The 71,808-nt window shown below is 43.2% G+C and overlaps 2 protein-coding genes and 1 long non-coding RNA gene across 5 annotated transcripts; 2 read left to right on the top strand and 1 right to left on the bottom strand.

Annotated features, from left to right (window-relative positions):
• Window positions 1–7,855: 7,855 nt before the first annotated feature.
• Window positions 7,856–21,753, bottom strand: LOC117967641 (uncharacterized). Of its 3 annotated transcripts, XR_009319970.1 has the most exons (5): window positions 21,496–21,753; window positions 20,622–20,745; window positions 13,898–13,983; window positions 11,166–11,446; window positions 7,856–10,034 (listed from the first exon to the last, which is right to left on the bottom strand). It is a non-coding gene; the product is annotated as an uncharacterized LOC117967641 (long non-coding RNA). The 3 variants fall into 3 exon arrangements; XR_009319971.1 differs by lacking the exon at window positions 13,898–13,983; XR_004662104.2 differs by lacking the exons at window positions 11,166–11,446; window positions 13,898–13,983 and having other exon boundaries at window positions 21,496–21,745.
• Window positions 21,754–36,776: 15,023 nt separating this feature from the next.
• LOC117404710 (zona pellucida sperm-binding protein 3-like) lies at window positions 36,777–45,003 on the top strand. Its single transcript, XM_059015365.1, has 10 exons — window positions 36,777–36,847; window positions 41,325–41,481; window positions 41,839–41,945; window positions 42,303–42,394; window positions 42,621–42,801; window positions 43,041–43,149; window positions 43,386–43,477; window positions 43,877–43,962; window positions 44,312–44,425; window positions 44,741–45,003. Exons 1-10 carry the CDS (start codon window positions 36,777–36,779, stop codon window positions 44,899–44,901), a joined length of 1,170 nt encoding a protein of 389 aa, XP_058871348.1. The 3' UTR covers window positions 44,902–45,003.
• A 14,568-nt stretch (window positions 45,004–59,571) lies between these two features.
• On the top strand, window positions 59,572–64,272 carry LOC131721975 (zona pellucida sperm-binding protein 3-like). Its single transcript, XM_059015421.1, has 10 exons — window positions 59,572–59,715; window positions 60,579–60,754; window positions 61,110–61,216; window positions 61,575–61,666; window positions 61,892–62,072; window positions 62,306–62,414; window positions 62,659–62,750; window positions 63,155–63,240; window positions 63,587–63,700; window positions 64,010–64,272. Exons 1-10 carry the CDS (start codon window positions 59,649–59,651, stop codon window positions 64,168–64,170), a joined length of 1,185 nt encoding a protein of 394 aa, XP_058871404.1. The 5' UTR covers window positions 59,572–59,648; the 3' UTR covers window positions 64,171–64,272.
• Window positions 64,273–71,808: the final 7,536 nt, after the last annotated feature.

A 71,808-nucleotide genomic window follows, 5' to 3' on the forward strand; every position in this document is an offset into this window, starting at 1 on the left:
ACTCTGCTGGATTCCTCCCTCTCCTTCACTCCTTCGACTTCTGTCTCTCTCCGTCCCCTCCTACCCACAAAGCTGGCCGTCAACTGGACCTCACCTTCTCCAGGGCCTGCTGCCCCTCCAACCTCTCTGTCACCCCCCTGGACCTCTCTGATCACTATTTCATCTCTTTTTCTCTGTCTCTCCCCCCTCTCCCTGCTCCTCCTACCCCCACTGTCACCTCTCGCCGTAACCTCCGCTCTCTCTCCCCCTCTGTCCTTGCCTCCACTGCTCTCTCTCACCTCCCTCCTATCGACTCCTTTTCGCAACTCTCCGTAGACTCTGCTACCTCCACCCTCTTCTCCTCACTCACCTCCTCCCTCGACTCCCTCTGTCCCCTCACCTCCCGACCCGCTCGCCCCTCCCCTCCCCATCCCTGGCTCTCCTCTGTGCTCCGCTCGGCAAGAATCACACTGCGATCTGCTGAAAAGAAATGGAAGAGAACCAAACTCCCTGCTGCCCTAGACCTTTACCGCACTCTTCTCTCCTCCTTCTCCTCTACTCTCTCCTCTGCTAAATGTGCTTATTTCCAATCTGTAATCCAAGCCTCCACTAACAACCCACGTAAACTATTCTCTACCTTCTCCTCCCTCCTAAACCCTCCCCCCCCTCCTCCTCCCTCCTCTATCTCCCCTGACGACTTTGCCTCCTTCTTCTCTTCTAAAATCTCAGATATCCGCAAACTCTTTAACACCTCTCCCTCCCCCGCACCCCCTCCTGCTCCAACCCCTACACCCACTACATCCCCTACTAACTCGCCCTCCCTCTCCACCTTCTTGCCCCTCTCAGACTCTGACCTCTCCTCCCTGCTCCAGGGTCACAAACCCACCACGTGTGCCTTGGACCCCCTCCCCACTCACCTCTTTCAAGCTGCTGCTCCTGCTCTACTCCCCTTCATCTCCTCCCTCCTCAACACCTCTCTACTTTCTGGCATCTTCCCCTCTGCCTTCAAAAAAGCCTCTATCACTCCCCTCCTCAAAAAACCTACCCTCGACCCCACCTCCCTCCAGAGCTACCGTCCTGTCTCCCTCCTACCCTTCCTCTCCAAAACCCTCGAGCGGACTGTACACCGCCAGCTCTCTGCTTTCCTGTCCAACCACTCTCTGCTTGACCCTCTCCAATCTGGCTTCCGCTCTGCTCACTCCACTGAAACCGCCCTTCTCTCTGTCACCAACTCACTTAAGTGTGCCCGAGCTGCCTCTCTCTCCTCTGTCCTAATTCTCCTCGACCTCTCTGCTGCCTTTGACACTGTTGATCACTCTATTCTACTATCATCTCTTGCTGACCTGGGGATCTCTGGCACTGCTCTGGCCTGGTTCTCCTCCTACCTCTCCAACCGCACTTACCAGGTAACCTGGCGTGGAGCAACCTCCACACCTCACCCTCTCTTGACTGGAGTCCCCCAAGGGTCAGTCTTGGGTCCTCTCCTGTTCTCTCTCTACACCCGCTCCCTGGGCCCCCTCATCGCATCCTATGGTTTCTCATACCATTTCTATGCTGATGATGCTCAGATTTTCCTCTCCTTCCCCACCTCTGACTCCACCATCTCCTCCCGTATCTCTACCTGTCTGTCTGCTATTTCCTCCTGGATGCACTCGCATCACCTCAAACTCAACCTCTCTAAATCTGACCTCCTTTTCTTTCCCTCCTCCTCCCCCTCCTCTGATCTCTCTATCTCTGTTCCTCTGGAATCTACCACACTCTCTCCCTCTTCCTCAGCTAAAAACCTTGGAGTCACCCTGGACCCCTGCCTCTCTTATTCCCAGCACATCTCCACTCTGGCACGCACTTGCAGATTCTTCCTGAGCAACATCCGAAGAATCCGACCCTTCCTCACCAACTATGCTACCCAGCTCGTGGTCCAGGCCCTGGTACTCTCCCGCCTAGACTACTGCAACTCCCTCCTGGCTGGCCTCCCTGCGTCCGCCACCCGTCCGCTCCAGCTCATCCAGAACTCTGCTGCTCGCCTGGTGTTCTCTCTACCTCGCTTCGCCCACGCTACTCCACTACTCCGCTCGCTCCACTGGCTCCCGATCACCGCTCGCATCCAGTTCAAGACTCTTGAACTAGCCTACAGATGCCTTGATCAGACTGCACCCAGCTACCTCCAGACCCTCATCTCTCCCTACACCCCCACTCGACCTCTCCGCTCCGCCTGCACTAGAAGACTGGCTCTACCTCCGCTACGCTCCCCTGCCTCCCGAGCCCGCTCCTTCTCCACCCTTGCTCCGCAGTGGTGGAACGACCTTCCTACAGATGTCAGGACTGCCCAGTCCCTGACCACATTCCGGCGCCTCCTTAAGACTCACCTCTTCAAACAGCACCTGTAGAACTCCTCTGTTGTATCCTGGGACACTATCACCCTTCATTTAAATATGCTTTATTTTGCTCTTATCTGCCCCCTATTTTACTGCATTTAATCCTGTACCTCAGAATATTGTAATCTCCCAAGTGTTTAATCTGTAGTATTTTGTACTTAATCATATCCTGATGTAACTATCACTACTTAATCATATCCTGATGTAACTTTCACTATTATCTGCTGTATTATTGAATTGTGGTTTGTCACACTTGAGAATTATTGTATTTCTTGTTCTTATTGTATGACTTATATTGTAACACTTGAATGTATTTGTATTTGCTTGCGATTGTAAGTCGCCCTGGATAAGGGCGTCTGCTAAGAAATAAATAATAATAATAATAATTATTTTTACATACAATTACCCATTTATACAGTTGGGTTTTTACTGGAGCAATCTAGGTAAAGTACCTTGCTCAAGGGACATTAATTTAACAGCCAAGTATTCATAGGATGTAACCGCCGAAACAGAGAGTGGTATGAGTTTAAAAGTCATACGGTAAATAACAGCTAGTCCTCCGCCTCGTTTAAAAGATAAACAAGGCTGATTTATAAAAGAATAACCCTGTGGCGTGGACTGATTCAAGGCCAAGAAATCATTTGGCTTGTGCCACGTTTCTGTTAGACATAAAAAGTCAATGATCTGATCCCAAATCAATTCATTCAATAAAACTGATTTATTAGTTGCAGAGCGAACATTAAGCAAGGTATATTTTAATGTCTCGAGGGACAGTGGTGCAGTAATAATAGTATTTGAACATGAGTTTACATATATAAGATGTGCAGAGTTTGAACAGCCTTGCCTGGAATCCAGTGTTCTCCGACGGGATCAGGAAATGCCGATGTTGGTATTCAACCGGCGGTAAACTCCACGGCCCGTGCTTCTGTGCACATACTTGGATCTGGGACTACGTAAAATCCCACAATCACAGCATCCAGAAAGAACAGCTTTGCTGGGCTGGAGACCGGGTCAAACCAATTGCAGAAATAGCAGGAATGCCACAGAGTACCTGATAGACATTTTATTTTTATTCCTCACTCTGATTTAAAGAGAAAATCACAGGTTCCTCTGTAAAAAGTTAATGGCATAGATCTCAGCACGTCCAAATGAACCAAACCTAGTGGAGAAGCATATAAACTCCCAGAAAAAGTAAGTAGCACAGCAAACCGGAATCCCAAAATTCTAATATAAACTAAAAACTGTTTAAAAACTAATTTAAAAACAGCAGAAACTGGCAACAGAACAGCGGCAATCAACACACGCCAGCGTCCGCTCTGTCGTCAGTAATCACTCCACCATTTACTGAGCCTGTCTGTCAGATTGTTGTCGTTCAACACTGCAGAGATCAGAAAGCTCGATCACACAAATAAAAGTCCCATTAAATACTATTCCAAATGGTTTTTTATGGTATTCCTGGATAGCTATTCATCTCTTCTTTAAATAGTTTTAGCCACCTCAGGAATGCTACTATTCACACTATACAAAGAAAAATTACATGAAAATCAGCTTTAAAAAAGTAACTTCAAGTAAAGTTAATTATATAAAATGTTGTATATTGCTGAACTGATACATCTGACAGGTAAAAGGTATGGTGTTGTTTTTACACAGCAGTATTGTGCAGACTGGTATGTAACTGCAGTAGGATGGGTGACATGGTGTGACAGGATGGTGAGTGGTGATGTCAGGCCAGCAGTGCAGGAAACAAAAACACAGACAGTACTGCAGGCAAAAAGACACTGCGTGCCGTTTATTTAAATACAAAAATAAAATACAGAGTTCAAACAGAAAACACTTGCTCACAGAGCAAAATAAAAGGTTTAAACAAAAACAAAATCATGAACACAAAATAAACAAAACCCAGGTCAGGCTGGGCGATCGCCTTCACTGAACCTATAGTTTTGGTTGAAATAAATTTCTCTCCTCTCGCTCTCCCGTACTCTCCTCTGTACACCCACCCCGAGTGCAGAGAGCTGCAGGCTTTTATATCGTGGCCGAGGGGTTTAATTCGCTAGTAATTATTCTATTACCCTTCGGCCACAATCTGCACAAGTTTATTAATTATTCCTGGCAGAGAACGAGCACCAATCTCGTCTCTGCCAGAACACTTTTTAAAATAAACAATACAATAACAAAACACACGACGCTTCACCGACAAATATATGCATAAATAAATCATAACAATAATACAACAATAATCAGAATAAGAAACCACAAATACAACAAAACAAATACAAAATAATAAACTGCACAGGGGCGGAGGGGGAGACCTCGTCCTCCTCGCCCTGTTACACATGGGTATTCCATTAAGCAATTAAACAGACCACTCATGGTTAGAACTTCCAGCCCAGCTTGAATTAAACATGTTGTAAATGGAGTAAAATGACTATGTAATATACATACTCACTGGGGCTTTACAATTTGGAAAAGGTTATGTTCGTATGAACATGATGTGCACAATTGTTTGCAGAGGGAATGCAAACAACAGGTTCAAATGGTATGTGCAAACCATTCACAAATAACAGGTTCCAATGGTATGTGCAAACCATTCACAAATAACAGGTTCCAATGGTATGTGCAAACTTTTCACAAAAAACAGGTTCCAATGGTATGTGCAAACCTTTCACAAATAACAGGTTCCAATGGTATGTGCAAACCATTCACAAATAAGAGGTTCCAATGGTATATGCAAACCTTTCACAAATAACAGGTTCCAATGGTATGTGCAAACCATTCACAAATAACAGGTTCCAATGGTATATGCAAACCATTCACAAATAACAGATTCCAATGGTATGTGCAAACCATTCACAAATAACAGGTTCCAATGGTATGTGTAAACCATTCACAAAGACAATCTTGTAAATTTTAATGTGCAACCTGGCTTGATGAGGAAGTTTACCTGCTCTTGTAAGCCTGTTTCAAAAATACTGTTCATGCTTCAATTCATGTAAACTTTTTAAACAAGACATCTGATAAGGATTACCTAGATTGAAAATCATTATTTTACTGATGCAGAAACCTTAAGACCAAATGCACTTGAAGACCTCCATTAGGTTCCTGGTCTTCTAAACTGTAAAATTAAAATTGAGGTCTCCCTCCCTGTTTTAAATGATACCAGCATAATAAAACTAGTAAAGGAAACAAATACACTTGATTGAAAGTATGTTTTAAAATGATTTCAAACACATTAAGAGTAGAAAACCAGTTTGTTATTTTAAATATTTTATCTTTGGATCACAGTTAATAAAAGTGGCCAGTAGATGGCAGAAATTATCCTTTAATTTTTATTTTTATTCCAATGCATATTCTTGGACATTAATAACACCGTTATTAGATTTCTGAGGTGTAATTATTTTTCTACAAATTAAAAGCACCAACCCAAGTGCAGTTTTTTATTTACTATATCACAGTGCATACCATACATTGCAAACACAAAAGGAATATTTAACAAAATACATATTTTTTCTAAATATTTGCCAGTGATTTTCTGTGAACATAACGTTTTAAAATAATGATTGGTTTTGTTTGTTGTTTTTCCCATTTCCGCATGCATGACATCCCTGTACAGTGCAAACCTGTTTGAGGATCCATTGCTCCTGATCCAATCTAAATAAATCTGCATGCTGTTTGGATTAATAGACTTCTCTTCTCCTAGACAGGCAGCACAAATAGTGGAGCCGAGCAGTAAAGCAATAAAGAAAAAGCACTTCACAACAGTTCAGTGTAAAATCAATGCAAAGTTTATTAGTGGCTTCTGAACAGTGAAATGTGTAAAGGTGTTCTCTTTTAAAAGCATGATCTACACTTCACACTGTCTTATAGAATGCAATTGATACACAATATATAAAGCTTTAAACATTCTACTTTAATGGCAGTGCTGATTTATATGTACAGCGCTGGCAGAAAGTTTGGCATTACCTAGAATTTTTTCGGTATAATTAATAATAATAACTATATGAACATAATTCAGAACTTTTATTTACCATTGTGTAATCAAAGAAACTACACAATGATATTGCAAAAGTCTACCGGATACCAGAATAGTAGCACAGTACTTCATGTTAGATGTTGAAGTCAATTATTATTATTATTTTTTAATTTGTCAGTTTTTCATTCAGGATATGGAAAACTACAAAGCGGTGTGTCATTTAATATGTTGAAGTAACATTATTCAGCAGGTTTCTTTCGACTTTATGAAGCAAATTTAGTTCATCCTACTGTGAAGATAGCTTTAGTCATAGATGTAGTCTATTTCTAATATGCAGCTGAGCTTTTTAATATGTAAAGTGAAAATGTTTAAATTGCAACACAATGCAAAGAGATTCTACGTCTTAATATATTCATAGAAACAAAACAAGAGTTCTGTGTATAAGGTTTCTCATCTTGTTATTGTAACTAAAACAAAATCCCTGAGTCTGGTTTGTTCTCAGCTGCGTCCCCAGTGGGTTCAAAGCCAAGAGGTAATGGAAACATAATAATGTGTCCTTTATATACAGAGATACTGGAAACGTACAGGAACTCAAATACAATTTCAATGAAACCCTTTCTAAATAGCAAAGCTTGATTTAGGATGTACTGTATTGCCACTGTGATGAGAGCATTCTGATACAAAATACAAGCAACCAAAAGGAATAAACAGCCAATGGTGATTCCATAAAAGCACCAGCTCTGTTACTGTAAAACGTTTGGTTGTTAGTAGCTTATTGATCCCAGAATCTCATCAAGCAGCTTCTTGAAGGATCCCAGGGTGTCAGCTTCAACAACATTACTGGGGAGTTGGTTCCAGACCCTCACATAGCCTCCTATTTCCTATTCTGAATGCCCCTTTATCTAATCTCCATTTGTGACCCCTGGTCCTTGTTTCTTTTTTCAAGTCAAAAAAGCTCCCTGGGTCAACATTGTCAATACTTTTTAGAATTTTGAATGCTTGAATGAGATCACCACGTAGTCTTCTTTGTTCAAGACTGAATAGAGTCAATTATTTTAGACTGTCTGCATACGACATGCCTTTTAACCCTTTGCGGTCCATTTATTCAGCGCGTCTCAGGCGTGTCAGGTCCAATTTATTTTCTCATGCAGTTTATTTTAGACGTGCTGTTAAAAAGTATTTTTTTCACAGTAAAACAGGTTTAAAAGTCTCTGCAGATCAACAGGACACTCAGTACTGCATCTCCAGCCCCGCCCCACCCCTTGTTCGCTGTATTTTTCACATACCTCTTCATAGTCGTGCATACCGATAAATCATCTCCTGATCACTCGTTTTATCACCAAACTCCTCAATAATGCCATCCAAGTCATTATTTTATTACTATTACTCAAAAAGCTCTGCAAATGTCCGTGATATTCTTTGAGCGCTGGATGCAGAAGCAGCTATCTTGTTTGTTTATGTCCGTGTTATCTCTGTGGTTATGTGTATTGCTGAGATCACCCCCTCCCCCCCCTTTTTTTTCCCCCCCGGCTTCTCTCGGCTCCTATCGGTCTCACTCCGCCATTGAATGGTTTTCTCTGCTTTTTTGGAGAAAAAACGAATAGAGACCGTTTTTTTTACGTCTTTTTGATGTCCGACTTCGGACCGGAAAGGGAAAATTGTAATGTTGGACCTGATCCGACATAGGACCGCAAAGGGTTAAACCCGGGATAATTCTGGTTGCTCTTCTTTGCACTCTTTCTAGAGCAGCAATATCCTTTTTGTAATGAGGTGACCAGAACTGAACACAATATTCTAGATGAGGTCTTACTAATGCATTGTACAGTTTTAACATTACTTCCCTTCATTTAAATTCAACACTTTTCAGGATATGGAAAACTACAAAGCGGTGTGTAATTTAATATGTTAAACATTATTCAGGTTTCATTCGACATTTATAAAGCACATTTTGTTCATTCTACAGTGAGGATAGCTTTGGTCATAGCTGTAGTCTATTTCTAATAGAAAGCTGAGCTTTTTAATATGTTAAATGAAAATGTTTAAATTGCAACACAATGCAAAGATATTCTACGTCTTAATATATTCATAGAAACAAAACCAGAGTTCTGTGTATAATGTTTCTCATCTTGTTATTGTAACTAAAACAAAATCCCCGAGTCTGGTCTGTTCTCAGCTGCGTCCCCAGTTCTGGTCACCTCATTACAAAAAGGATATTGCTGCTCTAGAAAGAGTGCAAAGAAGTGCGAACAGAATTATCCCAGGTTTAAAAGGCATGTCGTATGCAGACAGGCTAAAATAATAGAATCTGTTCAGTCTTGAACAAAGAAGACTACGCGGTGATCTGATTCAAGCATTCAAAATCCTAAAAGGTATTGACAATGTCGACCCAGGGAACTTTTTCGACCTGAAAAAAGAAGAAACCAGGACTAGGGGTCACAAATGGAGATTAGATAAAGGGGCATTCAGAACAGAAAATAGGAGGCACTTTTTTACAAAGAGAATTGTGAGGGTCTGGAACCAACTTCCCAATAATGTTGTTGAAGCCGGCACCCTGGGATCCTTTAAGAAGCTGCTTAATGAGGCAACTGCATTCTGCAGATTGTTTTTATCAATTATTCACAAACTGTATAAACTATGAATGTAGTAATAATGGTAATGGTGAAGCATGTATGTTATGCATATATTTTTCACAGTAAACAGCTCTACCATTGTGGGGCTGTCCTCATAATTGCATATACAGCAATCTACCCATTAAATCCCACTGCACTGAAGAAGGGCTCCAGTATACAACAAGGTTGGAGTTTCTCAGTATTTAAACACTCAGCAAAGTATACAGGCTGGCTCTCACTCATGGGGACACAGTGAGTGAGTGAGTGAGCGAGCGAGCGAGCGAGCGAGGAGAGAGACATGTGTATTGTTACACCATTCCATGAAATTCTTGAATCACTGCCCCAGTCAGCTCTCCACACACTAAAATAAGTAGGATGGAGAGGTGAGGGACTAGGAGGGAGAGAGGCTGGCTCCAGTGTGAATTTGCTGGTGTATATTTAGCCTTCCAAACCAACTGAAGCTCTTTCCACATTCAAGACAGTGATACGGCTTCTCTCTAGTGTGAATTCGCTGGTGTATTTTTAGATTTCCTAACCGACTGAAGTGCTCCCCACATTCAAGACAGTGATACGGCTTCTCTCCAGTGTGAATTCGCTGGTGTCTTTTTAGACTTCCTGACTCAATGAAGCTTCTACCACATTCAGTACAGTGATACGGCTTCTCTCCAGTATGAATTCGCTGGTGTCTTTTTAGGTTTCCTGACTCAATGAAGCTCTTCCCACAATCAATACAGCTATAGGGCTTCTCTCCAGTGTGAATTCGCTGATGTTTTTTTAGGTGTCTTGACTTACTAAAGCCCTTCCCACATTCAGCACATTGACGTGACATCTTTGGCTGGGATATATTGTCTGTATCCTTAAGCAAGTCAATAGTCTCTTTACTGTGGACAGGCTCCAGTTCAGTCTCTTCCTCTTTAATGTGGACAGGGTCCAATTCAGTATTTTCCTCTTTAAGGTGGACAGGCACCAGTTCAGACTCTTCTTTAATGTGGCCAGGATCCAGTTCAGGCATCTCCTGTTTAATGCAGATAGGTACCAATTCCAGAACCCCCTCCTGCTTAATATAAAAAGACTCCATTTTTGTTCCAAGATAAGACAGTCCTGAAAACAGAAAATAAAATTAAGTATTATGATCTGTTCCCTATTGGTGCATTTACACTTACAAGTCAGACCTGAACTGGCTTAACCCTTTGCAGTCCATTTATTAACTGCGCGTCAGGCACGCCAGGTCTAATTAATTTTCACACGCGCAGTTAATTTTATACGCGCTGTTTAAAAGTATTTTTTTTCACAGTCAAACGGGTTTAAATGGCCCTGCATATCAACAAAGCACTCACTAGGCATCTCCAGCCCCGCCCCACCCTTTCGTTTGCTATAGCGTTCAGCTATGTAAGAAATAAATAATAATAATAATAATAATAGTCGTACATACCGATCGATCATCTCCGGATCACTCGTTTTATCACCAAACTCCTCAATAATGCGATCCAAGTCATTATTTTATTACTATAACATCTGAAAAAAGCTCTGCAAATGTCCATGATAGTCTCTGTGCGCTGACGCACTCAGCCAGCTTGTTTACTATGAACGCCCCATTATCTGATACCTGATACCATGTATGACTATTCATGAGATACGCCTTTTTTTTCCCCCCCGACTTGTCTCGGCTCCTGTCGCTCCCACTCGGCAATAGAATGGTTTTCTCGGCTTTTTCCGGAGAAAAAACGACTAAACACCCGTTTATTGCGTTGCTATAATGATGTCGGACCCAGTCCGACAAAGGACCTGTGAGGAATAATTGCAATGTCGGACCCAGTCCGACAATGGACTGCAAAGGGTTAAGTTTGATCAGATTCAAAGATTCTTATCATTTGAGCCCCATGTTTACACTTGAGCACAGTCCTAGGCTGGCTTTGGCCCTGTATGTGCACACATAGCCCCTGAACTGCATTGCGTGCCCGATGACATCATATCAACCACCCCTTGTGTGAAGACATTTCCCCTCCCAAAACACAGAGGTGGAAGTGTTTAAATCAACAGCAAGCCTGTCATTTGTGTCACTTGTGTGTTTCTACTCCAAGGTGGTCATTCAGTGCCAATTAAGATTGCATTTTGTCAGCATTGAAAACATGCATATGGGACATTTAAAGAAACAGGTGTTATTGTATACATTTACACATCAAACTCGTCTTATACGGAAATGTAAACAATAACTCCCACTTATTTTCTTACCCATGAAAAGTAATCCATGCATACAGAGAAAGAAGTCAGGTGGCAGAGGATTCAGCTTCAGAGCCCCACAGGTGTGGAATGATCTGCCTCGATTTGGAAGGGAGGCACCATCTCTTGCTGATTTTAACCCTTCTGCTCTGGTGAGCATTCTACCTGTTTGAGGTCTGACTGACATAACGTTACTTTCGGCTTGTGTATCAGGATCATTTTACACCAAATTGTGATGGGCGCGTAATGTGAAGAAGTTCACCATCAGAGATCTGTCAACTCATCAACATCTTCTGTAAAAAATAAATAAAGTTCTCTTTTGGGTCAATAAGCATTCTTGGTTATGTAAAGCAATTTAGTCTGCTCTCTGTTAATGCTGCACTTTAAACCCATGGTATACATGGTAATCGCAAACCGAAACCTAAGATACTGAAATGCTGCACCTCATAATAAAAGGTATTTGTATTGGTCTGGGGCTTTAGTGAAATGCATTTTTTGGAGAGTCATCTGTGATGTTTATCCTATGAATATTTTGTTAATTTATTTTTGGGTTTATAAACATTTTGGATGATTTAGTAAGGTTTCCGGTAAGCTTGTACTTCTGATCGCCGAATACCCTCAGAAAAAAAACTAACTTGTCTAGCTTTCTTTTTATAACAAAACTTAACTTTGCAACCATACACAAGGTGTAACAGGGCGAGCAGCCCTGTACAGGGTTTATTATTTTTAGAACGGGGTTTCCCCCCTCCACTCCTGTGCAGATTATTGTTTTGTGTTTGTTTTATGATTTAGTTGTGTAAATATGCTGGCGAAACGCTGCAGGTTTTGTTATTGTTTTTGTATTTATTATTGTATTTATAGATGACGGCGTAGCCGTGTGGTTTTGTTAATTTTAAGATTGGTGCTCGGTCACCTGCATAAATGCCTGCAGCTCTCTACCCTTGGGGTGGGTGTATTAGGATCGAGAGTGGAGAGAGAAAACAAGCTTTAAAATATACAGGAACAGTGACAGCGACTGCCCAGCCTGACCTGTATTGGTATTTTGTGTTTGTGATTTGTTTTATTTAAAATATTTATTTTTCGCTCAGTGAGCAAGTTTCCTTTTGTTTAAACCTTTGATTTATTTTTGTATTTGAATAAACGGTGCGCCGCGTCTTTATTATTTAAAACTGCAGTACTTGCATGGTGTCAGTATTTTTCCCGTCCCTGCTTCTGTCTGACATCACCGCCCAGCCAGCCTGCCACACAAGGACTCATTTAATTAACTAAAGAAATATTATAGATGATTTAGATAAAGTGCTTTTTATTCTATTGTTCAAAATTTTTTATTGCCAAAGAAACTCACGTTATGGATGTGACAGAAATGGACAAGCACTGCTGGGTCACTTTACATGTTCTCAAAAGTCTGTGATCTGGCTGCTCCCCAAAATCATATTAATGAACATCTATTATTATATGAATATAATATTTTAATAGTACAAACCAAAGTTCAGCATTATAGATGTGACGGTGTCTGAACTGTAATAAAATTAATCTTGTTTAAAAATAAAACTTTAAAATGGACTTTTTTTTTTTTTTTAATATCACGAAATACGCATACAATTATGATTACACTTGATTTAATTTGTATTACGTACACACTACATTTTGCATATGGGACACAAACAAGATAAGGTTTAAGTGAAAAGTCTGGTAATTCGGTCAGCAAGACTGACAAGATTTAATAAACGTTGTATTTAATTTTTTTTATATTAATAAATTAAGAATATAATAAATACACCTCTAATGAGGTTCTCTTAATGCTGAATGTAGATGGATCTACTGTGTAACAATGCAGTATTCTGTGAAAGCTTTCTGAACTGCTGATAAATTACCACATGACCTGCCAGCAGTGACCGAGTGAGAGACAGAGAAACTAGAACGGAAAGGTTATTTTTTATTTATTTATTTATTTATTTATTTTAACACTGCGGCCAATCAGATTACAAACACCCCCTTCCCTTTCGTTGTCAGTGAACATCAATGCAAACAAAAACAAAAACATGCTACAAGTAGTTAAAAACAGAGACAACACTAAATTGTTATAATAGCGCGATGCAAAATGGAAAGTGAAATGCAAGTGCTTTGAATGAAGTGACTGAACTAACATGATGTCACTCAGTTTAAAGGCACGTGTATTTGGGGGATCTCACAGTAAATCAAATAATTATATAACATTTCAAAGTAACCCTTGCATGTAGTATACATGTGCTTTCAGCACATTGCCACTAACACAGTCATTTTAATTAGTAGCACTGCACGGTGCTGGACATTTTACTAAGGAGAAGCGTTAACATGAACAGAAAAATGTAAGACATTGTAAGACAAATGTAACACTTTAACCACCATTAAAATAAGTGACATGATTGTTTGATCTGTTTATGATCTGTTTATATATGCTATGGTGCCCTTTAGTGATTCCAATTAATATTTAGTTTGTGCATTATAAGACATGGGATTACTTTGCAATCTCATCAAGCTTACTACCAGTCACGTCCATAATAATAATCTGGGCACTTACTATTAAGAAAGGGTCAACATTTTTGTTCCAGAACATACATTTTAAAAAGTTAGCGTTGCAGAGAAAGTTTGAAAAAAAATATAATGTAGTATACAAACTTTTATACAAACATTACCAAGAAAATGTTATGGATGTGTGTGACAGAGAGCGAATGAATACAAGAGTCAAGAATCTCCCTCCCGACCTGTGAGGGCATGGTACAACAGGAACAGTGTGCCCCAAACTGGATGGTTTGACAGTTCATTCCAGGGTCAGTCGGAAGTCGGCCATCTAAAAAGGGGGCAAAGCCACAATACTAGAAGTCAGCGCCTTACTGCGGTAGGCGATGTGTCAGTCATGGATTGGAGGATACGTGATTGCACTCGCTACTGAAAGGGGCATGACTGAAGGTACATAAGGCAGAGGTTTTCAGAGCTTATGTTGTTTCAGACCGTAGCACAGCGAGTCTATCACCCAGCCTTCTTTCATTTGAAAGTTGTGGAGATAATCACGGCAACAGTTCCTACAAAGTGCAGCAGCGACGGGTTTTAATATCAAATACATTTTGTTCACAAATAAAAACCTCCCAAAAAACTAGATTTATATACATATGCATTTTATAAATAAGGGGGGGGGGGGGGGGTGAGTCTTTGTTTTTAGTTTCATTTACAGGTTTTGCTGTGTGCAGAATGTAGAAAACAGACAAACGAAGGTGCAACATTTTATTAAAGAAATATTTTATGAAAAAAATTAAGCGGGACAAATATCACAATTACTGTTCATAATTGCATTAACATTAATAAAGACTAGTCACTTACTAAAATGTTTCACCCTTGTTTTCTCGTTCTTTATTCTGCTTTTATTAAATGTGAAGTTAAGGACTTGGGAGGATTTAAAAGCCCATTAGTTGCTTCACAGCAACACTGTCAATTAAACTGATTTTATTACTATTATTATTGTAGTATTGTCAATCCAGTATACCTTCTATTGCACAAACAAACAAATTGAAATGCATTTCAGTGATCGGAGATTAAGCACTAAGGGTGTTACTACTAGTAAAACCAGACCGTGATAAAAATAAAAGGTATACTGTAATAACAATACTACGAATAATAGTAAAATCAGTTTAAATGATGGGGTTTGGCTGTCAAACAATTAAATGGGCTTTAAACCCTCCACATCCTTACTTTCTCATTTAAATGTGGAATGAAGAACGAGAATAAGCGACTATGTTAATACAAGTACAAATAGCGAAGTGTATCCATCTTAAATATATAACTTTATTGTGGTCCGAATGGCATGCCTGGGATTGGTGAAGACGGATGGAGGGCGTGGTTTAATGTGAAGTGATAAATAGGAGCGCGTGCCTCAACACAGTTGTGCGACCGAGTGAGAGACAGAGGTTGGCTCAGTGAGAGCAAAAGGTAGACTGGAATTCAGCACAGAGAGATTTTATTATTTTGTTTTGCTTTGATGTGGTCCTTAATGGTTTATTTGTCCTGTGCTAATAAGCTGCTGAATTAGAGCAGGCAGCTACTGCCTGTGTAGCACCTGCTTCATTTTACATTCAACGTTACAATATGTTATTTTAGAAAAATCATATTTTTCTAAATATTGTACTGTTTATTTGAAAGGGGGAGCAACAAAAAATGTTTGGGAACCACCAATATCAGGGGATGTGGCCGAGGTTGTGAAAGACCTGTAAAGGACGGTAAAAGCCGAAAGTAACCATGAGTTTTTGTCGTGTTGTATCTGTCTGTCTATTAATTGTCACTCATCATTTATAGAAGACTAAATCTGGGAGCTGTCACTATTCAGTCAGCATCAACCCCGGACTGCACTACACTACTGTTTCACTGTTACTGTGTAAATCACCACTTACACAAGGAGCACTCACTGTTACTGTGTAAATCACCACTTACACAAGGAGCACTCACTGTTACTGTGTAAATCGCCACTTACAAGGAGCACTCACTGTTGGGATTCATGACCGTGTCTGTGAATAGTGTGTGTTATTATTTCAGGACTGAACCCCGTGGTATTGACTGGCTTTACACATCGCTGTGTATAGTCAGTCTTGGCATTTAAAGCAACAAATAAAGTTTTCACCATTGGAACTGTTGCTGGACTGTTATTCAGCACTGCATCACCTCTACACCTGTGCACTACAAACCACCTTGCCAGTGTGATTTGGTTTTATTTAAACACCATTATTTTGAATTACTGTAAAATATTTCCTTTATCCCCAAGAAAACATAATATTAGGAACTTCATATTATATACCCATAGAGTCAAAACGTGATCAGTGTTCGCGCTAGGCCGCGCCATTGCGCCATTGCCCCTCTGAAATAAAAAGTCCCGCAGAAATTCTCTTAACGCGCCAGTATGTCCCCCTTCCCAGGCGAGACGCAATATCAATACGCAGCAAATTAATGCATTTTGTATTAACATGACATGTCTGTCGACAGGCTAATCTGTTTTACTTGTTTGTTTACACTTGCGTTTTCATAATTAAACTCCCGTGCTTTTATTCCCCAGTCCAATAGAATGCGCTCGCACCCTCCCTGGTTACAGGCAGTTTCACAGTAAAGCCTGGACGACATCAGGCTTGTTAACAACATGGCCCGGTGCAAATATAACCTTGTATCCCTGTTACACCCGACCATTACTTCTGGAAGAATAAGTAATCAGCTTCAGAAGTGACTGTTGAAATGTAGGCTATTATATTTGTGCTTAAAAATACTGTGAAATTCATCCGCTGTTAACTTATCTATTTGCAAGTGAATGGGAGAAATTTGAACTTCTGCGTACTGCAATACAGTTTATAGACTAAGTGCAGTAGATTTGTGAAACGAAAACTGCATCGATTAAAAAAAAAGAAAAGACTACGGTAACGTTATAAAATATGTGAAATGTGTCTTTACTATGACAAAAAATGCAAAAATAATTCAGTATGTGTTAAGCACCAACTGTCTCTTGGCCATTTCGCCAGTAGGCCTATAATGGCATGGTAAAAAAAAAAAAAATATATATATATATATATCAGTGTATGTGATTTTATACAGCACTGTATATAATACATCTTGCATTGAGATAACACCACTGGAATCGGAATAAAGGAAATTATGTAATACAGTTCACGTGCAGTCACGGTTTTGGTAAGTAGCATTTTCAAAACCATGTCATTATGTGCAGTATTGAAATAAGTTAAAAATATAGCAAATCCACAAAACCAATGAAACATATATTGTATATTTGACATTTTATTTTTAGTGTTCTGTGTAACACGAGCCATCGTTTAACCTTGAAAAAAATTCAATACAGTACCTGAAGCAGATACGCGTTTATCATAGCAACACCAACGTGTGTTGTAAAAATAAAGCAAAGATTGCTTTAAAAACTGTACAAAATATTTACTTGGGGGCTAAGAATGAAATGTCAAAAAAAATGCCATTTTTCATATGGCAATTGTCAAAATAAAGGGGCAGCTGGAAGGTAAGAATTTACCAGTAAGGACAATGGCATTTAAATACGACTATTAAACTGCATCTGTTGGTAATGTGGTTTCTTCTAATGCAGCGGTTTTTAAACTGGGGTATTTTACTTAGTATTTTACTTAGTACCACTTCCCAATCTATTGCAAACTTTTATCATGTAATCAACATTTAAAATCGCTAACACCAGACTCATGTGCTGTGACAGAGCGTTCAGTGCACACATGGCTAATTTACATATTAAATATGTACGTTATAAATAGACCCTGTTGTTTAAATATCATATAAACAGTTGGACGGTTACTGCAGTCTGTCTTTGGGATAAAAAAAATATATATATGATATATACATATACACATATGTACATATATACACACACATATATATATATTTTAAAAAACTAAAAGCCTAGTCTTTAACTCATTTTATTTCCTGTGTGTGTTCATGCCTGCAAGTCGATATATATTTTTTTTCAATGACCCGATTAAAGTTTATTGTAACTTAAGTACTATTGGCTCATTTCAAATCAGAGACCGAAGTATTGCCATGCAGTCTAATTTGACAAGCCGTTACGTCTTGTGTGAGAGTTTTTAGTTTTCAATCCATTGAAGAAATTGGATTGTTGGCTCAATACTAGTACACTACTAGCAAAGGGCAATCAAGAAAAAATACCATCAGAGATTAAAAATGCCAAAAATGTCTTGCGACTGAAGCTCTCTCCAATTTCCCTGTCATCATCAGTGATTTGTGTGGTAACAAGCAGGGACATCCATTACACTGATACTAGGTAAGCGTTTTATTATTTTTTAATTAGCATCATTACTGTACGTTTTAGTCACCAAGAATTAAAAAATGCCAAAATGTTTTCATAATGAGGTCAGCAGTAGAGAGCCCTGGATAGTGAACTTTTCTTTGCCGCCTTTTCTGTAATTTTATTATCAATAAAAATACATGATTGCCATTTGCTATCATGGAATAGTCCTATGTCATTTCTGAGTGACTGAGTTTAGCACAGAGGCTTCGTTGATTTTAATTAATTAGCAGTTACAATAAAATTATGTTGATGTTTCCAACAACTAGAAACCTGTTTGAGGGACTATTTTTTTTATCCAAAAGTAAATATAATTTATATTTTTTCCATTATAATACTGTAACTTTTATAATTTTATCCATCGCACACTCCAAGGCTTGTGCGTTTTGTTGTATCATGTTATTGTACAAATCTTTTTTTCTGTTTTAATTTTATTATGACTATCTCAGTAGGGGTATGCGGTGGACTACTGTTTTGGAAAGGGGTATGCAGCTTAAAAAGATTGAAAACCCGTGTTCTAATGTGATCTGGTACAATAAATGTCCTCTACTCAGTGATACACCAGCATCACTGCGACACATTTATCAATATTTTCCCCAAAAGTGACAGCGAGTATTGTAGAGACACCTTGGTTGTATCTACAGCTTTACAATTTTATTTTTTGTTTTTCAGAAACAAAAGGTCAATAAACTGCTGGCATATTTAAAAACAAACAAAAATAAGAAATGCTGGTTGGTTCTGAATTATCAAACATATTGACCCCCTCACCGAAGAAAATGTCCCCCTAAAATTTAGAGTGGGGACCTGTGGCAATGTGCCCCGCCCCTGTGTGCATGTGTGTGTTATATGTTGTATGTTGCGTGTGGTGTGTTAAATGTTGGTGTATTGTAGTTGGTACACGGGATATAAATGGGTGTGTGCAGCACGAGTATTTAAATTGTATAATTATATTTAGGCACGGGATTGCACGTAATGAATTCACGTGCTGGGATTCAAGTGAATAAATTAGTAATTGAAACCCAGCACAACAGTATATATAGATGCACGTTTGACTCACTCGGGGTTGGGTGTTCGTGAGTGGAGCCAGCCTGTCACAGGACCACACTGACCCTCAGTCTGTAAGTCCTGGAGCAAACACTGTGTGACACATCTACAAATGTGTGACTGAAACATTTATCTACCATTGATATCTAAAGTGTATGGAAGCTGGACTACTGAAAAATTTGCTTTTTTAACAGTAACTTTAATAATTAATTAGTAATTGAAACCCAGCACAACAGTATATATAGATGCACGTTTGACTCACTCGGGGTTGGGTGTTCGTGAGTGGAGAACGGGTGAGAGAGGAGAAAGAAAGAAAGAAAGAAAGAAAGAAAGATAGAAAGATCGCTCGATCGAAACGTTTGTCTTTGCTTTACTCACCGTGTTGGTTTGTCTCCGTGCACCGTTTGTTAAGTGTTAGTTCGTTTTGTTTATATATTTATTTTGGCGCAAGTGCCGTGTCCTGTTTTGTGTTCTGTTTGTTTAAACCTTTTATTTCGTTTAATAAACGCTGAGTGCCACCATTGCACTCAGCATTACTCATCACCACCGTCTGTCTGTGTGTTTCTCTCTCTGGTCTGAGTTCCTCCCTGCAGCCAGCCTGTCACAGGACCACATTGACCCTCAGTCTGTAAGTCCTGGAGCAAACACTGTGTGACACATCTACAAATGTGTGACTGAAACATTTATCTACCATTGATACCTAAAGTGTATGGAAGCTGGACTACTGAATTTTGCTTTTTTAACAGTAACTTTAATTGTCTGTAAAGTAAAGAAAAGGTATAATCAGAACAATAATAATACAGCCTGCATTGATATACACCCTTCAGTACAAACACAGGAAGATATGTTTGTGATAAATGCAGGTTTTTTTTTTTTTTTCATGGCCATGGTCACTTTTTACTTATTAAAAACAAGGTTAACTGTTTAATGTTACCAGTATTGATTTGAGGCACCTCTGTGTGCAGAGCAATAACTTGCATAGTATTGATTTGAGACACCTCTGTGTGCAGAGCAATAACTTGCATAGTATTGATTTGAGACACCTCTGTGTGCAGAGCAATAACTTGCATAGTATTGATTTGAGACACCTCTGTGTGCAGAGCAATAACTTGCATAGTATTGATTTGAGACACCTCTGTGTGCAGAGCAATAACTTGCATAGTATTGATTTGAGACACCTCTGTGTGCAGAGCAATAACTTGCATAGTATTGATTTGAAGCACCTCTGTGTGCAGAGCAATAACTTGCTGATTTAAGAAACAGTCACAAATGAGTCATGGAAAAGAGATCAATTGAAAAAATCATTTAAAAGCAAGCAAACAGCCCTTTTTAATCTGTGACAATAACAGAGATTAATTGTACTGTAACCCGCATTCTTGTGCTAAACTCTTAGCCTTTCACATATGTTTCTTTCTGTAATATTAAGCAAAAATCTAATAACAATAGACAAGCATTGCACACAATTGCAGTCCTGTCAAGTAACACATTAACTGTCCTGACACACTCAGTTACAATATGACAATATAAGCCAAGTATGAAACTGATTTAAAAGTGGAATGAATAAAGAGAGAGACACTTACTTCAGCTATTGTCAGTGGGATGTGTAGCACGGCTCTAGTGCTCTAGTCACTCGCTCTGACCGTCTCCTCAGTGAATGTGTCCTTTCTTCTCTTCAGGTGAGAGCTGTTAGCAGCCACTCCACATCTGAAAATGTGTTACAATGTTAGTTTAGTTCATGGAGAACAGGGATTTCTATAATTCACATATTATTAGCTTCGGTTCCCTTACGCAGATGTATACAGTACTATGAGATTACAAGAATACAGTTTAAGTTACTGTGAAAGAAGCCGTTCAAGGGGAGGGGACAATTTCATCCCCCAGGTGACCAAGGAAGTGCAACACTATCTGAAAGCAAGGCTTGTAAAGTGATATTAACTTTAACCTCGTGTAGTAGCAGATATCCTGTATCATATATAAATATGTTGTAATTCGCCCTGGATAAGGGCGTCTGCTAAGAAATAAATAATAATAATAATAATAATAATAATAATAATAATAAACAACACTCTGCAGTCAGTGAAATAATAGTTATTTGATACTGAAAATATATTTTATCTTGTTTTTAAAAATTCCCCAATCTCTGCTCCTGAATTCCGATTCCCAGGCTCTAATTTCCACGTTGTCTCAGGAATAGAAAACCACATGCAGGAGAAAAAATAGCCAGACCGCCAAAGACAACATTTACCCACTAAATAAATGCTTTCAAAACAAGCTCAGTTTGTCAGAACTGGGCCCATGGCACGCAGACTGCAACTGGGGGATGTGAATAAAAACAAACGCGTTGGCACAGCCACGCCGCTTCAGAAATACAACCCGGCCCTTTTAAACTAATAAAATATAACAGCTTTCCACAGTTTTAAAACATATTTCACAACTCAATGAAGACTCGCTTACCTCCTCTCTGCTCTCCCTCAGTGTCTGAACGGGTCTGTCTTCCACAGAACGAGGAATATACCAATCACAAAATACAAACTGATCAGTGCGGTCTGACAATTCATCTAATATGGACCGCAAATAGAATTTTGATATCGGAGACCTTTTAATTAAAATTAAAAAATACTTTCAATAGTAACATCGTAAACGAGCTGTTTGTAGCTGTAGTTTTTCCCATAAATACAATTTGAATTCAGGTAAACCCCTCCGAAATGCCGGAGTTGGTATAGCCCTGTGACTGGCGGCAGCAGCGCCGATGCAGCGGGTTTTTCGCAGATATGTAATCTGTGTTTTGTACTGTTATTGTTATTTCCCGTCCCCTTCTTTGTACCGAGATGTTCAAACACTAACGGTACCCTGATATTTTTTTAAAGTATATTAGGTTAATTGAAGTTGAGCGACGTGTAACAAACAGATCCAAAATGGCGTAGGCATGGGCGCAGTTTCATAGCTTTCTCTTCGCTAGTCTTGGAGGTGTGAACTTGTTTTTGGTAAATACAGCACAGGGTAGCAGAAAGGTCATTCTTTACGAGTAAACTTCCAGGCAGTAACCTCTGCTATTTCTACCCCATGCTTTTATTTCGTTTCTCTTAAACTGTATTATTGTCTCCTATTCTTTATCCAGGACAGTATTCCTCCCTGCTGTCCAGCGGCACAGATTTAGAATCTTCCTCAGACTGCGCTGCGAACTAAACCAGGCAACAGAGCCGCGTCCACAGCAGCAGAAGAGTCACCAGCAATGAGACACGCCAAGGAGTGCGCTGCTCTGTGAGACTCGAGGGGCAGCATTATCAAAGCATTTCCTACATTCAATTAACTTCTATTGATTTTAAAAAGGACAACACATCACGTTAATGATACACAATAAAAAAACTAAACACACTGAGAGTGCTGAAGATGACTTGAAATACAGTGTATTACTCGGATGTTTGGTTCTAGTTTTGTAAAATGAACAGGTGGTTTACCTCATTCAAAAAATAGGAGTTCACTAGTTGCCTACAAGGGCTTGAGAGGAGGCGAAATTGGGAGTGAGATATTGAGAGTGAGACAAGTTGAGAGGGATTTCTCTGGTTGCTTACAAGGCTTCAGAGGGTGCGAGATTTGAGAGTTTAAGAGTAAGACCAGTTTGAGAGGGATGGTGAGATTGAGGAATGGAGTTTGGGAATGGTGCTTAGTAACACTGAGGTTAGATACTGATAGCAGGATGAGAAGGGTAGCATACAGAGGAAGAGTTTTCCCTTCTCGTCGGGTCAGGCAGCATCCTCTGGCTGCTGGGCGATGTAGCGAGGGAGACACGAGAAGAGCAAAGGATTAGATATAAACACTTTCCACCGGGTCAGGCAGCATCCTCCGACTGCTGGGTGACGTGAAAGTGAGAGAAAAGGTGCAAAGTTTAGACACATAACATACAACAAATTTGACTCTCACTCTCGACGGGTCAGGCAGCATCCTCTGGCTGCTGGGCATTTAGTGGAGCAAGAGACAGGAAGGGGACGAACAGGACAAAAGGACAGATCCTTCGCAACTCAGTGCAGCATCCTCAGGCATCTAAGCTGGCATCTGGGTGGCGTGGAGAGCTTTGGAAAAGTGTCTCGGGTCCGTTTAGGAGAGACGAAAACAGATAACCCCGCCCCCCCCTCGGTCGGGGCCTGCTCGGCCTACTGCATGAGGGGGCTGAAATGGTCCTGGACCGGAAATGGAAGAGAGGAGATGGGACAGCAAGGTTGAGGCCTAGAAGGCTTAGCACATAAGCAATAGAAGAATAGGATGTGGCCGGGGATCACCTCAGGCCCGTGAGGAACAGCCGGGCGGCAGTGGTTGTGACGAGAGGCCGACCCAGACTGCCGGGGAGTGAGACTCACCCCCCCCCCCCCAAAAGAGGACCCCCGGTTCCCCGCAAGAACCGCACCATGGGATAGAAAAGAGATCGCAGAGCCGCACACTTAGACAAAAGCTAGAAGAAAAGACAAGAGATGTTAGTAAACAACCTATGCATATAAGCCGAGAGGACCCCCCCCCCCCCATACTGGGAAGAAACCTCTGGTGGGCCTGGCGGAGAGGGCCCCCCCCCCCCACCGGGCAAGCTAACGAGTGCTTGGTGAGCTGTGGCAATGTCTGCAGAAGATGATCTAATATAAAGTTCAATAGCTGAAGAGGTCCAGCACCCCATAGAGTTAATCAAGTGTTGATTGATTCCTGCCCTGGCCGCGGAGGTAGCTGCTCCGATCTGGAATTAATGGGGAGAGAAATAGTTCGAAGAAACACCAATCCATGACAAGATGGTGGATAGACGGGATGAGAACCAGTGTCTCGTAACTATACATCTGGAGCTGTCGATTAAGAGGGGATCCGACTGAAGACATGGAATCCTGCAGGCAAGGTATCTGGACAGAGCAGAACTAGGACACAGAAGAGAGTTAATTTTAGAAAATTGAACAAACTGACCTTGGCTTAATTGGTCCATTTTTGAAGATCTGATGTATAGGATAAAGTGGTTTCCGGGGATTTGAGAGAGATCGGAGCGCTTGAGGCCTAGAGCTGGGAAGCTGGAAGTTGATGGAGTTGAGAATTCTGAACAGCGGAGAAATCCAAAGAAGGCAGTCAGGCACAGGGTTTCCATGACGATGTCGTTGAATGGGTTGAAGCATCCTTGCTGGAGAGCGGTGATGAGACGAAGGAGAAGGTCTGTAGAGATTTGTTGTCTTGATGGAGAGGAGGGGGGCAGGCTTTTCTGTATGTAAAAAGAATGTGATATCTTGTAACAATTGTAAGTCGCCCTGGATAACGGCGTCTGCTAAGAAATAAATTATTATTATTATTATTATTATGCCTCTGAGCGTTAGGCAGATCTCTGGAACGGACGATAGAGGAGGAGAGGAGATAGATTGAAGGCGATATTGATACCGAATGCCCGCTAGGTAGCGTCTAATAGAGGAGGGGGCTAGACTTTGAGACAGCCTTTTATGAGTGATGAAGGCGAGGAGGTGCTGTAGGTTGTAAGAGGTATGAGAGATCCGATTTTGCTCACAAAAGTGAATAAATGAAGACCAGGCAGTCGAGTAGGAGGAACGGGTAGATGGGGCGAGAGCGTACTCCATGACTCCACGTGCTGATTGAAGGAGGCTGGAAAGAGAGTTTTTCAGTTGAATATTGTTTTGCTGAAGGGTGGTATGAGTCGAGGGGTTGGGGTCTGCTCCTGGGACCAGGTTGCGGAACTTCTGGATCTGCAGGCGAGAGAGATCATCGGCAGCGTTATTAAGAGACCCTGGGAAATGGCGCGCTTGAATGATGACATTATTGGATACTGATGTCCAAACTAGACGAAGGAGGAGCTGCATAATGATAGGAGAAGATGAATGGCCTTTGTTAATAATGTGAACTGTTGCGGAATTGTCGCTGAGGAAAAGAACGGATTTCCTTGGCCAGTCGTGGCTCCAGAGCAGGGCGGCTATCACAATGGGGTACAGTTCCAGCAAAGAGGAGGATTTTAGTTGCGGAGGAAGAGAACCGATTTCATTGGGCCAAGTGCTACAGAACCACTGGGACCCAAATATACTGCCAAAGGCTAGATGGGAGGCATTGGTGAATAGGTGTAAATCGGGGGCGGAGATGAGGTCATCATAGAAGAGGGAAAGGCCGTTCCAGTTGTTTAAGAGTAAAGTTCACATCTCGATATCCTTACTAGCTTCATCTGGGATGAAGTTTGAGGCGTCCAGGGAGTTAGAGGTAGTAGACAAGGCAAGAAGACGAGAGATGAAGGTGCGCCGTTGAGAGATGATGAGAATGGCGAAATTGAAATGGCCGAGGAGCGAAAGAAGGTTGCGCTTTGATATTGATTTTGAGACTTGGAATAAGGAGATCAGTTGGCGGATGTGATCGAGCTTTGAGGGAGGAAGGCGTGCTTCGAACTTGATGGTATCGAGAGTAATGCCTTAGAAATCGAGGCAGGTGGTGGGGCCAATAGTCTTTTCTGAAGAGAGAGGGACCCCGAGGGTGGTGAAGAGAGATCTGAGGCAGTTGATGCTCTGGGCAGGAGGATGAGACGGAGGAGATACGAGCAGGAAGTCATCAAGGAGACAGAGTAGAAATGGAACTTGATATGAGTTTAGCAATATCCAGCAGAGGGCCTCAGATAGAGAATCAAAGATTTATGGACTGCTACGTCAGCTGAAAGTTAACTGGGTTGCGAAAAAATAGGAACCTTGCCAGTAAATGCCGAACAGCTGTGTGGCAATGTGTCCCGTCACTGTGTGCATTTCGATGTTGTATGTTGCTTGTGGTGTGTTAATGTTGGTGTATAGATATGGCTGCACAGGATATAAATGGGTGTGTGCAGCACGAGTTATTTAAAATGTATAACTGTATTTAGGCACAGGATTGCAAATCACTTCACGTGCATTTAAGGTATATAATATGTGAGCACGAGGTTGCACATAATTAATTCACATGCTGGGAATCAAGTGAATAATTAATTAGTAATTGAATCCTGGCACAACAGTATATATAGGTGCACGTTTCACTCACTCGGGGTTGTGTGTTCGGTGAGTGGAGAACGAGTGTGGAGAGGAGGTAAAATAGACGAGAATAAAAAGAATAATAATAATAATAATACCTGTTTAGACTCACCGTGTTTGTTTGTCTGTCCGTCCACTGTTTGTTTAGTGTTAATCACAAAGCTGTCTTGCTTCTCTTGGGTTGTTTCATCGAGCCTCAGCCTGCCCCTGCTGTAGTGACTGGTACTGCATGAGGCATTGCTGTAAAGCAGCAGGTCCTGTTTCAAACCAGGCTCCCCTTTCTCCTGAGTAGCTGAAGAGGGACTGAGACACACTGCAGTGCTGGGACCCCTGAGGATCCTTCCTGAAGAGCTGTCTGCTGGAAGCCAGGAATTCTACCAGAGGAGCCCTGCTCTATCACTGGAGGGTAAGTTGAGCCTGCAGTCTATAATCCTGTGTACACGTGGCTTGCATGTATAAACATGGCCCTGACTTCATCTTTAAAGTACACTTTCTGCTGAAGGATTGAAGAGGTGTGTTACTAGTTCTGCCAAAACCTTCAAATGTTTCTATTATTGGAACACAGGGACTTTGCCCACCCCTACCAACAGGGTCCCAAGTGTGCCTCCCTGCAGGTCCTGAAGCAACAGACTCCTATTGAAGCTGCTCCTGGGCACTGTAGAGACCACGCCTGCACTGGGAACCTTTCCTGTTCCTAATCCCTTCTGCTCTCCTCTCCCAGAACCAAAGCAGGCTCTGGCCTGGTTGCCTGTCCTGGCTGCTCCCTTGCTCCTGATGGTTGTCCTGGGAGCCCTGTCTCTGGGCTACTACATGTGCGTGTGGCATCATCCCAGACTCTGCTCCAAGTCCAGCAGTGAGCTTCTCATTCCTGCACCCCACTGATGAAATGCACACAGCAGTCGGCACGGTGTCCATCAGCTCGCCAGCACAGCAATACTGATTTCATCTTTTGTATGCTGATAAATAAAATGTCTGCATGAAAAATCTCCTCTGGTCTGTCTGATTTCTGCCATGGAGTAACTTTCTTAGAAATGTGTGTGGATGTTTTAAGGGAATTTAACCTCTTTCTGCTGGATAAATGATCATACTGCAGAACTGAGTAACAGGATTGGTACATGGCTTGTGTAGCAACCCTTTCAAAAACAAGTAGAGTACAGTGCCTTGCATAAGTAGTCACCCCCTTGGAGTTTTCCACATTTTGTAGTGTTACAACCTGGAATTAAAAATTGACTTACTTGGGATTTTTACCATTTGATTTACTTAATACTTTGTAGATGCAATTTTTTTATTATTTTTATTTTTTTTATGGTGACACAAGTGAATTAAACAAAGGCATTTGTTGTTTACATAAGTATTCACCCCCTGAGTCAGTACTTGGTAGAAGCACCTTTGGCAGCAATTACAGCTGTGAGTCTTTTTGGCTCTACCAGCTTTGCACATCTGGATCCTGCAATTTTTGCCCATTCTTCTTGCCAAAATTGCTCAAGCTCTGTCAAGATGGTTAGGGACCACTGGTGAACAGCAATTTTCAAGTCTTGCCACAGATTCACAATTGGATTTTGGTCTGGGCTTTCACCATTCCAAGACATTCAGGTTCTTGTTTTTAAACCACTCCAGTGTAGCTTTGGCTGTGTGTTTAGGGTCATTGTCCTGATGGAAGGTGAACCTCCATCCCAGGTCTCTTGCAGACTGAAACAGGTTTTCCTCTAGAATTTCCCTGTATTTGCCTCCATCCGTCTTTCCCTCAATACTGACCAGTTTCCCAGTCCCTGCCGATGAAAAGCATCCCCATAACATGATGCTGCCACCACCATGCTTCACCGTGGGGATGGTGTTCTCCGGGTGATGAGCAGTGTTGGCTTTGCACCACACATGGTGTTTTGCGCTAATGCTAAAAAGTTCAATTTTGGTTTCATCAGAACAGAGATCCTTTCCACATGTTTGCTGTGTCTCCCACATGCCTTTTGGCAAGATCCAAACGGGATTTGATATGGTTTTTTTTCAGCAATGGCTTTCTTATTGCCACACTTCCATAAAGCCCAGCTTTGTGGAGCGTCCGGATTATAGTTGTCCCATGGATGGTTTCTCCCATCTCAGCTGTGGATCTCTCCAGCTCCTTCAGAGTTTTCCATTAGCCTCTTGGTTGCTTCTCTGACTAATGCCCTCCTTACCTGGTCACTGAGTTTTTTGGTGGACGCCCTACTCTAGGCAGAGTCGTGGTTGTGGTATATTCTTTCCATTTTTTAATAATGGAGTTAGCGGTGCTCCGGGGGATGTTCAAAGTTTGGGATATTTTTTTATAACCCAACCCTGATTGGTGATTCTCCAGAACTTTATCCCGGACTTGTTTTGATAGCTCTTTGGTCTTCATGATGCTGTTTGTTTAGATATGCTCTCTAACAAACTCTGGGGCCTTCCAGAAACAGGTGCATTTAATCTGAGATCATGTGACACTTGAATTGCACACAGGTGGACTCCATTCAACTAATTATGTGACTTCTGAAGGCAATTGGTTGCACCAGAGCTTATTTAGGGGTGTCACAGCAAAGGGGGTGAATACTTATGCAATCAAGACTTTTCAGTTTTTTATTTGTAAATAATTTTGATATTACGGACTATTTTGTGTAGATCAGTGACAAAAAATCCTAATTAAATCCATTTTAATTCCAGGTTGTAACACTACAAAATGTGGAAAAGTCCAAGGGGGGTGAATACTATGCAAGGCACTGTAGTTCTATATTTCTCACAATTAAACTAAAGTAGTTTTGGAAGATCATTAAACCTAGGTTTATAAAACTGTGGTTTCTTGACAAGTCTTGGCTCCAGGTTTTTATTTTATTTTATTTTATTTTTAGCAGACGCCCTTATCCAGGGCGACTTACAATCGTAAGCAAATACATTTCAAGTGTTACAATACAAGTAATACAATAAGAGCAAGAAATACAATAACTATTGTTCAAGCAAAGTACAAGTGTGACATACCAAAATTCAATAATACAGCAGATAATAGTGATAGTTACATCAGGATATGATTAAATAGTGATAGTTACATCAGGATGTATTTTTGGATAATATTTAGTTTCTGGTTGCCAGAATGTAAAGGTCCTTCTAACTACATGTTTGTTTCCTGCCCAGAAGATTTTGAACCTAAAACTTGATTTAAATCACCATGCTTAACTTGTGTTTGTGTGAAACTATAGTTTCAGAAAATAAACTTTAGTTTCCTACAGATTAGGAAATTCCGTTTAGCATAACCAAGTCTAATCTTCAATTTCTATTTAATTACAGCTTGAGTTTGGAGTTATAATTTCATGTCTACAAATTATATATTTTCCCCATAATAAAGCATGGCTCTATTTATTTTGTAGCCTGAACTATTTTAACATAACTACTTTTGCAAACAGACAACAAATGGGGGGGGATTGTGTGAAATTTTCCCATCTTGAAAAGCATTCAATTGGATTTAGCTGTCCAGCACAGTAGAGCAGTCACACTGGCCAGCAATATCAGTGTTGATGCATTGGGCAAGTGTTGGGTGACAACGTTTGTAAGGAAATGTGATAGTCCATAGTAATACATTGTTATGTATGGTACATTCAATGGAGAGATATTGAGCACAGAGTTTAGGTGGGGTATTTTGGAATGCAGTCTGACTAGATTGAGAGTAGATATGACCATTTATGGGCATTTGTGGAAAGGGTCTCTGTTCTGCTCTGTTTTGGTTGATAGCATGGGGGGATGGGAGAATCTCAAAGAATCTACACATGCAAAGGAATGTGGGAGAGGCTTAAAGACTGGCCACATACACAGGTTTAAGTGGGCAGGGTCTCAAATGATGCCATTATAGGGGAGTGTTCTATGTTATTAAAAAGTGATTGCAGCCATTATCTGGGGCACAGATTCCATCCGCTGTGACCCAGAGTATTTGTCTCTGCTTTCTTCAAATAGTTCTATTCTTGTATTACACCAATAAACATATTTTTGGCTTCACTGATATTGTTTTTCAGGTTTCATCAATTTTTCCCTACATGTTGGTAATGTGTTAGCAGCCCCTGTTCACATGATCTGCTGAAACAATGGATTGCGCAGGTAAGAACTGGGATTGTATTCCATGGATTATTGCATCACCATCATTCCATATGATGTCATAGCCTGTTTGTTCAAACTGCAAATATACGGTAAGTTTCAGCCTCTTAAGTTTGTAGCTTCCAGTCATTTTCCATAGTGTTGGTTCAAATCGGACCGGAGTGGACATGGATTCTTTAAACAACTCCAGTCTTCTGTCTACACCTCTGCTGGGTTCAAACAGCTGGAGTGTCAGCAGAGTGTTTGCTGTAGAGGAGCTGGGATTCAAACCCCATTTCAGCACTATTACCTCAGGAAGCACCTTGATTCTCTTTCTTCAGTGCTAGCAGCAGGGCTCATTTGTGCCGGATTCAACCGCATCACAGATCCCATACCTTTCTGTCTGACAGGCGAGAATTATACAGTTTGCAAATGATGAGCTGTATCAATTAATATTTTTTACAAGAAAAAAAAAACTCTATATACATAACAAAAAATAAATAAAACTTTTTCTGTTTCATGACAAGAATATTTTAGGATGTGACTTTACTCACATTTTTACAACCCAGATGGTGAAACCCTTAAAAAACAAGCGCAGTGGACACAGATTTTTTTTTAACAATCTTCAGTAGGTTGAGCTTTATCAAATGTAATCAATATTAGAACATTATCTTGTTTAAATAATCCTAGGGAAATGGCACAACTGGGCTTACAGGGGATTTGATACACATTGAAAAAAAAGACTCCACTTCCATAATAATAATAATAATAATAAACATTTATATAGGGCAATTCATGTACAATACAATTCAAAGCGCTTTACATACAGAAAAAAATACAATAATACAAATGTATTGTATTAAACAGATGTACACTATAAAGACTCTGTTTCAATGCAGTACATACACAACGAGACCAGTTACTATACCTTCCACCAAGAGGCACCCAGTAAAACACCAGTACAACACCGCTCCAGAAAGAAGCCATGACACAATTGGGAGTGAGATATTGAGAGTGAGACAAGTTGAGAGGATTTCTTAGGTTGCTTACGAGGCTTGAGAGGGGGCAAGATTTTGAGAGTTTAAGAGTGAGACCAGTTTGAGAGGGATGGCAAGATTGAGGGATGGAGTTTGGGAATGGTGCTTAGTAACATTGAGGTTAGATATTGATAGCAGGACGAGATAGGGTAGACGAAGAGTTTTCCCTTCTCGTCGGGTCAGGCAGCATCCTCTGGCTGCTGGGTGACGTAGCGAGGGAGACACAAAAAGAGCAAAGGATTAGATATAAACACTTTCCGCCGGGTCAGGCAGCATCCTCCGACTGCTGGGTGACGTAAAAGTGAGAGAGAAATAGCAAAGTTTAGACACATAACATACAACAAATCTGACTCTCACTCCCGACGGGTCAGGCAGCATCCTCTGGCTGCTGGGCGTTTAGTGGAGCAAGAGACAGGAAGGGGACGAACAGGACAAAAGGACAGATCCATCACAACTCAGTGCAGCATGCTCAGGCAGCTAAGCTGGCATCTGGGTGGCGTGGAGAGCTTTGGAAAAGTGGGACAGCAAGGTTGAGGCCTGGAAGGATTAGCGCATAAGCAGCAGAAGAATAGGATGTGGCCGTGGGTCCCCTCAGGCCGGCGAGGAAAAGCCGGTTCGTCAGTGGTTGAGACGAGAGGCCGACCTGGACAGCCGGGGGAGTGAGACTCACTTTCCCCACAAAAGAGGACCCCCGGTTCCCCGCAAGAACTGCACCGTGGGATAGAAAAGAGATCGCAGAGCCGCACACTTAGACAAAAGCTAGAAGAAAAGACAATAGATGTTAGTAAACAACCTATGCATATTAGCCGACAGGGGTCCCCCCCCCCCCCATACTGGGAAGAAACCTCTGGTGGGCCTGGCGGAGAGGGCGCCCCCCCCACCCCCGGGCAAGCTAAAGAGTGCTAAGTGAGCTGTGGCGATGTCTGCAGAGGATGATCTAATATAAAGTTCAATAGCTGAAGAGGTCCAGAGCCCCATAGAGTTAATCAAGTGTTGATTGATTCCTGCCCTGGCCGCGGAGGTAGCTGCTCCGATCTGGAATTAATGGGGAGAGAAATAGTTCGAAGAAACACCGATCCATGACAAGAGGGTGGATAGACGGGATGAGAACCAGTGTCTCGTAACTATACATCTGGAGCTGTCGATGAAGAGGGGATCCGACTGAAGACATGGAATCCTGCAGGCAAGGTATCTGGACAGAGCAGAACTAGGACACAGAAGAGAGTTAATTTTAGAAAATTGAACAAACTGACCTTGGCTTAATTGGTCCATTTTTGAAGATCTGATGTATAGGATAAAGTGGTTTCCGGGGATTTGAGAGAGATCGGAGCGCTTGAGGCCTAGAGCTGGGAAGCTGGAAGTTGATGGAGTTGAGAATTCTGAACAGCGGAGAAATCCAAAGAAGGCAGTCAGGCACAGGGTTTCCATGACGATGTCGTTGAATGGGTTGAAGCATCCTTGCTGGAGAGCGGTGATGAGACGAAGGAGAAGGTCTGTAGAGATTTGTTGTCTTGATGGAGAGGAGGGGGGCAGGCTTTTCTGTATGTAAAAAGAATGTGATATCTTGTAACAATTGTAAGTCGCCCTGGATAACGGCGTCTGCTAAGAAATAAATTATTATTATTATTATTATTATTATTATTATTATTATTATTATTATTATTATTATTAATTATGCCTCTGAGCGTTAGGCAGATCTCTGGAACGGACGAGAGAGGAGGAGAGGAGATAGATTGAAGGCGATATTGATACCGAATGCCCGCTAGGTAGCGTCTAATAGAGGACTTTGAGACAGCCTTTTATGAGTGATGAAGGCGAGGAGGTGCTGTAGGTTGTAAGAGGTATGAGAGATCCGATTTTGCTCACAAAAGTGAATAAATGAAGACCAGGCAGTCGAGTAGGAGGAACGGGTAGATGGGGCGAGAGCGTACTCCATGAATCCACGTGCTGATTGAAGGAGGCTGGAAAGAGAGTTTTTCAGTTGAATATTGTTTTGCTGAAGGGTGGTATGAGTCGAGGGGTTGGGGTCTGCTCCTGGGACCAGGTTGCGGAACTTCTGGATCTGCAGGCGAGAGAGATCATCGGCAGCGTTATTAAGAGACCCTGGGAAATGGCGCGCTTGAATGATGACATTATTGGATACTGATGTCCAAACTAGACGAAGGAGGAGCTGCATAATGATAGGAGAAGATGAATGGCCTTTGTTAATAATGTGAACTGTAGCGGAATTGTCGCTGAGGCAAAGAACGGATTTCCTTGGCCAGTCGTGGCTCCAGAGCAGGGCGGCTATCACAATGGGATACAGTTCCAGCAAAGAGGAGGATTTTAGTTGCGGAGGAAGAGAACCGATTTCATTGGGCCAAGTGCTACAGAACCACTGGGACCCAAATATACTGCCAAAGGCTAGATGGGAGGCATTGGTGAATAGGTGTAAATCGGGGGCGGAGATGAGGTCATCATAGAAGAGGGAAAGTCCGTTCCTGTTGTTTAAGAGTAAAGTTCACATCTCGATATCCTTACTAGCTTCATCTGGGATGAAGTTTGAGGTGTCCAGGGAGTTAGAGGTAGTAGACAAGGCAAGAAGACGAGAGATGAAGGTGCGCCGTTGAGAGATGATGAGAATGGCGAAATTGAAATGGCCGAGGAGCGAAAGAAGGTTGCGCTTTGATATTGATTTTGAGACTTGGAATAAGGAGATCAGTTGGCGGATGCGATCGAGCTTTGAGGGAGGAAGGCGTGCTTCGAACTTGATGGTATCGAGAGTAATGCCTAAGAAATCGAGGCAGGTGGTGGGGCCAATGGTCTTTTCTGAAGAGAGAGGGACCCTGAGGGTGGTGAAGAGAGATCTGAGGCAGTTGATGCTCTGGGCAGGAGGATGAGACGGAGGAGATACGAGCAGGAAGTCGTCGAGAGATGGAGAAGAAATGGAACTTGATATGAGTTTAGCAATATCCAGCAGAGGGCCTCAGATAGAGAATCAAAGATTTATGTACTGCTACGGCAGCCGAAAGTTAAAAGGGTTCCGAAAAAATAGGAACCTTGCCAGTTAATGCCAAACAGGTGATGGAGTGATGGGTGGATTGGGATGACTTTGAATGCATCGGTAATGTTGGCTTTTGAGAGCCAAGCTCCTTGGCCTGCCGATTTGATAAATTCAATGGCATCGCAGAGTGTAACGTAATGAAGCGAGAATTGGTCCACTGGGATGAGTTTGTTGATGCTGCTAGTGGGGATGCCTCGAGGAGCTGAAAGATCAATTATAGGAAGTTTTTTCCCTGAAATCTTTTGAGTAGCGATGCCAATCGGGTTAATCCTGAAGACTGGAAAAGGAGGAGCTGCGAAGGGGCTAGACATGAAACCTTTCTCCAGCTCCGCCTTAATTAGAAATGAAACGGCTTGAGGGTCCAAAATAGCAGAACGAAGATTGCTGCAGGTGAAAGAAGAAGTGAGACATGATAATCCAGTATAAAAACTGTGTTCGAGACCGTTGAGGAGATAGTTGACAAATAACGGTCGGGATGAAGACTGAGGGCATGTGCCAGCGCTGGAATGTTGACAGGAGATGACACGGATAGGGTTGAATGTCATTTTTTTTCGGTTGAGAGGGCAGATAGACTTGGCGTGAGCATCTCCACAGAAGGAGCAGGTATGCAGAAAACGCCAATTGATGTTATTACAAAAGGATTCGTTGAAGTTATTACATATTTGTCGGTTACCAGAAAATTGAATGGACCATCCAAGCTTGTCTGTAGAGGTGGATGGATCAGGAGGGGCTGAAGCATGAATAGGTCGGAGAGAGGAGGAAGGAGCGTGATTAGCTGTTGAAGGAAACGGCCGAGAAAAGCGTGCAGTGTTGGAGGAGCTAACTGCAGCCGCTTTTGGGCATAGATTGGTGGAGTGGCTTGTGGAAGTGCATACAACGCAAGCATACGCTCTAAGGCCCCCAAATATCCTGTGGAACAGGTCGATGTCCGGTTTTGCCCAGTTACCGACTTTGTTGGTGGTTCCCAGTACTACTGCTGCTTTTGCGGAAAAGCTTTTATGGTAATCGTAGAACATGGTACCCCCATAGCGGACAGACAGTTCAATGATATAGGCCATGTAGTGGTCTAATTCTTCCCTTCTATGTGGGAAAAACATTGCATAAAACATCCCGGTAAGCAGAAAAGGCGAGTGCAAACTCCCCCATAGTATGATTCTTGAGGAGACGTGATCGAAAGACTTAAGAGTTACAGACACGTCGCCACAGCTAACCGTTCTATGGTCAATAAGTTCAGAAGTAGCGATAAGAACAAGAACGAGCTGGAGAAATGGTGATACGTCTGGAATCGATGGTATAAAGTGGGTCTGCTGGAGTGGCTGAGGTTAGAGTAAACGTAGGGTTTGGGTCGATTACTTCAATGACAATAGATGTAGAAGCCGTTGTAATAAGAGGAAGGGTCTTGTCAGGACGAGTTTCAAGAGCAGTGAGGCGTGTATTGAGGGATTCGATTGAATCCGAGACAGGCTGTAAGAGGGCTTTTAAGTCATGAAGAAGGGAGGTTTTGAAAGCGTTGAGGTCGGCTGAAGTTGCTGGCTGAGACTGTATGGGTTGAGAGCACGGGGCGTTGCCTGGAGAGACAGTATGAGCCTGCCTTGGCCGACAAGGAGGGCCGAGGGTGGAGGCAGGAGATCCGGGTGAGATGCTGGGATGGGTGTGGCGTTTAGCAGAGGGAGACCTGGAGCTGATGTCCTGGCGGGGCTGCCTACTGGTGGAGCGATGAGAGGAAGCAGGCGAATCAAATGCTGATACGTGAAGCTGCCTGGTCGGGAGGAGTGGGCTTGTAGCCTGATTGAAAGGTAGATCAATGGCGAGCAGCTGAGGAGGAATAGGCACTTCAGTAGCTGAATGTTGTCGAGGGAGTGAGACACATTTCTTTTTTGAAGCAGGAAAAACAGGAGTTGGAGATTGTGTTGTAGTATATTTTAAATAATTCTTCTCTATCCGCTCCAGTGGGTAGTGGAATCCCATTTTCAAAAAGGGTTTTAAGAAGCTTCAGCTGCATCCAGCTGCTGTAGGACAGCGTCTTAGGGGGTAGAGGAGTTGAAAGCTTAGGTCTTACTAATGAAAAGCTTGGTTCTGGCGACGGTGGGGGTTGCTGCCTGTGCTGAGAAGAGCGAGCCAAGCGCTGGGGCTGACCCGGTGAAAGCTCGTCACTGTCACCCGAGAAGAAGCCGAAAGCAGTTTCCATCTTGCTGGATCCTTCTGGCAGTGTGCCAGTTATTAAGCTCGAAACAAACAACAAAAGATTTTTTTTTTTACATACAAACTATAACGAAAAAACGAAAAGAAAATAAAGATCCCTTTTTTACATACAAACTATAACGAAAAAACGAGAAGAAAATAAAGATCCGTTTGTTTTTTGCTTTGGAACGGTAAGAGGGTTACCAGGTAAGCACGCAGTCTGGGAGTCTCCAAAAAAAAACGCAGACAAGGAGGTGGAAATAGTGCTGGGTTAAAGTAGAAAACAGAGAGAGATAGACAGGATGGGCAGCAAACAACATACGTGGAGCAGCGCTGGCCATGCCCTAATAATTGACGAGGCAAGTGCTGCATTGTGTGGTTGGCTGGAAATGCTAAATAAGGATGAACCGGGATCAGCTTCCACCCGGAAGAGATCGGCGGACGCTTCCCGGGCAGGACGCCACGGAGGGAAGGTAAGACTAAAGAAAAGGATGTAGGATAAGAAAAAAGCAGCGCAAAGTGGGAGAGAGTCCTCTATAGCATCCCCCGAATTACACATAAAGGCTAACATTAAAAATCAATAAAAGGGATTCCACCACATTTCTTTAACACTCGTTGTGTATCAGCTGCCACACAAAGCCAAGCACAGTGTGGTATACTGTAGTAATGATGCTCCAGTCAGTCTGCCTGGACTGCACCTGAACCTGATCTTAAAAACACAAAGCCTCTAGAAGGTCACTGGTAAAAGTTAGAAAAAATTGCGCTATATAATACAACTAAGCTAAATCTGGGAGCACCAACTCTATAGAGGTTAATAACAATTGCAACAGCTCCTTGAGAATGTATGAGAGGTCAAAGTGAGTAACAGGAAGTCATTTTATTCAGGTTTCCCCACATGCTGGTCATACTAAAGCTTCCACTGGAACAATAACAAAGCCAGCTTACAGCTGCACCACTCACTGCTGCCAAGAGGGGGCAGCAAAGTGAAGGGTTCAAGACCTACAAGCAGAGAAGACAGCTCCACAGTTCTCACTTGGTGTAGGTGCACACAATAGCCTGAGTGTATGGAGTCTGGTAGAAGCCACTCTGGGTGGCTGGCACGTCAGTACATTCATGTAACTGGTGATGTTAGAAGTAACCTAGGCACAGCAGTGGATAAATGCAAAAACCCATTTGTTCTCCCCATTAAAGCCAACGTTGTGTTTCCTATGGAGTGGGAGCTGCAAGCCAGAGAAGTACAAACAGGTATGCAAAAGTGGACTCTCCCAGGAGCATTATGGGTACAGCTGCAGTGGTCCATATATTTGTAGAATTATCCTTCGTATAAAGAAATGCAGTTTCTGGGTGACCATTTGCAATATCCTGACAGTGCGCCCTTTACAATGAGAGGCTTGCTTTAGATGCCACTTACCATGCGCATAAACCTGCAGTCAAGCAGCCCGGATTGGAACTGCACAGTGTTATAGCTGCAGCTCGGATTGGAACTGCACAGTGTTATAGCTGCAGCCCTGATTGGAACTGCACAGTGTTATAGCTGCAGCCTGGAATGGAACTGCACAGTGTTATAGCTGCAGCCCGGATTGGAACTGCACAGTGTTATAGCTGCAGCCCGGATTGGAACTGCACAGTGTTATAGCTGCAGCTTGCATTGGAACTGCACAGTGTTATAGCTGCAGCCCGGATTGGAACTGCACAGTGTTGTAGCTGCAGCCCGGATTGGAACTGCACAGTGTTATAGCTGCAGCCCGGATTGGAACTGCACAGTGTTATAGCTGAAGCCTGGATTGGAACTGCACAGTGTTATAGCTGCAGCTTGGATTGGAACTGCACAGTGTTATAGCTGCAGCCCGGATTGGAACTGCACAGTGTTATAGCTGCAGCTCGGATTGGAACTGCACAGTGTTATAGCTGCACCTCGGATTGGAACTGCACAGTGTTATAGCTGCAGCCCGGATTGGAACTGCACAGTTTCATAGCTGCAGCTCGGATTGGAACTGCACAGTGTTATAGCTGCAGCTCGCATTGGAACTGCACAGTGTTATAGCTGCTGGTGGACGGAGAGCAGCTTCCCAATAGAAAGCCTTTGGGGTCCAGGGGAAGAGCCTGCCCAATGTTCAGCAACACTCTCACACTGACAGAGTCCACACCACAGACTACAGTCCCAGCTACAGGGGAGAGAGTGAAACATTTCACACCCCTTCACAAGGAACACAATTCAGTCAGTGTGAGGCTGGCTCTAGTGGAAATTAACAGGACTATTCATATATAGAGAGATATTAATGTCAGACCTCATATTAACATTGATATACCCTCCTTCTGCACATGGATTCAGGATATTCAGATATCATCTTATACTGCGCTGGTACCTGTGCAGCACATCACATGGTGCAACTGCAGCTAGATGATTGGAGAGAGTCTGAACTGCAGCACAGGCAGATATTGAAAGATCATTGGAGAGAGTCTGAACTGCAGCACAGGCAACAGTTGCAAACGAGGTAGCAGCAACAACTTCAGCTATTGCACTATTTAAATACTTACACATCCCAAATGAAAGAAAGAAATCAAATTGAATGATTTAAACCCACCAATGTTGAGATCAAATAAACCCCATAGTTTTTATTACAGGTTTTGAGGCTAGAAATGAATGGTATTTAGGGGGTTTTACAGACACAGGTAAAGACCCCCCCCCCCCCATTTAAACTGTAGTTCTCACTTTCATTTCAAAGCAGAAGCGACTCCTTTATTAATGTAAATACAGTCACGCAGAATGATTGTAATAAAGTGCCCAGCATTAAATACTTTGTTTCATTATACAGTAGCTTTAAGATTAGAGGCTTGTTAACAGGTCGCAATCTCGTTTGTACGTTCTGCTTGTAAGGCTTGGCCAATTTAGTTGTTCAACAGAGAAGAAAAAACAAATTAAGTCCGTTTTACTATAAACACGTTGTGATTGAGATGCAATGAAGTTTTAATAAATGCAGGAGTCAACATTGCCAAGAAGTGATGAAGACATTGATCAGCATCTGTATATCTAGAACACAGACAGCGTCCAACTAACCACACAACTGAATCCACAGAGGGACTACAGCACAGAACCAGCAACACACTGCGAGTCACCATTATAAATCATACTATACAAATACGATATGCAATACAGGAACATAGACGGAGCACTCTAATGTATTAAACAGATGTACACTATAAAGACTGTGTTTCAATGCAGTACATATGCAACCCATTAATATACCTTCCTCTGGTACCGCAAGAGGCACCCAGCAAAACGCCAGTACAACACCGTTCCAGAAAGAAGCCATGACGTAAACAGGATGATACGCGCTGAGCCCCGTCCAGAGGCTTTTATTAGCAATTCAAACTACTGAACTGACCAGGCGAGGTGACCGCTAACACCAGCGAGAGCGCCGCACTGCCTCACTCCCAGCGAGTGCGCTGCACTGCCGCACTCCACACGCGCATTCCTGAGAAACGAACGCGCTCTATGTTTACAATGTATTCCGAAAAATAAGTCAAGTTTTCAACTGTGTGCGTGTCCATCACAGTAAAGCTCTCAATACTGTCGTTGTATATTTATAAATACTAAAAGAAACGAAGTCAATTCAATGACAGACATGTCCTATATTGAGAACTGCTAGTTCGTTTCAGTATTTCTAAATGTGTACGTGATCGTATAACAGTTCTGGCAACAAATATCTGGATCCGCTGAACATGTAATGTAGTGACAGCCACAGGTACTCGTAGGAGCATTTACATTCATCATTGTTTATTAATGCGATTAATGTAACAATACATTATGAATAATTCAAGATTTTTAAAAAAACCTGCGCATTTAAAAACACAACAATTGATGCACATTATTGAGCGCGCTGAGCTCTACAGTACACGTGAAATTTAGAAGCGTCAACGCGCAGGACAGTCACAGGTGTTAGTGGTCATTTCTTGTTAATGAATTAGTGTGAATATCTCTATAAAAGCTCTTGGGCGGCGGTGGAATTGTATCGTCCTGTTTTCATGATGGAGTTATTTCTGAGCAGTGTTTTGTTGGCCCTTTGCTGTATTCCCTTTGCAGCACCACAGGACGGTATAGTATCAATAACTTATTGTGGGGTTAGGGGGGACCCGGTCTCTGTGTACTAGATAACAAATGAATTGGCCAGCATGTGTTTAAGTGATCATAATGGCTTCTGCGTTTATGTAATTGTTTTTTTAGATGTGGTATTTTTGCTGCATAGTTTCTTTTCCACTCCCAGTACAATGTTGCCGGTCAGTTCATTGCGCAGTGTATAAACTGCTGGTGACGGTGGAGTTTGCTATTTATATAAAAACACTCTAAACCACGAGGCGATTAGTCACGAGTTGTATTAAACTGCACAAGTAGACCTACTATGAGTAAGTATGTATCCATACACAAGATCTAATGCATCGCTTATTTACAAGTAGCTCTAAAGTTTGTACACCTTGTATCTAGTTTTGTTCTAAAAGGACAGGTTGGGTTTCTACCTGTGTTTGTAACACTCATTTACAATAAAATGATTTAGTTTTGAGTTGGATGTTCTTAATAAAGACTCTGGGCTCTTTTTTGATTGCTCTATATTGTGGATAGTTAAAACCGTTTGATTTCTTGCTTTCGTTTGGGATGTATAAGTATTTAAATAGTGCAATAGCTGAAGTTGTTGTTGCTACCTGGCTTTCAAGTGCTGGCCGTGCTGCAGTTCAGACTCTCTCCAATGATCTAGCTGCAGTTGCACCATGTGATGTGCTGCACAGGTACCAGCGCAGTATATGATGACATTTGAACATCCTTAATGTGCAAAGGGAGTATATCAATGTAAATTTGAGGTCTGACATTAATACCATATATATATATATATATATAATATAATGAATAGTCTTAATTGCCAGCCTCGCACTGACTGAACTGTGTTCCTTGTGAAGGGGTGTGAAATGTTTCATGAGAGTGTTGCTGAACATTGGGCAGGCTCTTCCCCTGGACCCCAAAGGCTTTCTATTGGGAAGCTGCTCTCCGTCCACTGGCAGCTACAACACTGTGCAGTTCCAATCTGGGCTGCTTGACTGCAGGTTTATGCGCATGGTAAGTGGCCGCTCATTCTTTCTCTAGTATTTCCAGTTCAGGCTCCCATTCATTTCTTTTCCACATGAAGATGGTTTCTCCTTTCATCCCTCTGGCTTCCCAGCTTTACGTTCTGTAACGGGCTCACTGTCGGGATATTGGAACTGTTCACCCAGAAACTACGTTTATTTACACTTGGGGTAATACTTCAAATATATGGACCACTGCAGCTGTACCCATAATGCTCCTGGCAATGACCACTTTGCCTGCCTGTATGCAGCTTCCACTCCATAGGAAACACTGTTGGCTTTTAATGGGGAGAACAAATGGGATTTTGCTTTTAAACTGCTGTGGTCTTTTATCCATTTCTTTGCCCAGGTTACTTCCAGCATCATCAGTTACATGAATGTGCTGACGTACCAGCCCACCCAGAGTGGCTTCTACCAGACTCCATTCACTCAGGCTATTGTGTGCACCTACACCAAGTGAGTACTGCGGAGCTGTCTTCTCTACTTGTAGGTCTTGAACCCTTCCCTTTGCTGCCTCCTCTTGGTAGCAGTGACTGGTGCAGCTGCAAGCTGACTTGGTTTTTGTTCCAGTGGGAACTGTAGCATGACCAGCATGTGGAGAAACCTGATTTAAAATGACCTCCTAATGAGTGGCTTTTACTCCCTTTGACCTCTCATGCATTCAAGGAACTGTTGCAATTGCTATTCACCTCTATAGAGTTGGTGCTCCCAATAGGTTTAGTTCAGTTTCATAAAGGCATTCCTCTGCTGATTTACAAACTGTTTTGATGTGTTGCTGCTCTAACCAAAGCTCTCTACCTGTGTCTTCTGCAGACTTGCTGGCTGGACTCCTCCAGTGTATAACCCTGCACTTGGGGATGCTTCTGGGTTTGGGAAGCTGGCGTTTACAATGGGGATTATGAATGGTGAGTTTGCTGTCCTGCAATGTACCCTTGGTCTATTAGTTTAGAAAGGCATCCAGTGCAACACTAACCTGGCAGGGACAGCAGCCTGTGCTGCTCATTGGGTCATTTCCTCCAGTCCAGTAGAACATGTTAAGCTAATTCCTCTGGTGCTGGTCAATGCTGCTCTGTCCTGGCTAGTGAGGAGTTGGGTGGATTACTGTTCTCATGCTCCCCTCCTTTGTCTCAGAGGAATTCTCAGCCCCCCGCACCTCCAGTCTGTTCTTCCTGGGGTCCCCCATCAACATCGCAGCCGCAGTGAAGCAGCAATTTCACATGCCGCTAATGGTCTACGTGGAAGAGTGTGTCGCTGCCAGCACTCCACAGCTGAGCCCTTCAAGCCAGACCTACCCCCTCATCGCCAACCACGGGTAGATATTCACTGGAAGCTGTATAGGAAATGTACAGTTTAAATCTGAATGTTTAGCACTTGGGAGCACAGCAGTCCTGCTTTGCAAACTGTGCCACCTTTTTACAAGGGGCGCTCAGAAAAAGGGGTGCAGTATGCTTGTGCACTTGTCCTTGTAATACTACCTTGGCCTCAGACCCTAGTGGTCCCCAGTCCTGGTAAGTGCCTGCTCCTGCTCAGTGCTCTCGTTTCTCCCTGCAGATGCTTTGTAGATGGCCAGGCTGCTAGCTCCAGGTTTCTGCCCAGAGTCCAGACCTCAGAGATCCATTTTGTTGTCCAGGCCTTCAAGTTTACACAACTGAACACAGATGTGAGTATCTGATGGGTTAATATGGATTGTATTGGAGGGCACAGGGCAGCTAGTTACCATGATTTTATGCCTGGGGTGTTTTTCTTGGTGAGTATCTGATGCTGTGCTTGTAGTGTGTGTAATGCTTTTGTAAGTACACTTCCAAGGTCCTAGAGCAATGTTCATGATCTGAATGCACCTGAAGCAAATGCTCAGTGTGAGTTGCTTTTTATTTTAAAATACATTATTTTTCCTAGGTCTATATCCATTGCCAGCTGCTGGCCTGGGACCCTGCCCAGCTCAGTAACCCCACCAAGAAAGCTTGTTCATTCAACCAGAGATCTAGGAGGTAAGGACTGGACACTGCTGAGTCTGCTCTCTGTTCAGGGCTGTGAGGTCCAGTTAACCAACACTGCAGGGACCCAGGACTAGTGTCTTTCATTTGATCTGCACAACATCAGTTCTGTGCCTCCTTGCAGTTATGTGGAGAATTTAATTGAAATGCACTTTCACTGTCACCAGGAACTGGGATAACGAGGCGTGTGTGCAAGTCCCTGGGGAGCCACTTGTGCTAAAGAGTCCTAAACAATTCTAAATCTATATTGTGGCACTTTCTGTGCATGTATAGTTCACCCCTGCATTTCTACATGTTCATATAGTGGGTGTGTCATTGGACATTCATTCTGCTGCTCTATCCAGTAGAAGTCTATTGCACTGTTCTTGGTTTCAATGTCCTGTTTTATTGCAGCTGGGAGCTCCTGGATAACCCTGGTCAGAGCTCTGTGTGCAGCTGCTGTACCTCCAACTGCAATAAGAGGAAGAGGAGGGACACGGGTAAATGCTGCTATTTCCATATGCTGTAAATCCACAGGTAGCTGCAGGGTTTAATTGGGTTATAATGCAATGGTGACTGACTTTAGTTGTATGGCAGCCAACAAATGATGCTCAAATAGGGGTGCAGCGCCTCCGGTATCCGTTACCAAAGACCTGCCCCCCCCCCCCCTTCCAGCCAGATAGGCTGCTTGTTCTTGCTGGTACTCTGCTCAATGGCGTGTTGGCCACAAAGCTTGGGTTGTTTCATCTACCCTGTCTGCCCCCTGCTGTAGTGACTGGTACTGCATGAGGCATTGCTGTAAAGCAGCAGGTCCTGTTTCTAACCAGGCTCCCCTTTTCTCCTGAGCAGCTGAAGAGGGACTGAGACACACTGCAGTGCTGGGACCCCTGAGGATCCTTCCTGAAGAGCTGTCTGCTGGAAGCCAGGAATTCTACCAGAGGAGCCCTGCTCTATCACTGGAGGGTAAGTTGCGCCTGCAGTCTACAATCCTGTGTACACGTGGCTTGCATGTATAAACATGGCCCTGACTTCATCTTTACAGTACACTTTCTGCTGAAGGATTGAAGATGTGTGTTACTAGTTCTGCCAAAACCTTCAAATGTTTCTATTATTGGAACACAGGGACTTTGCCCACCCCTACCAACAGGGTCCCAAGTGTGCCTCCCTGCAGGTCCTGAAGCAACAGACTCCTATTGAAGCTGCTCCTGGGCACTGTAAAGACCATGCCTGCACTGGGAACCCTTCCTGTTCCTAATCCCTTCTGCTCTCCTCTTCCAGAACCAAAGCAGGCTCTGGCCTGGCTGCCTGTCCTGGCTGCTCCCTTGCTCCTGATGGTTGTCCTGGGAGCCCTGTCTCTGGACTACTACATGTGCGTGTGGCATCATCCCAGACTCTGCTCCAAGTCCAGCAGTGAGCTTCTCATTCCTGCACCCCACTGAGTAAATGCACACAGCAGTCGGCACAGTTTCCATCAGCTCGCCAGCACAGCAATACTGATTTCCTCTTTTGTATGCTGATAAATAAAATGTCTGCATGAAAAATCTCCTCTGGTCTGTCTGATTTCTGCCATGGAGTAACTTTCTTAGAAATGTGTGTGGATGTTTTAAGGGAATTTAACCTCTTTCTGCTGGATAAATGATCATACTGCAGAACTGAGTAACAGGATTGGTACATGGCTTCTGTAGCAACCCTTTCAAAAACAAGTAGAGTACAGTGCCTTGCATAAGTAGTCACCCCCCTTGGACTTTTCCACATTTTGTAGTGTTACAACCTGGAATTTAAAACTTGATTTAATTGGGATTTTTACCATTTGATTTACATAACACTTAACTTTGAAAGTGCAAAATATTTTTTTTTATTGACACAAGTGACAAGACATTTGTTGGTTGCATAAGTATTCACCCCCTGAGTCAATACTTGGTAGCAATTACAGCTGTGAGTCATTTTGGGTAAGTCTTAACAGCTTTGCACATCTGGATCCTGCAATTTCTGCCCATTCTTGGCAAAAATGCTCAAGTTCTGTCATGTTGGTGAACAGCAATTTTCAAGTCTTGCTGCAGATTCTCAATCGGATTGAGGTCTGGGATTTGAGTGGGACATTCTGAGACAGTCAGGTTCTTGTTTTTTAAACCATTCCAGTGTAGCTTTGGCTGTGTGTTTAGGGTCATTGTCCTACTGGAAGGTGAACCTGTGCCCCAGTTCCAGGTCTCTTGCAGACTGAAACAGGTTTTTCTCTAGAATTTCTCTGTATTTGGCTCCATCCATCTTGCTCTCAATCCTGACCAGTTTCCCAGTCCCTGCCAATGAAAAGCATCCCCATAACATGATGCTACCACCACCATGCTTCACCATGGGGATGGTTTTCTCAGGGTGATGAGCAGTGTTGGCTTTGCGCCACACATAGCGTTTTGCGCTAAGGCTAAAAAGTTCAATTTTGGTCTCCTCAGACTAGAGAACCTTTTTCCACATGTTTGCTGTGTGTCTGTGATAGAGAGAAAGGATCAATGCTGTATATCTCCCTCCCAACTAGAAAGGGTGCTGTGTAAAGGTGAAGGTATGCTGCCTCCTAGATTTGCCACCTCGGTGGTAGGTGGAAAACGGAAGGTGACCATATTAGGAGGGGCGCGTAGCTGCAACTACTCCGGACGATTCCATTGCAGTCAGCTGCGGGGCAGCCCTCTATTGGAGAAACCATGGCGACGCGATGACTGCAGGGAGGAGTTTGCTGGGTATAAATGGGAAGCAGCTACGTCAGTACCTGGGCTTTTGCGCTGAGAGAAATGAGCCACCAGCCGGAGCTGTTCTCGTTTTGTTTTGTGTTACGTGCTGTCTGAGTTTGTCTTTACAGTGGAGGAGTAGAAGCGAGGGGCTGCAGCCACTGAGCCAGCACAATCCCCGGAGCACTTCCCGCACGGCACCAACCACTCACCACAATCCCTGGAATAACAGAGCACAGTTTTCGTGCATGGAGGATTGTGGATTAGGAGTGTTTTTCTTTTGTTATTTTTGTTATTTTGTTTCTTATACTTTATTAATAAATCACGGACATTTTGGGAGAATCTGGTTTGGATGTTGTATTTATTGCACCTCGTCACTCGCATCCTGTCACAGTCTCCAAAATGTTTGCTGTGTCTCCCACATGCCTTTTGACAAGATCCAAACGGGATTTGATATGGGTTTTTTTCAGCAATGGCTTTCTTCTCGCTACACTTCCATAAAGCCCAGCTTTGTGGAGCATCCGGGTTATAGTTGTCCCATGGACGGTTTCTCCCATCTCAGCTGTGGATCTCTCCAGCTCCTTCAGAGTTACCATTGGCCTCTTGGTTGTTTCTCTGACTAATGCCCTCCTTACCTGGTCACTGAGTTGTGGTGGACGGCTTTCTTTAGGCAGAGTCATGGTTGTGCCATATTCTTTCCATTTTTTAATAATGCATTTAACGGTGCTCCGGGGGATGTTTAAAGTTTGGGATATTTTTTTATAACCCAACCCTGATTGGTGCTTCTCCAGAACTTTATCCCGGACTTGTTTTGATAGCTCCTTGGTCTTCATGATGCTGTTTGTTTAGATATGCTCTCTAACAAACTCTGGGGCCTTCCAGAAACAGGTGTATTTAATCTGAGATCATGTGACACTTGAATTGCACACAGGTGGACTCCATTCAACTAATTATGTGACTTCTGAAGGCAATTGGTTGCACCAGAGCTTATTTAGGGGTGTCACAGCAAAGGGGGTGAATACTTATGCAATCAAGACTTTTCAGTTTTTTATTTGTAAATAATGTTGATATTACGGACTATTTTGCGTAGATCAGTGACAAAAAATCCTAATTAAATCAATTTTAATTCCAGGTTGTAACACTACAAAATGTGGAAAAGTCCAAGGGGGGTGAATACTATGCAAGGCACTGTAGTTCTATATTTCTCACAATTAAACTAAAGTAGTTTTGGAAGATCATTAAACCTAGGTTTATAAAACTGTGGTTTCTTGACAAATTTTGGCTCCAGGTTTTTATTTTATTATTATTATTATTTATTTCTTAGCAGACGCCCTTATCCATGGCGACTTACAATCGTAAGCAAATACATTTCAAGTGTTACAATACAAGTAATACAATAAGAGCAAGAAATACAATAACTTTTGTTCAAGCAAAGTACAAGTGTGACAAACCACAATTCAATAATACAGCAGATAATAGTGATAGTTACATCAGGATGTGATTAAATAGTGATAGTTACATCAGGATGTATTTTTGGATAATATTTAGTTTCTGGTTGCCAGAATGTAAAGGTCCTTCTAACTAAATGTTTGTTTCCTGCCCAGATGATTTTGAACCTAAAACTTGATTTAAATCACCATGCTTAACTTGTGTTTTTGTGAAACTATAGTTTCAGAAAATAAACTTTAGTTACCTACAGATTAGGAAATTCCGTTTAGCATAACCAAGTCTAATCTTCAATTTCTATTTAATTACAGCTTGAGTTTGGAGTTATAATTTCATGTCTACAAATTATATATTTTCCCCATAATAAAGCATGGCTCTATTTATTTTGTAGCCTGAACTATTTTAACATAACTACTTTTGCAAACAGACAACAAATGGGGGGGGGATTGTGTGAAATTTTCCCATCTTGAAAAGCATTCAATTGGATTTAGCTGTCCAGCACAGTAGAGCAGTCACACTGGCCAGCAAATCAGTGTTGATGCATTGGGCAAGTGTTGGGTGACCACGTTTGTAAGGAAATGTGATCGTCCATAGTAATACATTGTTATGTATGGTACATTCAATGGAGAGATATTGAACACAGAGTTTAGGTGGGGTATTTTGGAATGCAGTCTGACTAGATTGAAGCAGATATGACCATTTATGGGCATTTGTGGAAAGGGTCTCCGATCTGCTCTGTTTTGGTTGCTAGCATGGGGGGATGGGAGAATCTCAAAGAATCTACAGATGCAAAGGAATGTGGGAGAGGCTTGGCGACTGGCCACGTACACAGGTTTAAGTGGGGAGGGTCTCAAATGATGCCATTATAGGGGAGTGTTCCATGTTATTAAAAAGAGATTGCAGCCATTATCTGGGGCACAGATTCCATCCGCTGTGACCCAGAGTATTTGTCTCTGCTTTCTTCAAATAGTTCTATTCTTGTATTACACCAATAAACATATTTTTGGCTTCACTGATATCGTTTTTCAGGTTTCATCAATTTTTCCCTACATGTTGGTAATGTGTTAGCAGCCCCTGTTCACTTGATCTGGTGAAACAATGGATTGCGCAGGTAAGAACTGGGATTGTACGGATTGTATTCCATGGATTATTGCATCACCATCATTCCATATGATGTCATAGCCTGTTTGTTCAAACTGCAAATATACGGTAAGTTGACAGATTGTAGCTTCCAGTCATTTTCCATAGTGTTGGTTCAAATTGGACCGGAGTGGACATGGATTCTTTAAACAACTCCAGTCTTCTGTCTACACCTCTGCTGGGTTCAAACAGCTGGAGTGTCAGCAGAGTGTTTGCTGTAGAGGAGCTGGGATTCAAACCCCATTTCAGCACTATTACCTCAGGAAGCACCTTGATTCTCTTTCTTCAGTGCTAGCAGCAGGGCTCATTTGTGCCGGATTCAACCGCATCACAGATCCCATACCTTTCTGTCTGACAGGCGAGAATTATACAGTTTGCAAATGATGAGCTGTATCAATTAATCTTTTTACAAGAAAAAAAAACTCTATATACATAACAAAAAATAAATAAAACTTTTTCTGTTTCATGACAAGAATATTTTAGGATGTGACTTTACTCACATTTTTACAACCCAGATGGTGAAACCCTTAAAAAACAAGCGCAGTCGACACAGATTTTTTTTTTTAACAAACTTCAGTAGGTTGAGCTTTATCAAATGTAATCAATATTAGAACATTATCTTGTTTAAATAATCCTAGGGAAATGGCACAACTGGGCTTACAGGGGATTTGATACACATTGAAAAAAAAGACTCCACTTCCATAATAATAATAATAATAATAATAATAATAAACATTTATATAGGGCAATTCATGTACAATACAATTCAAAGCGCTTTACATACAGAAAAAAATACAATAATACAAATGTATTGTATTAAACAGATGTACACTATAAAGACTCTGTTTCAATGCAGTACATACACAACGAGACCAGTTACTATACCTTCCACCAAGAGGCACCCAGTAAAACATCAGTACAACACTGCTCCAGAAAGAAGCCATGATGTAAACAGGATGATACTCGTCGAGCCCCGTCCAGAGGCTTTTGTTAGCAATTCACTGGTTGCCTACGAGGGCTTGAGAGGAGGCGCAATTGGGAGTGAGATACTGAGAGTGAGACAAGTTGAGAGGATTTCTCCGGTTGCTTACGAGGCTTGAGAGGGGGCAAGATTTGAGAGTTTAAGAGTGAGACCAGTTTGAGAGGGATGGCAAGATTGAGGGATGGAGTTTGGGAATGGTGCATAGTAACATTGAGGTTAGATACTGATAGCAGGACGAGATAGGGTAGACGAAGAGTTTTCCCTTCTCGTCGGGTAAGGCAGTCTCCTCTGGCTGCTGGGTGACGTAGCGAGGGAGACACGAGAAGAGCAAAGGATTAGATATAAACACTTTCCGCCGGGTCAGGCAGCATCCTCCGGCTGCTGGGTGACGTAAAAGTGAGAGAAAAGGAGAAAAGTTTAGACACATAAAATACAACAAATCTGACTCTCGCTCCCGACGGGTCAGGCAGCATCCTCTGGCTGCTGGGCGTTTAGTGGAGCAAGAGACAGGAAGGGGACGAACAGGACAAAAGGACAGATCCTTTGCAACTCAGTGCAGCATCCTCAGTCATCTAAGCTGGCATCTGGGTGGTGTGGAGAGCTTTGGAAAAGTGTCTCGGGTCCGTTTAGGAGAGACGAAAACAGAGAACCCCGCCCCCCCTCGGTCGGGGCGCGCTAGGCAGGTGGAGATTCGGCCTACTGCATGAGGGGGCTGAGATGGTCCTGGACCTGAAATGGAAGAGAGGAGATGTGACAGCAAGGTTGAGGCCTGGAAGGATTAGCGCATAAGCAGCAGAAGAATAGGATGTGACCGGGGGTTCGCCGGCGAGGAACAGCCAGGCGGCAGTGGTTGAGACGAGAGGCCTACCTGGACAGCCGGGGGAGTGAGACTTACTCCCCCCCCCAAAAGAGGACCCCCGGTTCCCCGCAAGAACCGCACCATGGGATAGAAAAGAGATCGCAGAGCCGCACACATAGACAAAAGCTAGAAGAAAATAGATAAAAGACAATAGATGTTAGTAAACAACCTATGCCAATAAGCCGTCCGCACTGTGGAGAGGAACCCCCCCCCATGCTGGGAGGAAACCTCTGGTGGGCCTGGAGGAAAGGGTGCCCCCCCCCGGGCAAGCTAAAGAGTGCTTAGTGAGCTGTGGCGATGTCTGCAGAGGATAATCTAATATTAAGTTCAACAGCTGAAGAGGTCCAGCGCCCCATAGACTTAATCAAGTGTTGATTGATTCTTGCCCTGGCTGCGGAGGTAGCTGCTCCAATCTGGAATTAATGGGGAGAGCAATAGTTCGAAGAAACACCGATCCATGACAAGAGGGTGGATAGACGGGATGAGAACCAGTGTCTCGTAACTATACATCTGGAGCTGTCGATGAAGAGGGGATCTGATGGAAGACATGGAATCCTGCAGGCAAGGTATCTGGACAGAGCAGAACTAGGACACAGAAGAGAGTTAATTTTAGAAAATTGAACAAACTGACCTTGGCTTAATTGGTCCATTTTTGAAGCTCTGATGTGGAGGATAAAGTGGTTTCCGGGGATTTGAGAGAGATCGGAGCGCTTGAGGCCTAGAGCTGGGAAGCTGGAAGTTGATGGAGTTGAGAATTCTGCACAGCGGAGAAATCCAAAGAAGGCCGTCAGGCACAGGGTTTCCATGACGATGTCTTTGAATGGGTTGAAGCATCCTTGCTGGAGAGCGGTGATGAGACGAAGGAGAAGGTCTGTAGAGATTGGTTGTCTTGATGGAGAGGAGGGGGTCAGGCTTTTCTGTAAGTAAAAAGAATGTAATATCTTGTAACATTTGTAAGTCTCCCTGGATAATGGCGTCTGCTAAGAAATAAATAATAATAATAATAATAATAATAATAATAATAATAATAATTATTATTATTATTATTATTATTATTATTATTATTATTATTATTATTATTATTATTATTATTATTATGCCTCTGAGCTTTAGGCAAATCTCTGGAACGGTCGAGAGAGGAGGAGAGGAGATAGATTGAAGGCGATATTGATACCGAATGCCCGCTAGGTAGCGTCTAATAGAGGAGGGGGGTAGACGTAGAGACAGCCTGAGATGAGTGATGAAGGTGAAGAGGTGCTGTAGGTTGTAAGAGGTATGAGAGATCCGATTTTGCTCACAAAAGTGAGTAAATGAAGACCAGGCAGTCGAGTAGGAGGAACAGGTAGATAGGGCGAGAGCATTCTCCATGAATCCACGTGCTGATTGAAGGAGGCCAGAGAGAGAGTTATTCAGTTGATTATTGTCTTGCTGAAGCGTGGTACGAGTCGAGGGTTGGGGTCTGATCCTGGGACCAGGTTGCGGAACTTCTGGATCTGCAGGCGAGAGAGATCATCGGCAGTGTTATTAAGAGACCCTGGGAAATGGCGCCCTTGAATGATGACATTATTGGATACGGATTGTGTTGAGTTCATTATACAAGTGGGAAAGGCCGTTCCAGTTGTTTAAGAGTAAAGTTCACATCTCGATATCCTTACTAGCTTCATCTGGGATGAAGTTTGAGGCGTCCAGGGAGTTAGAGGTAGTAGACAAGGCAAGAAGAAGAGAGATGAAAGTGCGCCCTAAAGAGATGATGCGAATGGCGAAATTGAAATGGCCGAGGAGCGAAAGAAGGTTGCGCTTTGATATTGATTTTGAAACTTGGAATGAGGAGATCAGTTGGCGGATGTGATCGAGCTTTGAGGGAGGAAGGCTTGCTTCGAACTTGATGGTATCGAGAGTAATGCCTAAGAAATCGAGGCAGGTGGTGGGGCCAATGGTCTTTTCTGGAGAGAGAGGCACCCCGAGGGTGGTGAAGAGAAATCTGAGGTGGTTGATGTTCTGGGCAGGAGGATGAGACAGAGGAGATACGAGCAGGAAGTCGTCGAGAGATGGAGAAGAAATGGAACTTGATATGAGTTTAGCAATATCCAGCAGAGGGTTTCAGATAGAGAACCAAGATTTATGGACTGCTACGACAGCCGAAAGTTAACTAGGTTGCGAAAAAATAGGAACCTTGCCAGTAAATGCTGAACAGCTGATGGAGTGATGGGTTGATTGGGATGTCTTTTAATGCGTCGGTAATGTCGGCTTTTGTAAGCCAAGCTCCTTGGCCTGCCGATTTGATACATTTAATGGCATCGCAGAGTGAAATGTAATGAAGCGAGAATAGGTCCGCTGGGATGAGTTTGTTGATGCTGCTAGTGGGGATGCCTCGAGGAGCTGAAAGATCAATTATAGGAAGTTTTTTCCCTGAAATCTTTTGATTAGCAATGCCAATCGGGTTAATCCTGAAGACTGGAAAAGGAGGAGATGCGAAGGGGCTAGACATGAAACCTTTCTCCACCTCCGCCTTAATTAGAGATGAAACGGCTTGAGGGTCCGAAGTAGCAGAACGAAGATTGCTGCAGGTGATAGAAGAAGTGAGACATGATAATCCAGTAGAAAAACCGTGTTCGAGACCGTTGAGGAGATACTTGAACAATAACAGTCGGGATGAAGACTGAGGGCATGTGCCAGCACTGGAATGTTGACAGGAGATGACACGGATAGAGTTGAATGTCATTTTTTCGGTTGAGAGGGCAGATAGACTTGGCGTGAGCATCTCCACAGAAGGAGCAGGTATGCAGAAAATGCCAATTGATGTTATTACAAAAGGATTCATTGAAGTTATTACATATTTGTCGGTTACCAGAAAATTGAATGGACCGTCCAAGCTTGTCTGTAGAGGTGGATGGATCAGGAGGGGCTGAAGCATGAATAGGTCGAAGGGAGGAGGAAGGAGCGAGATTAGCTGTAGAAGGAAACCGCTGAGAAAAGCGTGCAGTGTTGGAGGAGCTAACTGCAGCCGCTTTTGGGCAAAGATGGGTGGAGTGGCTTGTGGAAGCGCATACAATGCAAGCATACGCTCTAAGGCCCCCAAATATCCTGTGGAACAGGTCGATGTCCAGTTTTGCCCAGTTACCGATTTTGTTGGTGTTTCCCAGTATTACTGTTGCTTTTGCGGAAAAGCTTTTATGGTAATCGTAGAACATGATACCCCCATAGCGGACAGACAGTTCAATGATATAGTCCATGTAGTGGTCTAATTCTTCCCTTCTATGTGGGAAAAACATTGCATAAAACATCCCGGTAAGCAGAAAAGGCGAGTGCAAACTCCCCCATAGTATGATTCTTGTGGATCGAAATGGTGATACGTCTGGAATCGATGGTATAGAGCAGGTCTGCTGGAGTGGCTGAGGTTAGAGTAAACGTAAGGTTCGGGTCAATTACTTCAATGACAGAAGATGTAGAAGCTGTTGTAATAAGAGGAAGAGTCTTGTCAGGACGAGTTTCAAGAGCTGTGAGGCATGTATTGAGGGATTCGACTGAATTTGAGACAGGCTGTAAGAGGGCTTTCATGTCATGAAGAAGGGAGGTTTTGAAAGCGTCGAGGTCGGCTGAAGTTGCTGGCTGAGACTGTCTGGGTTGAGAGCACGGGGCGTTGCCTGGAGAGACAGTATGAGCCTGCCTTGGCCGAGGAGGAGGGCCGAGGGTGGAGGCAGGAGATCCGGGTGGGATGCTGGGATGGGTGCGGCGTTTAGCAGAGGGAGACCTGGAGATGATGTCCTGGCGGGGCTGCCTACTGGTGGAGCGATGAGAGGAAGCAGGCGAATCGAATGCTGATACGTGAGGCTACCTGATCGGGAGGAGTGGGCTTGTAGCCTGATTGACAGGTAGATCAATGGCGAGCAGCTGAGGAGGGATAGGCACTTCAGTAGCTGAATGTTGTCGAGGGAGGGTGTCACATTTATTTTTTGAAGCAGGAAAGACAGGAGTTGGAGTTTGTGTTGCAGTATATTTTAAATAATTCTTCTCTATCCGCTCCAGTGGGTATTGGAGTCCCATTTTTAAAAAGGGTTTTAAGAAGCTTCAGCTGCATCCAGCTGCTGTAGGACAGCGTCTTAGGGGGTAGCAGAGTTGAAAGCTTCGGTCTTACTGATGAAAAGCTTGGTTCTGGCAACGGTGGAGGTTGGTGTCTGTGCTGAGAAGAGCGAGCCGAGTGCTGGGGCTGACCTGGTGAAAGCTCGTCACTGTCACCTGAGAAGAAGCCGGAAGCAGTTTCCATCTTGCTGGATCCTTCTGGCAGTGTGCCAGTTATTAAGCTCGAAACAAACAACAAAAGATTTTTTTTTTACATACAAACTATAACGAAAAAACGAGGAGAAAATAAAGATCCCTTTTTTTACATACAAACTATAACGAAAAAACGAGAAGAGACAATAAAGATCCCCTTTTTTTTGCTTTGGAACGGTAAGCGGGTTACCAGGTAAGCACACAGTCTTGGAGTCTCCAAAAAAAAAACACAGACAAGGAGGTGGACATAGTGCTGGGTTAAAGTAGAAAAGAGAGAGAGATAGACAGGATGGGCAGCCAACAACATACTTGGAGCAGCGCTGGCCATGCCCTAATAATTGACGAGGCAAGTGCTGCATTGTGTGGTTGGCTGGAAATGCTAAATAAGGATGAACCGGGATCAGCTTCCACCCGGAAGAGATCGGCGGACGCTTCCCGGGCAGGACGCCACGGAGGGAAGGTAAGACTAAAGAAAAGGATGTAGGATAAGAAAAAAGCAGCGCAAAGCGGGAGAGAGTCCTCTACAGCATCCCCCGAATTACACATAAAGGATAACTGTGGCAAAGTGGTAAGTGGTAGCAGGTGTATAGCAGGTGCAGTGCGGATACAGTAATTCCAAGAACACACAGACAACAAAGTACGGGTGAAAATGATTGATTTAATGGTGTATAATCCAATGGTCTGATGACCCACTGGTAAATAATAAAGAGCTGGCAATACACAACAATGTGTATTGCACAGTAATGAAACAAAGGGTTGCAGTCCCGCAAATGAAAAAACACGGTACAAAACACACACAATTAGACACACACGATCACTGTTCCAAAGTGAGTGCTCTCAGTGCTTGTGGTGAAGTACAATATAATACATGCTATTAGTGAAACAAGTGCTGATAACAATGTTTATTCGTGACGGTAGTGCAGTGGTGATCCGGTTTCGTGCTGGCCCTCGGCGACAGCTCCGGATTTGTGTTTAGCCATCTAGTGATAACAAACACAGACAATTACTAAACAGACAAACAAACAAAACACTCACAAACTCTTTTCTTTAATTATTTTGGGCAATCTCCCGGTCCTTCCAGTTTCCTTGTAGCAAAACCCAAGCGAAGGAAAAGATTTACAATTCTCCAGCCCCTTTTATGCGATTATGCATGACCCCTTGGTAAACGATTGCAGCTGACTCTATTGCCTGCAGCTGCTACCTCGTTTACCTTCCAGGTCAATACATTCTCGCACTGGAGTCTCGTCTCTTTCCAGGCTGATTGACTTCCCGACCCAGGGAATGAACTGTCAGGACAACCCGTCCAAAGCCTTTCCCTTTCGCTACTTTGTATCCTCACAGGTCGAGAGGGAGATTTACAACCCGAACTCATTATATTTCCTTCACAATAACATAAAAAATGAATAAAGGGGATTCCACCACATTTCTTTAATACTAGTTCATTATTTTGTGTATCAGCTGCCACACAAAGCCGAGCACAGTGTGGTATACTGTACTAATGATGCTCCAGTCAGTCTGCCTGGACTGCACCTGAAACATCTTAAAAACACAAAGCCTCTAGGAGGTCACTGGTAAAAGTTAGTAAAGAATTGCGCTATATAATACAACTAAGCTAAATCTGGGAGCACCAACTCTATAGAGGTGAATAGCAATTGCAACAGCTCCTTGAGAATGTATAAGAGGTCAAAGTGAGTAAAAGGAGGTAATTTTATTCAGGTTTCCCCACATGCTGGTCATACTACAGCTTCCACTGGAACAAAAGCAAAGCCAGCTTTCAGCTGCACCAGTCACTGCTGCCAAGAGGGTGCAGCAAAGTGAAGGGTTCAAGACCTACAAGCAGAGAAGACAGCTCCACAGTTCTCACTTGGTGTAGGTGCACACAATAGCCTGAGTGAATGGAGTCTGGTAGAAGCCACTCTGGGTGAGCTGGCACGTCAGTACATTCATGTAACTGGTGATGTTGGAAGTAACCTAGGCACAGTACTGGATAAATGCAAAAACCCATTTGTTCTCCCCATTAAAGCCAACGTTGTGTTTCCTATGGAGTGGGAGCTGCAATCCAGAGAAGTACAAACAGGTACGCAAAAGTGGACTCTCTCAGGAGCATTATGGGTACAGCTGCAGTGGTCCATATATTTGTAGTATTAATCTAAAGAAATGCAGTTTCTGGGTGACCATTTACAATATCCTGACAGTGCGCCCTTTACAATGAGAGGCTTGCTTTAGATGCCACTTACCATGCGCATAAACCTGCAGTCAAGCAGCCCGGATTGGAACTGCACAGTGTTATAGCTGCAGCCCGGATTGGAACTGCACAGTGTTATAGCTGCAGCCCGGATTGGAACTGCACAGTGTTATAGCTGCAGCCCGGATTGGAACTGCACAGTGTTATAGCTGCAGCCCGGATTGGAACTGCACAGTGTTATAGCTGCAGCCCGGATTGGAACTGCACAGTGTTATAGCTGCAGCCCGGATTGGAACTGCACAGTGTTATAGCTGCAGCCCGGATTGGAACTGCACAGTGTTATAGCTGCAGCCCGGATTGGATCTGCACAGTGTTATAGCTGCAGCCCGGATTGGAACTGCACAGTGTTATAGCTGCAGCCCGGATTGGAACTGCACAGTGTTATAGCTGCAGCTCGGATTGGAACTGCACAGTGTTATAGCTGCAGCCCGGACTGGAACTGCACAGTGTTATAGCTGCAGCCCGGATTGGAACTGCACAGTGTTATAGCTGCAGCCCGGATTGGAACTGCACAGTGTTATAGCTGCAGCTCGGATTGGAACTGCACAGTGTTATAGCTGCAGCTCGCATTGGAACTGCACAGTGTTATAGCTGCTGGTGGACGGAGAGCAGCTTCCCAATAGAAAGCCTTTGGGGTCCAGGGGAAGAGCCTGCCCAATGTTCAGCAACACTCTCACACTGACAGAGTCCACACCACAGACTACAGTCCCAGCTACAGGGAGAGAGTGAAACATTTCACACCCCTTTACAAGGAACACAATTCAGTCAGTGTGAGGCTGGCTCTAGTGGAAATTAACAGGACTATTCATATATAGAGAGATCTTAATGTCAGACCTCAAATTAACATTGATATACCCTCCTTCTGCACATGGATTCAGGATTTTCAGATATCATCTTATACTGCGCTGGTACCTGTGCAGCACATCACATGGTGCAACTGCAGCTAGATGATTGGAGAGAGTCTGAACTGCAGCACGGCCAGATATTGAAAGATCATTGGAGAGAGTCTGAACTGCAGCTCAGGCAACAGTTGCAAACGAGGTAGCAGCAACAACTTCAGCTATTGCACTATTTAAATACTTACACATCCCAAATGAAAGAAAGAAATCAAATTGAATGATTTAAACCCACCAATGTTGAGATCAAATAAACCCCATAGTTTTTTACCCCCTCCCAACCATTAAATTGTAGTTCTCACTTTCATTTCAAAGCAGAAGCGACTCCTTTATTAATGTAAATACAGTCATGCAGAACGATTGTAATAAAGTGCCCAGCATTAAATACTTCGTTTCATTATACAGTAGCTTTAAGATTAGTAGCTTGTTAACACGTCGCAATCTCGTTTGTATGTTCTGCTTGTAAATCAAAAATTAAGGCTTGGCCAAGTTAGTTGTTCAACAGAGAAGAAAAACAAATTAAGTCCGTTTTACTATAAACACGTTGTGATTGAGATAGAATGATGTTTTAATAAATGCAGGAGTCAGCATTGCCAAGAAGTGATGAAGACATTGATCAGCATCTGTATATCTAGAACACAGACAGCGTCCAACTAACCGCACAACTGAAGCCACAGAGGGACTACAGCACAGAACCAGCAACACACTGCGAGTCACCATTATAAATCATACTATACAAATACGATATGCAATACAGGAACATAGACGGAGCACTCTATTGTATTAAACAGATGTACACTATAAAGACTGTGTTTCAATGCAGTACATATGCAACCCATTAATATACCTTCCTCTGGTACCGCAAGAGGCACCCAACAAACGCCAGTACAACACCGCTCCAGAAAGAGGCCCTGACGTAAACAGGATGATACGCGCTGAGCCCCGTCCAAAGGCTTTTATTAGCAATTCAAACTACTGAACTGACCAGGCGAGGTGACCGCTAACACCAGCGAGAGCGCCGCACTGCCTCACTCCCAGCGAGTGCGCTGCACTGCCGCACTCCACACGCGCATTCCTGAGAAACGAACGCGCTCTATGTTTACAATGTATTCCTAAAAATAAGTCAAGTTTTCAACTGTGTACGTGTCCATCACAATAAATCTCTCAATACTGTCGTTGTATATTTATAAATACTAAAAGAAACGAAGTCAATTCAATGACAGACATGTCCTATATTGAGAACTGCTAGTTCGTTTCAGTATTTCTAAATGTGTACGTGATCGTATAACAGTTCTGGCAACAAATATCTGGATCCGCTGAACATGTAATGTAGTGACAGCCACAGATACTCGTAGGAGCATTTACATTCATCATTGTTTATTAATGCGATTACTGTAACAATACATTATGAATAATTCAAGATTTTTAAAAAAAACCTGCGCATTTAAAAACACAACAATTGATGCACATTATTGAGCGCGCTGAGCTCTGCAGTACACGTGGAATTTAGAAGCGTCAACGCGCAGGACAGTCACAGGTGTTAGTGGTCATTTCTTGTTAATGAATTAGTGTGAATATCTCTATAAAAGCTCTTGGGCGGCGGTGGAATAGTATCGTCCTGTTTTCACGATGGAGTTATTTCTGAGCAGTGTTTTGTTGGCCCTTTGCTGTATTCCCTTTGCAGCACCACAGGACGGTATAGTATCAATAACCTATTGTGGGGTTAGGAGGGACCCGGTCTCTGTGTACTAGATAAACACATGCTGGCCAATTCATTTGTTAAGTGATCATTATGGCTTCTGCGTTTATGTAATTGTTTTTTTAGAAGTGGTATTTTTGCTGCATAGTTTCTTTTCCACTCCCAGTACAATGTTGCCGGTCAGTTCATTGCGCAGTGTATAAACTGCTGGTGACGGTGGAGTTTTCTGTTTCTATAAAAACACTCTAAACCACGAGGCGTTTAGTCACGAGTTGTATTAAACTGCACAAGTAGACCTACTATGAGTAAGTATGTATCCATACACAAGATCTAATGCATCGCTTATTTACAAGTAGCTCTAAAGTTTGTACACCTTGTATCTAGTTTTGTACTAAAAGGACAAGTTTAGTTTCTACCTGTGTTTGTAACACTCATTTACAATAAAATTATTAGTTCTCTGTTGGATGTTCTTAATAAAGACTCTGGGCTTTTTATTGATTGCTCAATTGTGGATAGTTAAAACCGTTTGATTTCTTGCTTTCATTTGGGATGTGTAAGTATTTAAATAGTGCAATAGCTGAAGTTGTTTCTACCTGGCTTTCAATTGCTGGCCGTGCTGCAGTTCAGACTCTCTCCAATGATCTAGCTGCAGTTGCACCATGTGATGTGCTGCACAGGTACCATTGCCGTATATGATGACATCTGAACATCCTTAATGTGCAAAGGGAGTATATCAATGTAAATTTGAGGTCTAACATTAAGACCACATATATAATGAATAGTCTTAATTGCCAGCCTCGCACTGACTGAATTGTGTTCCTTGTGAAGGGGTGTGAAATGTTTCAATCTCTCCCCTGTAGCTGGGACTGTAGTCTGTGGTGTGGACTCTGTCAGTGTGAGAGTGTTGCTGAACATTGGGCAGGCTCTTCCCCTGGACCCCAAAGGCTTTCTATTGGGAAGCTGCTCTCCGTCCACTGGCAGCTACAACACTGTGCAGTTCCAATCCGGGCTGCTTGACTGCAGGTTTATGCGCATGGTAAGTGGCCGCTCATTCTTTCTAGTATTTCCAGTTCAGGCCCCCATTCATTTCTTTTCCACATGAAGATGGTTTCTCCTTTCATCCCTCTGGCTTCCCAGCTTTATGTTCTGCAACGGGCTCACTGTCGGGATATTGGAACTGTTCACCCAGGAACTACGTTTATTTACACTTGGGCTAATATTACAAATATATGGACCACTGCAGCTGTACCCATAATGCTCCTGGCAATGACCACTTTGCCTGCCTGTATGCAGCTTCCACTCCATAGGAAACACTGTTGGCTTTTAATGGGGAGAACAAATGGGATTTTGCTTTTAAACTGCTGTGGTCTTTTATCCATTTCTTTGCCCAGGTTACTTCCAGCATCATCAGTTACATGAATGTGCTGACGTACCAGCCCACCCAGAGTGGCTTCTACCAGACTCCATTCACTCAGGCTATTGTGTGCACCTACACCAAGTGAGTACTGCGGAGCTGTCTTCTCTACTTGTAGGTCTTGAACCCTTCCCTTTGCTGCCCCCTCTTGGCAGCAGTGAATGGTGCAGCTGCAAGCTGACTTGGTTTTTGTTCCAGTGGGAGCTGTAGTATGACCAGCATGTGGAGAAACCTGATTTAAAATGACCTCCCTAATGAGTGTCTTTTACTCCCTTTAACCTCTCATGCATTCAAGGAGCTGTTGCAATTGCTATTCACCTCTATAGAGTTGGTGCTCCCCATAGGTTTAGTTCAGTTTCATAAAGGCATTCCTCTGCTGATTTACAAACTGTTTTGATGTGTTGCTGCTCTAACCAAAGCTCTCTACCTGTGTCTTCTGCAGACTTTCTGGCTGGACTCCTCCAGTGTATAACCCTGCACTTGGGGATGCTTCTGGGTTTGGGAAGCTGGAGTTTACTATGGGGTTTATGAATGGTGAGTTTGCTGTCCTGCGATGTACCCTTGGTCTATTAGTTTGGAAAGGCATCCAGTGCAACAGTAACCTGGCAGAGGCAGCAGCCTGTGCTGCTCATTGGGTCATTTCCTCCATTCCAGTAGAACATGTTGAGCTAATTCCTCTGGTGCTGGTCAATGCTGCTTTCTCTTGGCTAGTGAGGAGTTGGGAGGATTACTGTTCTCATGCTCCCCTCCTTTTGTCAGAGGAATTCTCAGCCCCCCGCACCTCCAGTCTGTTCTTCCTGGGGTCCCCCATCAACATCGCAGCCGCAGTGAAGCAGCAATTCCACATGCCGCTGATGGTCTACGTGGAAGAGTGTGTCGCTGCCAGCACTCCACAGCTGAGCCCTTCAAGCCAGACCTACCCCCTCATCGCCAACCACGGGTAGATATTCACTGGAAGCTGTATAGGAAATGTACAGTTTAAATCTGAATGTTTAGCACTTGGGAGCACAGTAGTCCTGCTTTGCAAACTGTGCCACCTTTTTACAAGGGGCGCTCAGAAAAAGGGGTGCAGTGTGCTTGTGTCCTTGTAATACTACCTTGGCCTCAGACCCTAGTGGTCCCCAGTCCTGGTGAGAGCCTCCTCCTGCTCAGTGCTCCCGTTTCCCCCTGCAGATGCTTTGTAGACAGCCAGACTGCTAGCTCCAGGTTTCTGCCCAGAGTCCAGACCTCCGAGATCCGTCTTGTTGTCCAGGCCTTCAAGTTTACACAACTGAACACAGATGTGAGTATCTGATGGGTTAATATGGTTTGTATTGGAGGGCACAGGGCAGCTAGTTACCATGATTTTATGTCTGGTGTGGTTTTTTTTTTCTTGGTGAGTATCTGATGCTGTGCTTGTAGTGTGTGTGTAATGCTTTTGTAAGTACACTTCCAAGGTCCTAGAGCAATGTTCATGATCTGAATGCACCTGAAGCAAATGCTCAGTGTGAGTTGCTTTTTATTTTAAAATACATTATTTTTCCTAGGTCTATATCCATTGCCAGCTGCTGGCCTGGGACCCTGCCCAGCTCGGTAACCCCACCAAGAAAGCTTGTTCATTCAACCAGAGATCCAGGAGGTAAGGACTGGACACTGCTGAGTCTGCGCTCTCTGTTCCAGGGCTGTGAGGTCCCGTTAACCAACACCGCAGGGACCCAGGACTAGTGTCTTTCATTTGATCTGCACAACATCAGTTCTGTGCCTCCTTACAGTTATGTGGAGAATTTAATTGAAATGCACTTTCACTGTCACCAGGAACTGGGATAACGAGGCGTGTGTGCAAGTCCCTGGGGAGCCACTTGTGCTAAAGAGTCCTAAACAATTCTAAATCTATATTGTGGCACTTTCTCTGCATGTATAGTTCACCCCTGCATTTCTACATGTTCATATAGTGGGTGTCTGTCATTGGACATTCATTCTGCTGCTCTATCCAGTAGAAGTCTATTGCACTGTTCTTGGTTTCAATGTCCTGTTTTATTGCAGCTGGGAGCTCCTGGATAACCCTGGTCAGAGCTCTGTGTGCAGCTGCTGTACCTCCAACTGCAATATGAGGAAGAGGAGGGACACGGGTAAATGCTGCTATTTGTATATGCTGTAAATACACAGGTAGCTGCAGGGTTTAATTGGGTTATAATGCAATGGTGACTGACCTTAATTGTATGGCAGCCAACAAATGATGCTCAAATAGGGGTGCAGCGCCTCTGGTATTGGTTACCAAAGACCTGCTCCCCCTTCCAGCCAGAGAGGCTGCTTGTTCTTGCTGGTACTCTGCTCAATGGCGTGTTGGCCACAAAGCTTGGGTTGTTTTCATCTAGCCTCAGTCTGCCCCCTGCTGTAGTGACTGGTACGGCATGAGGCATTGCTGTAAAGCAGCAGGTCCTGTTTCTAACCAGGCTCCCCTTTTCTCCTGAGCAGCTGAAGAGGGACTGAGACACACTGCAGTGCTGGGACCCCTGAGGATCCTTCCTGAAGAGCTGTCTGCTGGAAGCCAGGAATTCTACCAGAGGAGCCCTGCTCTATCACTGGAGGGTAAGTTGAGCCTGCAGTCTACAATCCTGTGTACACGTGGCTTGCATGTATAAACATGGCCCTGACTTCATCTTTACAGTACTTTCTGCTGAAGGATTGAAGATGTGCGTTACTAGTTCTGCCAAAACCTTCAAATGTTTCTATTATTGGAACACAGGGACTTTGCCCACCCCTACAACAGGGTCCCAAGTGTACCTCCCTGCAGGTCCTAAAGCAACAGACTCCTATTGAAGCTGCTCCTGGGCACTGTAAAGACCATGCCTGCACTGGGAACCCTTCCTGTTCCTAACCCTTTCTCTTCTCTCCCAGAACCCCAGCTGGCTCTGGCCTGGCTTCCTGTCCTGGCTGCTCCCTTGCTCCTGATGGCTCTCCTGGGAGCCCTGTCTCTGGGCTACTACATATGCGTGTGGCGTCATCCCAGACTCTGCTCCAAGTCCAGCAGTGAGCTTCTCATTCCTGCCCCCCACTGATGAAATGCACACAGCAGTCGGCACGGTTTCCAGCAGCTCGCCAGCACAGCAATACTGATTTCGTCTTTTGTATGCTGAAATAAAATGTCTGCATAAATCTCCTCTGGTCTGTCTGATTTCTGCCATGGAGTAACTTTTAGGAATGTGTGTAGATGTTTTAAGGGAATTTAACCTCTTTCTGCTGGATAAATGATCATACTGCAGAACTGAATAACATGATTGGTACATGGCTTCTGTAGCAACCTTTCCAAAAACAAGTAGAGTACAGTGCCTTGCATAAGTAGTCACCACCCTTGGACTTTTCCACATTTTGTAGTTAAAACCTGGAATTAATTTGATTTAATTGGGATTTTTACCATTTGATTTACACAACATACTTAACTTTGAAAATTTAATTGAAAAGCACTTTTTTATTGACACAAGTTATAAGACATTTGTTGGTTGCATAAGTATTTACACCCTGAGTCAATACTTGGTAGAAGCACCTTTGGTAGCAATTACAGCTGTGAGCCATATTGGGTAAGTTTCTAACAGCTTTGCCCATTCTTAGTAAAATTGCTCAAGTTCTGTCCCATTGGATAGGGACTGTTGGTGAACAGCAATTTTCAAGTCTTGCTACAGATTCTCAATCGGATTGAGGTCTGGGCTTTGACTGGGACAATCTAAGACAGTCGTGTTCTTGTTTTGGCTGTGTGTTTAGGGTCATTGTCCTGCTGGAAGGTGAACCTGTGCCCCAGTCCCAGGTCTCTTGCAGACTGAAACAGGTTTTTTTTTTTTCTCTGTATTTGGCTCCATCCATCTTGCTCTCAATCCTGACCAGTTTCCCAGTCCCTGCCAATGAAAAGCATCCCCATAACATGATGCTGCCACCACCATGCTTCACCGTGGGGATGGTTTTCTCAGGGTGATGAGCAGTGTTGGCTTTGCGCCACACATAGCATTTTGCGTTAAAGCTAAAAGTTCAATTTTGGTCTCCTCAGACTAGAGAACCTTTTTCCACATGTTTGCTGTGTCTCTGTGATAGAGAGAAAGGATCAATGCTGTAAATCTCCCTCCCAACTAGAAAGGGTGCTGTGTAAAGGTGAGGGTATGCTGCCTCCTAGATTTGCCACCTCGGTGGTAGGTGGAAAACAGAAGGTGACTATATTAGGAGGGGCGCGTAGCTGCAACTACTCCGGACGATTCCATTGCAGTCAGCTGCGTGGCAGACCTCTATTGGAGAAACCATGGCGACGCGATGACTGCAGGGAGGAGTTTGCTGGGTACAAAGGGGAAGCAGCTACGTCAGTACCTGGGCTTTTGCGCTGAGAGAAATGAGCCACCAGCCGGAGCTGTTCTCGTTTTGTTTTGTGTTACGTGCTGTCTGTGTTTGTCTTTACAGCGGAGGAGTAGAAGCGAGGGGCTGCAGCCACTGAGCCAGCACAATCCCCGGAGCACTTCCCTCACAGCACGGCACCAACCACTCACCACAATCCCTGGAATAACAGAGCACAGTTTTCGTGCACGGAGGATTGTGGATTAGGAGTGTTTTTCTTTTGTTATTTTTGTTATTTTGTTTCTTATACTTTATTAATAAATCACGGACATTTTGGGAGAATCTGGTTCGGATGTTGTATTTATTGCACCTCGTCACTCGCATCCTGTCACAGTCTCCAAAATGTTTGCTGTGTCTCCCACATGCCTTTTGGCAAGATCCAAACGGGATTTGATAAGGGGTTTTTTTCAGCAATGGCTTTCTTATCGCCACACTTCCATAAAGCCCAGCTTTGTGAAGCATCCGGGTTATAGTTGTCCCATGGACGGTTTCTCCCATCTCAGCTGTGGATCTCTCCAGCTCCTTCAGAGTTACCATTGGCCTCTTGGTTGTTTCTCTGACTAATGCCCTCCTTACCTGGTCACTGAGTTGTGGTGGACGGCTTTCTTTAGGCAGAGTCATGGTTGTGCCATATTCTTTCCATTTTTTAATAATGCATTTAACGGTGCTCCGGGGGATGTTTAAAGTTTGGGATATTTTTTTATAACCCAACCCTGATTGGTGCTTCTCCAGAACTTTATCCCGGACTTGTTTTGATAGCTCCTTGGTCTTCATGATGCTGTTTGTTTAGATATGCTCTCTAACAAACTCTGGGGCCTTCCAGAAACAGGTGTATTTAATCTGAGATCATGTGACACTTGAATTGCACACAGGTGGACTCCATTCAACTAATTATGTGACTTCTGAAGGCAATTGGTTGCACCAGAGCTTATTTAGGAGTGTAACAGCAAAGGGGGTGAATACTTATGCAATCAAGACTTTTCAGTTTTTTATTTGTAAATAATGTTGATATTACGGACTATTTTGCGTAGATCAGTGACAAAATTCCAGGTTGTAACACTACAAAATGTGGAAAAGTCCAAGGGGGGTGAATACTATGCAAGGCACTGTAGTTCTATATTTCTCACAATTAAACTAAAGTAGTTTTGGAAGATCATTAAACCTAGGTTTATAAAACTGTGGTTTCTTGACAAGTTTTGGCTCCAGGTTTTTATTTTGGGATAATATTTAGTTTCTGGTTGCCAGAATGTAAAGGTCCTTCTAACTAAATGTTTGTTTCCTGCCCAGATGATTTTGAACCTAAAACTTGATATAAATCACCATGCTTAACTTGTGTTTTTGTGAAACTATAGTTTCAGAAAATAAACTTTAGTTTCCTACAGATTAGGAAATTCCGTTTAGCATAACCAAGTCTAATCTTCAATTTCTATTTAATTACAGCTTGCGTTTGGAGTTATAATTTCATGTCTACAAATTATATATTTTCCCCATAATAAAGCATGGCTCTATTTATTTTGTAGCCTGAACTATTTTAACATAACTACTTTTGCAAACAGACAACAAATGGGGGGGCGAGGGGATTGTGTGAAATTTTCCCATCTTGAAAAGCATTCAATTGGATTTAGCTGTCCAGCACTGTAGAGCAGTCACACTGGCCAGCAATATCAGTGTTGATGCATTGGGCAAGTGTTGGGTGACCACGTTTGTAAGGAAATGTGATAGTCCATAGTAATACATTGTTATGTATGGTACATTCAATGGAGAGATATTGAGCACAGAGTTTAGGTGGGGTATTTTGGAATGCAGTCTGACTAGATTGAGAGTAGATATGACCATTTATGGGCATTTGTGGAAAGGGTCTCTGTTCTGCTCTGTTTTGGTTGATAGCATGGGGGGATGGGAGAATCTCAAAGAATCTACACATGCAAAGGAATGTGGGAGAGGCTTAAAGACTGGCCACGTACACAGGTTTAAGTGGGGACGGTCTCAAATGATGCCATTATAGGGGAGTGTTCTATGTTATTAAAAAGTGATTGCAGCCATTATCTGGGGCACAGATTCCATCCGCTGTGACCCAGAGTATTTGTCTCTGCTTTCTTCAAATAGTTCTATTCTTGTATTACACCAATAAACATATTTTTGGCTTCACTGATATTGTTTTTCAGGTTTCATCAATTTTTCCCTACATGTTGGTAATGTGTTAGCAGCCCCTGTTCACATGATCTGCTGAAACAATGGATTGCGCAGGTAAGAACTGGGATTGTATTCCATGGATTATTGCATCACCATCATTCCATATGATGTCATAGCCTGTTTGTTCAAACTGCAAATATACGGTAAGTTTCAGCCTCTTAAGTTGACAGATTGTAGCTTCCAGTCATTTTCCATAGTGTTGGTTCAAATCGGACCGGAGTGGACATGGATTCTTTAAACAACTCCAGTCTTCTGTCTACACCTCTGCTGGGTTCAAACAGCTGGAGTGTCAGCAGAGTGTTTGCTGTAGAGGAGCTGGGATTCAAACCCCATTTCAGCACTATTACCTCAGGAAGCACCTTGATTCTCTTTCTTCAGTGCTAGCAGCAGGGCTCATTTGTGCCGGATTCAACCGCATCACAGATCCCATACCTTTCTGTCTGACAGGCGAGAATTATACAGTTTGCAAATGATGAGCTGTATCAATTAATCTTTTTACAAGAAAAAAAAAACTCTATATACATAACAAAAAATAAATAAAACTTTTTCTGTTTCATGACAAGAATATTTTAGGATGTGACTTTACTCACATTTTTACAACCCAGATGGTGAAACCCTTAAAAAACAAGCGCAGTGGACACAGATTTTTTTTAACAATCTTCAGTAGGTTGAGCTTTATCGAATGTAATCAATATTAGAACATTATCTTGTTTAAATAATCCTAGGGAAATGGCACAACTGGGCTTACAGGGGATTTGATACACATTGAAAAAAAAGACTCCACTTCCATAATAATAATAATAATAATAAACATTTATATAGGGCAATTCATGTACAATACAATTCAAAGCGCTTTACATACAGAAAAAAATACAATAATACAAATGTATTGTATTAAACAGATGTACACTATAAAGACTCTGTTTCAATGCAGTACATACACAACGAGACCAGTTACTATACCTTCCACCAAGAGGCACCCAGTAAAACACCAGTACAACACCGCTCCAGAAAGAAGCCATGACACAATTGGGAGTGAGATATTGAGAGTGAGACAAGTTGAGAGGATTTCTTAGGTTGCTTACGAGGCTTGAGAGGGGGCAAGATTTTGAGAGTTTAAGAGTGAGACCAGTTTGAGAGGGATGGCAAGATTGAGGGATGGAGTTTGGGAATGGTGCTTAGTAACATTGAGGTTAGATATTGATAGCAGGACGAGATAGGGTAGACGAAGAGTTTTCCCTTCTCGTCGGGTCAGGCATCATCCTCTGGCTGCTGGGTGACGTAGCGAGGGAGACACAAAAAGAGCAAAGGATTAGATATAAACACTTTCTGCCGGGTCAGGCAGCATCCTCCGACTGCTGGGTGACGTAGCGAGGGAGACACGAGAAGAGCAAAGGATTAGATATAAACACTCTCCGCCGGGTCAGGCAGCATCCTCCGACTGCTTTGTGATGTAAAAGTGAGAGAGAAATAGCAAAGTTTAGACACATAACATACAACAAATCTGACTCTCACTCCCGACGGGTCAGGCAGCATCCTCTGGCTGCTGGGCGTTTAGTGGAGCAAGAGACAGGAAGGGGACGAACAGGACAAAAGGACAGATCCTTCACAACTCAGTGCAGCATGCTCAGGCAGCTAAGCTGGCATCTGGGTGGCGTGGAGAGCTTTGGAAAAGTGGGACAGCAAGGTTGAGGCCTGGAAGGATTAGCGCATAAGCAGCAGAAGAATAGGATGTGGCCGTGGGTCCCCTCAGGCCGGCGAGGAAAAGCCGGTTCGGCAGTGGTTGAGACGAGAGGCCGACCTGGACAGCCGGGGGAGTGAGACTCACTTTCCCCACAAAAGAGGACCCCCGGTTCCCCGCAAGAACTGCACCGTGGGATAGAAAAGAGATCGCAGAGCCGCACACTTAGACAAAAGCTAGAAGAAAAGACAAGAGATGTTAGTAAACAACCTATGCATATAAGCCGAGAGGACCCCCCCCCCCCCCCCCATACTGGGAAGAAACCTCTGGTGGGCCTGGCGGAGAGGGCGCCCCCCCCACCCCCGGGCAAGCTAAAGAGTGCTAAGTGAGCTGGTGGCGATGTCTGCAGAGGATGATCTAATATAAAGTTCAATAGCTGAAGAGGTCCAGCACCTCATAGAGTTAATCAAGTGTTGATTGATTCCTGCCCTGGCCGCGGAGGTAGCTGCTCCGATCTGGAATTAATGGGGAGAGAAATAGTTCGAAGAAACACCGATCCATGACAAGAGGGTGGATAGACGGGATGAGAACCAGTGTCTCGTAACTATACATCTGGAGCTGTCGATTAAGAGGGGATCCGACTGAAGACATGGAATCCTGCAGGCAAGGTATCTGGACAGAGCAGAACTAGGACACAGAAGAGAGTTAATTTTAGAAAATTGAACAAACTGACCTTGGCTTAATTGGTCCATTTTTGAAGATCTGATGTATAGGATAAAGTGGTTTCTGGGGATTTGAGAGAGATCGGAGCGCTTGAGGCCTAGAGCTGGGAAGCTGGAAGTTGATGGAGTTGAGAATTCTGAACAGCGGAGAAATCCAAAGAAGGCAGTCAGGCACAGGGTTTCCATGACGATGTCTTTGAATGGGTTGAAGCATCCTTGCTGGAGAGCGGTGATGAGACGAAGGAGAAGGTCTTTAGAGATTGGTTGTCTTGATGGAGAGGAGGGGGCCAGGCTTTTCTGTAAGTAAAAAGAATGTAATATCTTGTAACATTTGTAAGTCTCCCTGGATAATGGCGTCTGCTAAGAAATAAATAATAATAATTATTATTATTTTTATTATTATTATTATTATTATTATTATTATTATTATTATTATTATTATGCCTCTGAGCTTTAGGCAAATCTCTGGAACGGTCGAGAGAGGAGGAGAGGAGATAGATTGAAGGCGATATTGATACCGAATGCCCGCTAGGTAGCGTCTAATAGAGGAGGGGGGTAGACGTAGAGACAGCCTGAGATGAGTGATGAAGGTGAAGAGGTGCTGTAGGTTGTAAGAGGTATGAGAGATCCGATTTTGCTCACAAAAGTGAGTAAATGAAGACCAGGCAGTCGAGTAGGAGGAACGGGTAGATAGGGCGAGAGCATTCTCCATGAATCCACGTGCTGATTGAAGGAGGCCAGAGAGAGAGTTATTCAGTTGATTATTGTCTTGCTGAAGCGTGGTACGAGTCGAGGGTTGGGGTCTGATCCTGGGACCAGGTTGCGGAACTTCTGGATCTGCAGGCGAGAGAGATCATCGGCAGTGTTATTAAGAGACCCTGGGAAATGGCGCCCTTGAATGATGACATTATTGGATACCGATTGTGTTGAGTTCATTATACAAGTGGGAAAGGCCGTTCCAGTTGTTTAAGAGTAAAGTTCACATCTCGATATCCTTACTAGCTTCATCTGGGATGAAGTTTGAGGCGTCCAGGGAGTTAGAGGTAGTAGACAAGGCAAGAAGAAGAGAGATGAAAGTGCGCCCTAAAGAGATGATGCGAATGGCGAAATTGAAATGGCCGAGGAGCGAAAGAAGGTTGCGCTTTGATATTGATTTTGAAACTTGGAATGAGGAGATCAGTTGGCGGATGTGATCGAGCTTTGAGGGAGGAAGGCTTGCTTCGAACTTGATGGTATCGAGAGTAATGCCTAAGAAATCGAGGCAGGTGGTGGGGCCAATGGTCTTTTCTGGAGAGAGAGGCACCCCGAGGGTGGTGAAGAGAAATCTGAGGTGGTTGATGTTCTGGGCAGGAGGATGAGACAGAGGAGATACGAGCAGGAAGTCGTCGAGAGATGGAGAAGAAATGGAACTTGATATGAGTTTAGCAATATCCAGCAGAGGGTTTCAGATAGAGAACCAAGATTTATGGACTGCTACGACAGCCGAAAGTTAACTAGGTTGCGAAAAAATAGGAACCTTGCCAGTAAATGCTGAACAGCTGATGGAGTGATGGGTTGATTGGGATGTCTTTTAATGCGTCGGTAATGTCGGCTTTTGAAAGCCAAGCTCCTTGGTCTGCCGATTTGATACATTTAATGGCATCGCAGAGTGAAATGTAATGAAGCGAGAATAGGTCCGCTGGGATGAGTTTGTTGATGCTGCTAGTGGGGATGCCTCGAGGAGCTGA

This window comes from Acipenser ruthenus, chromosome 50 (genome assembly GCF_902713425.1).
Source record: "Acipenser ruthenus chromosome 50, fAciRut3.2 maternal haplotype, whole genome shotgun sequence".
NCBI classification, from domain to species: Eukaryota; Metazoa; Chordata; class Actinopteri; order Acipenseriformes; family Acipenseridae; genus Acipenser; species Acipenser ruthenus.

Excerpts from the sequence above, each read along its gene's own strand:
- LOC131721975 (XM_059015421.1), top strand. The coding sequence starts at position 59,649 with ATGGAGTTATTTCTGAGCAGTGTTTTGTTGGCCCTTTGCTGTATTCCC. Across the intron at positions 62,751-63,154 it reads TTCAACCAGAGATCCAGGAG|CTGGGAGCTCCTGGATAACC; the intron begins GTAAGGACTGGA and ends GTTTTATTGCAG. Across the intron at positions 63,701-64,009 it reads CCCTGCTCTATCACTGGAGG|AACCCCAGCTGGCTCTGGCC; the intron begins GTAAGTTGAGCC and ends CTTCTCTCCCAG.
- LOC117404710 (XM_059015365.1), top strand. The coding sequence starts at position 36,777 with ATGAACCGGGATCAGCTTCCACCCGGAAGAGATCGGCGGACGCTTCCC. Across the intron at positions 42,395-42,620 it reads TACAATGGGGATTATGAATG|AGGAATTCTCAGCCCCCCGC; the intron begins GTGAGTTTGCTG and ends CCTTTGTCTCAG. Across the intron at positions 43,478-43,876 it reads TTCAACCAGAGATCTAGGAG|CTGGGAGCTCCTGGATAACC; the intron begins GTAAGGACTGGA and ends GTTTTATTGCAG.